This window comes from Muntiacus reevesi, chromosome X (assembly GCF_963930625.1).
Source record: "Muntiacus reevesi chromosome X, mMunRee1.1, whole genome shotgun sequence".
Lineage (NCBI taxonomy): Eukaryota > Metazoa > Chordata > Mammalia > Artiodactyla > Cervidae > Muntiacus > Muntiacus reevesi.
In genome coordinates this window covers 60,389,023-60,460,521 of record NC_089271.1, presented here as the reverse complement: position 1 = coordinate 60,460,521, position 71,499 = coordinate 60,389,023, and the positions used below count along the sequence as shown (strand labels likewise).

Below are 71,499 nucleotides of genomic sequence, written 5' to 3'. Positions count from 1 at the left end.
AGCAAGTTCCTCTACATGCTCAGCCTCTTCTCAGCATGCACCCTGTACCTCCGGCACTAACTCCAAAAACCAGGTTCTTTGTGGGCACAATACTTTCTCTACAACTCAGCTCCGCCTCCCACATCCCACCAGTGCACTGCCTCAAATTAGGATCAGCATCACCTAAATCCCTGCAGCTGCTCCCAGACCACTGCTCCCCACTATTGTGTAAAACCACTTCCTCCTTCAATACTCTTTCCGTCTGGTGTTATCACCCTCTATCCTCCTTCCACCATCACTGTTATCTACTCTCCCACATTCCTAAAGGACTTTGGTTCCCTCTGGTTTATATATATTCCTTTCCTATTCTAACTGCTGTTGTCCACTGACTGATTTCAAAATGTATGCAGATGATTCCACCCATTTCTTTTTTTTTGATTCCACCCATTTCTATAGCCCAGTGGTTCTCAATCTGCAATCACTTGGAAAACTTAAAAAATACTTATGCTTAGGACCAACTCAAACCAATTGAATCTGAATGTCTGTGGATGTTAGCATAGATTTCTTTAAAGCTCCCAGGTGCTTCTAGTGTGTCAGGATTGCAATGAACATTAAGATTTCTAATACAAGCTGGATCAAGGACTATTGTCCTGACCTCACAGATCCTTGACATCCTCAATTCTAATGACTTTCATTTCCACTAAACTTCAGAAAACCAACTTCATGGTCATATCTTGACCTTGGTATCAGCTAGAATCTCATTACTTCTGAATTCTGTCATCCCAAGAGTCCCACTACAGTCTTCTAGCTCTCATACTTCCCTACTTGCATACCTCTTCTATCTCATTACAACTTCAGACGCTTAACCCCATCATTCTCCTAATTTATTAGCAATCTTCCATCCTTGCTTCTTTCCCTACACATTCTGGAAGCTCTCTTACCTATCTATCACACTTACCTTACAAATCCCAAACCCTGATTCAACTGGAAAATCCGCCTCCTCTGTTCTTCTGCCAGAACTTCTAGAGAAGAATTGGATGCCCGTCAAATGGATACTACTACAAATGTGTGATTTCTAACTTTAGTTGTTTTCTGAACACTGTTGATCCTTTTATTTCTATTCAACTCTCTCCCATTTCCCTTGGCCACAATTCTAAACATTTGCCCCCTTTTTGAATAGAGGCCATAAGGTATGAGCTCCCCTTCCAGAATCACAAGCTTTTTTTTTTTTGCATCTCCTAGTCCTTCTCTCTTTCCTTTTGCTCTGAGAGGAGTATTTCTTTTCCTGCAAAAGGCTAATTCTTCTTTCTGTGTTCTGGATGCAATCATCATGCCTGCTTCTTTGTTGTCTCTTCAATCTCTGCTGGCTTCTTCCCCAGAGATTACACACACACACACACACACACACACACACACACACACACACACACGTCACATCTTCTAAAAACTCTCTCTTGAGCATCTATTTTCTTTCAGCTAGGATCTTCATGTGTTGAGCCTCAGCTAACCTTGAAAAAGTGGTCTAATTCATTGCCTCCATTTCCTCTCCTCTCAGTTACTCCTCAGACCACAGCTACCAGGCTTCTGCTACTATGCTAATTGTACGGGCAATTGTCAGGGCAGGAGCCTCAGGGGCATTTACAATCTTTCTTTGATTGGACCTCTTCTCTACACCGTTTGTGCTAAGCACTACTGCCTTTTGAAAACCTACCTTGGTTCTCATGATTGTCGCCTAATGTGGCTCACCTCCTACCTCTTTGACGGTCTGTTTCTTCTCAGTCTTCATTGCTGCCTTATCTATAGTCTTTTTTAATTGAAGTATAGTTGATTTACAGTGTGTGTTAGTTTCAGATAAACAGTAAAGTGATTCAGTTTATATATATATACACACACATGTGTGTGTGTGTACTTTTTCAGGCTTCCCAGGTAGTAGTGCCAGTGGTAAAGAACCCGCCAACCAATGCAGGAGACAAGAGATGTTGGATCGATCCCTGGGTCGAGAAGATCCCCTGGAGAAAGGCATGGCAACCCATTCCAGTTCTTTTTTTTTTTAAATAAATATTTTATTTATTTATTTATTTTTCATTTATTTTTATTAGTTGGAAGCTAATTACTTTACAATATTGTAGTGGTTTTTGCCATACGTTGACATGAATCAGCCATGGATTTACATGTGTTCCCCATCCTGAACCCCCCTCCCACCTCCCTCCCCATCCCATCCCTCTGGGTCATCCCAGTGCACCAGCCCCGAGCACTTGTCTCATGCATCAAACCTGGACTGGTGAATCCAGTCCAGTTTTATTGCCTGGAGAATCCCCATGGAGAGGAGCCTGGCAGGCTACAGTCCATGGGGTCGCAGAGTCAGACACGAATGAAGAGACTTAGCATGCGCACACACATAATTCTTTTCGGATTCTCTTCCATTATAGTTATTATAAGATATTGAACATGGTTCCCCTGTGTTATACTGTAGGTTATATGATTTATATATGTTATATATAGTAGTGTGTATCTGTTAACCCCAAATTCCTAACTTATCCTCCTATACATAGTCTTTCATAAGTATTTTTAAAGTTGGCATATTTGAAAGTCCTGTTCTTAATCCTCATTGCTTGTCTCTATACCTTCTTGCTTTTGTTGTTGTTGTTCAGTCACTGAGTTGTGTCCAACTCTTTGTGACCCCATGGAATGCAGCACATCAGGCTTCCCTGTCCTTCACTATCTCCCAGAGTTTGCTCAAAATCATGTCCATTGAGTTGGTGATTCTATTCAACCATCTCATCCTCTGTTGCCTCCATCTCTTCCTGCCCTCGATCTTTCCCAGCATCAGGGTCTTTTCCTGTGAGTTGGCTCTTCACATCAGGTGGCCAAAGTTACTGGAGCTCCAATCAGCATCAATCTTTCCAATGAATATTCAGGGTTGATTTTCTTTAGGATTGACTGGCTTGATCTCCTTGCAGTCTTTTGTACTCTCAACAGTCTTCTCCAGCACCACAATTTGAAAGCATCAATTCTTTGACGCTCAACCTTCTTTATGGTCCAACTGTCCCATCCATACATTACATCTGGAAAAACCATAGCTTTGACTAGACAGGTTTTTGTTGGCAAAGTGTTATCTTTCCTTTTTAATATGTGGTATAGGTTTGTCATAGCTTTTCTTCCAAGCAGCAAGCATCTTTTAATTTCATGGCTGCAGTCACCATCTGCAGTGACCTTGGAGCCCAAGAAAATAAAGTCTGTCACTGTTTCCATTGTTTCCTCTTCTATTTGCCATGAAGTGAGATGCCATGATCTTCAGTTTTTGAATGTCGAGTTTTAAACTAGCTTTTTTTTTTTTTTTTTTACTTTTGTTTGCATTTACTTTTTGCAGCATTTATTCCTGGGCCATAAGTTTTTGTTTCTTCAGTTTCTTCTGGGATATCTTTTTCTTCTGTGCAACGTCTTCTTCTGGCTTAGGAACGATCTGCTCTTTTTCAGTGAGAATCATCTCAGTTTGGCAGGGAGAGCTCATGTAGGGGTTGATCTGACCACGAGCTCTGTAAGTCCTGCGCCACATCTTGGGGGCTTTGTTCACCTGGATGTGCTCAATGACCAGAGAGCCTACATCTAAGCCCTTAAGTTCAGCATCACTCTCTGCATTTTTGAGCATATGCAGTTAAAAATTCAGCACTCATTTTGGGCCACCGACCCTGCATCCAGCCCCACTGTTTGGCCTGTGCACACCTACCAACTCCACTGGTAATGACGGAATCCAGCTCCACTGTTTTAATGACGGAATGGCACACATTGCTTCTTTTTTAAAGTGACATCCTTCAGATACTTGGTGGCTTTTCAGATAAGCATACCTTTTATAGCCTGTGCAAAGTCACAAGTGTTCTTAAAGTGAACACGAAGATTTGAGCTTCTTGATTTGCATGATTTTGTGGGGTTTTCTGGGTCAAGTGAATAGCACACCATTTTTAGAGGTCACCTCAGGCCACTTACCGAAAAAAAAAAAAAAAAAAAAAAAAGCGAAACTAGCTTTTTCACTCGCCTCTGCCACACCACCAAGAAGCTCTTCAGTTCCTCTTCACTTTCAGTCATTAAAATGGTGTCATCTGCATATCTGAGATTATTGATATTTCTCCTGGAAATCTTGATTCCAGCTTGTGATTCATCCAGCCTGGCATTTCCCATAATGTGCTCTGCATACAAGTTAAACAGGGTGACAATATACAAACTTGTTGTACTCCTTTCCCAATTTTGAACCAGTCAGTTGTTCCATGTAAGGTTCTGTTGCTTTTTGACCCACATACAGGTTTCTCAGGAGGTAGATAAGGTGGTCTGGTATTTCTATCTCTTTAAGAACTTTCCACAGCTTGTTGTGATCCACACAGTCAAAGGCTTTAGCATAGTCAATGAAGCCAAAGTAGATGTTTTTCTGGAATTCCCTTGCTTTCTCTGGGATCCACTGAATATTGGCAATTTGATCTCTGGTTCCTCTGCCTTTCCAGCTAGTACATCTGGAAGTTCTTGGTTCACGTACTGCTGAAGCCTAGCTTGAAGGATTTTGAGCATAACCTTCCTAGCATGCAAAATGAGCGCAATTGTCTGGTAGTTTAAACATTCCTTGGCACTGCCCTTCTTTGTGATTGAAATGAAAATTGACATTTTCCAGTCCTGTGGCCACTGCTGAGTTTTCCAAACTTGCAGACATATTGAGTACAGCATTTTAACAGCATCATCTTTTTGGATTTGAAATAGTTCAGCTGGAATTCCATCACCTCCAGTAGCTTTGTTCATAGTACTGCTTCCTAAGGCCCACTTGACTTTCCACTTCATGATGTCTGGCTCTAGGTGAGTGATCATACCATCATAGTTATCTGGGTCATTAAGACCTTTTTTGTATAGTTCTTCTGTGGATTCTTGCCATCTCTTCTTAACCTCTTTTGCTTCCATTAGGTTCTCACAGTTTCTGTCCTTTATCATGCCCATCCTTGCATGAAATATTCCCTTGCTATCTCCAATTTTCTTGAAGAGATTGCTAGTCTTTTATTGTTTTTCTCTGTTTCTTTGCATTGTTCACTTAAGAATGCCTTCTTATCTCTCCTTGCTATTTATTCTCTGAAACTCTACATTCAGTTGGGTATATCTTTCCCTTTCTCCCTTGTTTTCACTTCTCTTCTTTCTTCAGTTATTTGTAAAGTCTCCTCAGACAACCACTTTGCCTTCTTGCACTTCTTTTTCTTTGGGATGGTTTTGGTCACCACCTCCTGTACAATAATATGAACCTTTGTGCACGGTTCTTCAGGCACTCGGTCTACCATATCTAATCCCTTGGATCGATTTGTCACTTCCACTGTCATTTAGGTCATACTTGAATGATCTAGTGGTTTCCTTACTTTCTTCAATTTAAGCCTGAATTTTGCAATAAGGAGCTCATGATACAAGCCACAGTCAGCTCCAGGTCTTGTTTTGCTGACTGTTCAGAGCTTCTCCATCTTTGGCTTCAAAGAACATAATCAATCTAATTTTGATACTGACCATTTGGTGATGTCCATGTGTAGAGTCATCTTTTGTGTTGTTGGAACAGGATGTTTGCTATGACCAGTCTGTTTTCTTGACAAAACTCTGTTAGCCTTCGCCCTACTTCATTTTGTACTCCAAGGTCAAACTTGCTTATTACTCCAGGTATCTCTTGACTTTTTACTTTGGCGTTCCAATCCCCTATGATAGGTGGCACTAGTGGTAAAAAACCCACCCACCAATGCCAGAGACAGAAGAGATGTAGGTTTGATACCTGGGTTGGGAAGGTCCCCTAGAGAAGGAAATGGCAACCCACTCCAGTATTCTAATCTGGAAAATTCCATGGACAGAGGAGCCTAACAGGCTACAGTCCATGGGACTGCAAAGTGTAGGACATGTCTGAGCAACTAACACTTTCATGATGAAAAAGACATCTTTTTTTACTATTAGTTCTAGAAGGTCTTGTATGTCGTCATAGAACCATTCAACTTCAGCTTCTTTGGCATTAGTGGTTGGAACATAGACAAGGATTACTGTGACATTGAATGGTTTGCTTTGGAAATTAACCAAGATCATTCTGTCATTTATGAGGTTTCATCCAAGTACTTTGTGGCTCAGCGGGTAAAGAATCCACCTGTAATGCAGGAGACCTGGCTTCGATCCCTGGGTTGGGAAGATCCCTGGAGAAGGGAAAGGATACCCACTCCAGTTTTCTGGCCTGGAGAATTCCATGGGATGTATAGTCAGTCCATGGGGTAGCAAAGAGTTGGACACGACTGAGGGACTTTCACTTTCACCGCATTTGGACTCTGTTGAATATGAGGGCTACTTCAATTTTTCTAAGGGATTCTTGTCCACAGTAGTAGATGTAATGGTTATCTTAATTAAATTCTCCTATTCCTGTCTATTTTAGTTTACTGATTCTAAGATGTTGATGTTCAGTCTTGCCATCTCCTGCTTGGCCACTTCGAATTTACCTTGATTCATGGACCTAACATTCTAGCTTCCTATGCAAATATTGTTCTTTGCAGCATCAGACTTTACTTTCATCAGCAGACACAACCACAGTTGAGCGTCATTTCTGCTTTAGCCCAACCATTTCCTTCTTTCTGGAGCTATTAGTAATTGTCCTCCACTCTTCCCCAGTAGCATATTGGACACCTTCTGACCTGGGGGGCTTATCTTCTGGTGTCATATCTTTTTGTCTTTTCATACTGTCCATGGGGTTCTTGGGGCAAGAATACTGGAGTGGTTTGCCATTTCCTCCTCCAGTGGACCATGTTTTATCAGAACACTCCACCATGACCCTTCCATCTTGGGTAGCCCTGCATGGTATGGCTCATAGCTTCATTGAGTTATACAAGCCCCTTTGCCACAACAAGGCTGTGATCCATGAAGGGGACCTTCTCCTTAGCTAACTTCATACCAAAGAGTTTTCAAACTCTCATTTCAGTCGAGCTTCTTGCCTGAGCTCTAAACCTGTATATCCAGTTGTCTATTGGCTCTCTCTTCCTTCTCCTCCTAGTATTTTACATGTCCCAAACAAGCTCTTAACTTCCCTGAGTCTTCTCCCATCAAACTGTGAAACCAGAGCCCATCGTTTCTCAGGTTTATTGGTGATACTATTATCCACTAAGTCTCTCACAACAAAAACCCAGGTGTAGTGTAGTTGTCTAGACTGTCCTCTCTCCCTCAAATCCTATCAATTTTACTTCCTAAATAGCTCTTCAATGTTTCTACTGCTCTCTGCTCCTATCACTTTCAATCTTTACATTTTGCCATAACTAATGATATGGCCTTCTAATTTGTCCCCTTGTCTATTGTCTTGCTTCTCAATGATTGCTTCACCCAGCACCCAGAGTGATCAGATCTTCAGTAAAGTTTTGTTGAATGAATGGAAGTCCAAATTCTCTCTCAAGTGATGCACAAAGCCTATTCCTACTTTCCAGCCTCATTTCTTCTCTTGCAATTTGGTTCTAGCTAGTGAGTGCAAGAACAATGATCTCATAACAGGACTTCTGATTCCGAGCTTGAGTGCTCTTTCAACCACAGCCCAGCTGCTTCCCTTTCAGCCATGGAAACTCTAAAAGACCTTCTACTTGGGAGCATATAGTTACAGTCCCAACTGGAGACAAGAGGACAGGCAATATACCTCCCCTTGTCACTTCCTCTGAGGAAATGCTATGATGTTAGACTCACAAAGGAAGGAAGGAGATAGATTCTGTCAAGGTGTAAAGCATGGAAGAATTCAGACTATAATCCTGCATTCATTAACTCACATTCATTTATTCAACAGACATTTACTTTGTGCCAGGCTCTGAAGATATGATGTGGGTTCTCTTACTTTCAAGAATTGGACAGCAATGGGAAGTTTTTGATACAGTGGGAAGTGCAGGGGGATGAGCCATTGGAGCACGATCTTGGTAGTGGGTGGGGAGTGAGCATGTCCCACAACCAGGGATAATGGCCAGAGGGATGCTCTAGGATGTGTCCTGGCTCACTGCAGCATCATGACAATATGACATCATGAGATGATGGGCAGAAAGGGAGTCATGAGTGTAGAGCCAAATAGTATCACTTTAGCCCCTCAATCCTTACTGTAACCACCTCTTAGAGCAACAATAAATCCCATCTCCCTGGATACCTTGGATGTGGCCAAGTCAACCTTCCAAGATAGGTCGCAGCATCAACTTACCTGGGAAGATGTTATTGTATGGAACAGAGCACTTTCACTGAGGGCCAAGTGGCCCAGGGTTCTTCTCAATCTGGGTTTCCTCCTATAAGCTTCTACCTCTTCACTGGTGACTCACTCAGGAGTCCTCCAAGGAGGATCTTTTGTGTAGAATTTTAGGACTTCTTGGACAGTATTTGAAAAACAATTTTATATAGCACACAACTGCTGCCAACATCATTGGTGGTGAAGGGTTGGCCTCTCACACAGTTACTGGCCTGGGAGGAACAGGGCAGGCATATTGAGGCTGCAAAGCTTAGCAGGTGGAGGAATGTCTGTACCTTGACCCTCTGCTTTCTCCCCAGGGATCTGAGCCAGACCCCTAGGCTGGTCTCCCCTGTGCCCCTCCCCTTGGCTCCCACCTTTTCTGGGCAGGGCTGTACCAGACCCAGAAGACACTGCCCCAGGGACTCATAACCTGAACGAGACAGTCCAATTATCTTCAATTTATAGAGCTCAATTGGAGTGAGTTCAGAAAAGCGCAACCCAAACAATTAAGGGACCAGAGGGCTCAACTTCTGGGGCAAGATAAAAGGCAGGAGCTCTGAGGCAGCAGTAGTGGTTTCAGGGGGAGTGGTGACTAAAGGGGAGGGTCCATAGGAACGTCTGCCAGCAAGTGAGCGTTGAAGGGGTCCAACGCCTGGGAGGAAGGGTGTGGAACGAGCAGGAACATGGCAAGGGCTGCAAGTTCCAATGAAGGGTAGGCAAGAGGCTCAGCGCTCAGATCCAGCCTTTGGGAGTCAGGCTATATTGAACAAGTAATAAACTTTGGCTTTCCTAGCCCAGACTCTGGCTTGAAGGAAACTCAGGATGCCCCAGAAAACAGAGCAAGCAGGAGGGTGGTGCCTCTGACAGAAAGAAGCCTACACCTGGGGCCTGTTGAATGCTCAGACCCCATAAGGAAGTCATATGATGGAGAAAATGGTTGAGCTCCAAAGTATCCTGGAGCCATGATCTGTTCTAACCATGCTAAGATCCCACAGGGAAGGATGCTCCTAACCCAACTCAATTCTTAAACTGGATTTTGTATTCCATACTTATAGTAGTCATCACCTAGTACTGGTTGGCAGGGAGCCCTGCTTCTGGACCAGGCTGGGTGACCTTAGGTAAGCCTTTTCCTTTCCTCTAGATCTATTTCCTTTTCTGTCATACAAGAACCTTTTAAAGCAGCTGAACCTTCCCACTTTTCATGAACTCTTACACAGAACCCTACTATATAAAACAGATCAAAGCAGCGCTTTGTGAATAAAAATGTGTTTAGTAGGCTTCCTTGGTGGCTTAGTCAGCAAGGAATCTGCAATGCAGGAGACCTGAGTTCGATCCCTGGGTCGGGAAGATCCCCTGAAGAAGGGAATGGCTACCTACTCCGGTATTCTTGCCTGGAGAATCCCATAGACAGAGGAGCCTGGAAGGCTATAGTCCACAGGATCGCAAAGAGTCATACACAACTAAAGAATTAACACTTCCCCCACTTTCCCACTTTTTTATTGAGTTCAAATTTATCTCATTTACCTTATTAGAATGTAAACCAATCTGAATTACGGGGCAATTTTGATTAAATTAATGATCTGAAATAAAGGGTTACCGTCTGATATCTACCAACACATCCAGTGTTTGCAGAACACCTAAAGCACATCTCTAAAGCCTGAGGCCTGTACAGAACTCTGAGGGAAAGCCATCATCACCTCAGTTACCTCTCCAGAGTCCTTTCAACTCAGACTTTTTCAGAATCTATACTGCGAGTCTCTAGAAGGCAGGTGCTCTGTCTCCTTTACCTTGCTTCTCCAGTACCTCTGGACCTTTACACTGGCCCAAGGCTTCATGCAAATTTTGAAAGAGAAAAAGGTAAAAGAAAGAAGTCTGTTGGATTGAACTGGGGACCTTTGGTTGGGTAAAGGAGGGGTACCTTGGTTGGGAGGGTGCCCAACTCAGATGCAAGTACTTTGCCCACTTTGGAGCTCCCCCTCTCCCAGATGACTGGGAGAAATGTTTTTGGAGAAGTATGGTTTTTAAGTCCTGGTCTTCTGGTCATTGCTCTTGCCAATCCATTTTCACTTCAGCTGAAATGCTCAGAAGACTTCACTTCTAGGTGCCAAGGAGGCAGCCCAAACCTGGACTCCATAGAGGCTGAGTAAAGCCAAGCCAACCAGTAGATGAAGTGGCCCAGGCAGGAAGGAGCAGAGTGAAACTAACTTAAGTACACTTGGACGTGGAATAATGACTGTAGTAGTGACTTTGCCAAGTAGTTTACTAAGCAACGGTGCACTCCATCTGAAGAGGGCCAATTCTGTTCCAGCAGGCACTGGGGCCCCAGTACTATCAGAACTGCTGACATTTTAAGAAGAGAAAATATGGATTTTATGTGAATACTCCTCAATTTATAGACAATAAAAATAGTAATAGTAACAGCAAACATGCATATAGCACTTACTACATATCAGGCAGTATTCTAGGTGCTTTAGATATCCTAACTCAAAAACTGCTGTAGATCTATGAGGTAGAGGGCTATGGTGTATCTCCATTTCACAGATGAGCAAAGTGGAGGCACAGAGAGTTATAAGTAACCTTCCCAGAGTAATACAGAACAATGGGCAGAGTCAGGAGGCAAAACTGGGCCATGCTCTTAATGACTATATTCTCACTGAACTTTCATTTAACATTCTTATTAAACCTCTTATTGAGAGAACCAAAGTCAAATTTAAGCACTGCACAGACCAACAGTGCCAAACTGAACAAAATGTCTTTGGAAGCCTGATTGGAGACCTTGGCTTTAGAGGCTGTCTGGCAAGACTGGTTCTTGCTTTGTTGGTCCTGTAAACCTTAATGTTTCACTAAGCTCTCCTGTCATCATTCAGAGCCAGGGTGGGTGTCAGCATAGCCCAGGATCCAGGTAAAAGCCCCTTCCTCTACTTCACTCAAACTGCCTGCATTTTCAACCACTCTTGAAAACAGACTGATGGTCCAGGGATTGGGCCGGCTGGCTTACCTTTGGGTCCTCAATAGGTCACCAAATTGTGGGTAAAAGGGTGCTGGCACTGGTCTGGGAGGTGGAATTCTTGGCTTCTAGTCCTGGCCTTTTGCTCTGCATTTTATTTATGGTTTTCTTTCTTTGGGGGATGGTAGGTGTGAGGGTGGGGCTTGTAGCCTCTCTGAGCCTCAGTTTCTTCATCTGTAAACTCAAAATGATAATACCTAATGCACAGGGTTATTGTGAGGAGCACAAGACACTGTGTGTACATGTTCAGTGCAAATGGAAGAGGGTATTCTTAGCAGTAGAGCTTGTTTGGGGAACAGAAAGCTGTCATTTCTTTGGGGAAGTTACCCTGAGATGGAGTAAGGGAAGATGAGCTGCCTCCTCTTATCCCACTCTTCTCAGGATTATATTTTTGATCCCAAGCTCTTTCATCTATCAGGCCATTTTTAAGACCATGAATGAGCCATATCTAACTCGGTACAGATTTCAAGGGCACAGGGCAGCCTAAAATTAACCATCAGTGCTTTGTTTGCCAATATATCTGCCTTTGCCAGTTTTCCTGTTCACTTGTATGCTTTTCCTTGTTAATTCCCATGTTTATGTGCCAGGTTCAACAAGGCTAAGTTCAATATAGGCATCTCTAGCCTTTACTCTGGAGAAGGAAATGGCAACCCACTTCAGTGTTCTTGCCTGGAGAATCCCAGGGACGGGGGAGCCTGGTGGGCTGCCATCTATGGGGTCGCACAGAGTCGGACACGACTGAAGTGACTTAGCAGCAACAACAGCAGCAGCAGCCTTTACTCACGAAGAGCTCCCTATAGTCTTAGCATCTGTGAATATTAAGTTACTCAAGAAAAAACTGCTGAAAGTGAGACTGAACATCATGGAGAAACCTGGTCATGCATGTCATCAACCACTTTGTGAAAGGATGGTGTGCCCTTGTTGAAAAAAAGCCTCATGGATCCGCAGGAGGGGGCAATAAAGGAGTGGGCAATGTGGTTGGGAAGGGGGACAGGGAGATGGCAGGAGAGTAGAACAGATCCATGGGACAAAGGAGACAAAGAGAGGGGGAAAGGAATAAACATGGATATGTTCTCATGCTCTAGGGCAGTGGTTCCCACCCTCTAGTTTCTAATGCCTGATGATCTGAGGGGGAGCTGATGTAATAATAATGGAAATAAAGTGCACAATAAATATAATGCACTTGAATCATCCCCAAACCATCCCCCTCCACGTCTGATCCATGGAAAAAATTATCTTCCTCGAAACCAGTCCCTGGTGCCAAAAAGTTTGGGGACTGCTGCTCTAAGGGAGGCAGGTGCTCCGTTTTCTGCACCTCTCCAGCTGTGACAGGGTGATCATGAGCTAAGGCTGTTCAAACAGATGCCTTTGGAGCCCTGTACAGAGCCCTACAGAGCCTCCCACTGTGTTCACTTCCCCTTCTAGTTCCTCTCCTACTCAGGGCAGCATACCAGGGGTAGGGCTTTTACTCTAGATGTAAGTTGAGGAGAGGCCAAAACAGTGAGGTCAGTGGAGGGTCTTGAACGCCAGCTTTCCATTTTTCCAAGCAATGGGAGCCATTATATGGGCAGGATGCCAGACCGGTGCTCCAGGAGGCTCCTAGTCCTGTGCAAGAAGTCTGGGCTGCAGGGGCAGGAGGCTGGAGGCAGGGAGGCCTGTCGGGAGGTAACGAGGCACTGGGCAGACAAGGATGGCAGGATCAGTTTAGGATATATAATATACATAGAGTTATCAGATATCTGGGCCTATAGTAGGGGAGTAGAAGGGCCAAAGGAGGAGTCCCAGATGAATGACTTCTAGTTTCAGGGGGCCGAGATGTAAAGCAGGGCTGTTAACACAAACGAGGAATTGGCCCTTTCATAACTGGGGCCTCTTTTCATCAAAAGGCTATCCCTGCATCCCTGATATCGCTTTAATTCGGGTCTGGCTGGACTGGGTGGCGGGGCAACTCAGGGCGGTGGCCGCGGGAGCTCTATCTCGTCCCTGGGGTCCAGGGAGACTTGAAGACCGAATGCGCTGACAAAGGAGGGCGCCCCCGGGACCCCACGAGCCCCTGTTTTCCACTCGGCCCCCAGCCTCTGGCCCGCCCGCCTCTGGCCCCACTTTGGCCTGGCGGGTCGGAAAGCCGAGGAGCGCCAGAGGCAGAAGGGGCCCCCGGGGCTGGGGTGGGGGTGGGATGGGGGTGAGGATGGGGGCTGGGGCGGGACGGGCCTGGACGTGGAGCAGCGCGGAGGAGGGAGAACTAGGCGGACTAGGAAGAGCCCGCTGGGCAGGCGCCGACGGACCCCCCGCGCCAAGGCCCGGTTCGGCGGTTGCGCCTCCGCCTCCCTGGCGCCTCCTGCCCGGGTAGGAGGAGCCACAGCGCCACCCAGCGGCCAGTGTCGGGGAACGGCAGTTAGGGCTCTTGTGTGGCCCCAGAAGAGTGGGGGGAGCTGAGTGGACCAGGGCCCCCATTCGCTTCGCTCACCAATCCACCCGGCAGGTGGCACTAAATGAATCTTTCTTCAGGTCAGCTGATAATACTCCTCTTAATCTCAACCATCTTCCGTGGTCCCCGTGGGCCTCCGTATAAAGTTCAAATTTCTTAGCGTGACCTTCAAGACCTTCCATATTTTGACCTCAAGCTGTGTTTCAGTCTTCATCCTTTGCCATGCACTCCACACATCCAAGCACCACTCACTCTTACCCAGATGAACCACTCACCTGTATCAATATCCATTCAGGTAGTGAAGCTTTTCTAAGGCACTGGGGAGGCAGGGAGTAGACAGAAAACTCTTGTTTACTCAGTTTACATTCAAATGCAAGAGAGGCAATGAACAAGAAAGATGATGTATAAACAGATCATTTCAAATAGTTACCAACACTTGATCATGGAGAAACAAGTGGTATGATGCAGTGTCTGGGGGCAAGAAGGGCAGGAAAGGCCTTTCTGAGAAAGTGACATGTGAGCTTAGATCCGATAACAAGAAAGAGTCAGTGATGCAAAAATCTAAGGGAAGAACATTTCAGGCTGAGAAAGGACACACAGAAAGGTCTTGAGACAGAAATAGGCTTAGTGTATCAGAGGAAAAGAAATAAGGCACAGTGACTGAAGGATACTAAAGGGAGTGTATTAGGTGATTGGAGGTAGGCAAGTGACAGGATATGTAGGGCTCTGTGGGTCACAGTAAGGGGTTTCCCATTGATTAATGTCGGAAATACTGGAATGTTTTAGCAGGGGAAAGACATGGTCTGATTTGGAAGATCACTATGGGTGGACTATGTGTGTATGTTGGAGGGGGTGGGATGCCAAGTTGGAAGCAGGGAGACCATTTAGGAAGTCATTGCAGAGGTCCAGAAGTGAGTTGATGGTGGCCTGGTCTAAGTGGTGACAATGGAGGTGGAAGAAATTGTCGGATTCTAGAGGTATTTCTTTCTTTTTTTTTTGTTTTTTTTCTAGAGGTATTTTTGAGTGATTTCTGTTCATGTGTTTTCTTCCTGACCAACCCAGAAGTTTCTTGAGGGCACATTCCCTATCTGAGTGATCTTTGAACTCCCACTCTACACCCTTAAACAGTCTAATCAGTGCTTAGTGTTTACTGACTAGATCTCTGTGACCCTCCGCAGAGAATGTGACAGGAGGGAATCATAATAAGATAGAAACTTTGGCCTAGGGCAGAAGTTCTGGGTCTCCTTTCTAGTTACTCTGATGCATATCTCCCTTTTTCCTTCTTTGTCCCTCAGTATCTCCTAAAAGAATCTAAGAATGTTTTTGGAGGTAAGGAAAAGCAGGGATTTTGAGTTCTTCCTCTGCGCCAGACACTGCACTTAACGCTATCACATATACTACTTCATATGTTAATTAAAAAAAAATTTATTTAGTTTTTATAAAAACACCTAACCCTATTCCTTCATGTTATAGATAAGTAGATTAAAAGCCCCAAAAGGAAAAGTGACTTTATGAAAGGCAAAGTCATTATTAGCACTAAATATTCACTAATTGAGTCCTACACATAAGTCCCTCTGCCCCCATTTCATAGCCTAATACTGTTTATCCAAATCCATTATGCTAAGGTCTTTTTCAGCCTCTTGTTAATTGCTAGTATTATGCAATGCTAATAAATTTCAGAGTGAAACTGCAGGTCTTGAAAAAGATTCAGGGTTTCATGAAGACAATGAGAGTGACATAGAAGACAATCTCTAACGTCATGTAAGGTCCTTGAAAATGGGATTTGGCAGAGATAGACCAGTCACTACCACTGTCAGAAAAGAAAATTGACCTGGGTAATGACAGGATCAAGGTTTCAAAGAGAATGATTTAACTCTTAAAGGATTACAGGAGGTCCTAGGGATAACTGAAGAAGCCTCTAATTTTGGAAAAACAAAACAAAACTTTATGATTGTGTGGCAAAAGTCAATATTGTGTTATCATGCACTTTGGTCAGGAAGACTGTCATCCCCCAATGATTGATTCATTCTTTGTTCAAAGAATTAGTGCATATTTGCAATTATTTACACTTTTTAAATTTAAATAAAAATGTTTCTCACCATTTCATTTTATTTTCCAAGATAAAGTCACAGTCAAACCTTTTCCTCCTTTTCCCCTTCTCTGTTGTGAAATATTGGTCACCACTTCAAGTGGACTCATTGTAAGAGGCCTTTTTCTAGCACCACTTATCTGAGAATAACAAGGACTTCATGTAGCCCCAATCATCTCTTCATCCTGTGATTGGCATGCCTGGCTGCACATTAGAACCTCCTGTAGAGTTTGTTAAACAATACTGAAGCTGGGACCCCAACCTGGACTAATTCAATCCAAATCTCTGCTGGTGAGACCAGAGTGGAAATTCTCCAGGTGATTCTGTAGCATGGCCAGGGGTGTGACTGCTGCCACCTCTCCTGCACGAGCTGAGAATGTAAGAGACTGAGGCTGCCTGCAGTTGGACTGCTCTGAAGGGAATGCACCAGGGCCCAGGCCCGGGATGAAGGGGCAGCTGCAGGGCAAAATCCAGGAGTCAAAGGGCTGGTAGGGCTGGTAGGGTGACTTCTTTGGCAAAGCCGTTGTGCCCTTTACTCTCTTGGCACTGTGGGTACATAGCCTCCCCCAGTCTCTTGCCTTATATTTCCTGTGCTTTGGTCAAGAGAGCCTGGCTCCCTCATGGACATATGGTGAGACAAAAACTTGAATGTTATAGTAAGTATGTTATGGTTGCTGAGCACATGACATCATGTTATCTTGTGGACCAATGACATGTCTCTGTCTTGTTACTGCTGTATTCCCAGCACATAGCATAGTACTTGACTTATCGTAATTCCTTGATAGGTATGTTTTTTTTTTTTTTTGCCTTTTTTTAAAATTTATTTTTCAGTGGGTTTTGTCATACATTGATGTGAATCAGCCATAGAGTTACACGAATTCCCCATCCCGGTCTCCCATCCCACCTCCCTCTCCACCCGATTCCTCTGGATCTTCCCAGCCCAACAGGCCCGAGCACTTGACTCATGCCTCCCACCTGGGCTGGTGGTCTGTTTCACCACTAAGTTGAATACAGGCAGGATGTGATAAGTATCATGATTCAGGTACAAAGTGGTGTAGAAGTACAGAAGAGGAGAGTAGTGTTTAGCCTGGGGGAAGGGGAATAAGGAAATCTTTGTAGCAAAAGTGGCATTTAAGCTGGACTTTGAAAACTAGCTAAGGCAGTGATGGGTAGAGATGGAGAGAGGACATCCTGGTCACAAGAAGCCATGTGAGCCAAGGACAAGAGGTGAGAAGGTGCAGAGCTCATTCAGTGAAGGTGTATGGGATGGGAGTGCTTGACAGTCTCAGACTGGTTGGATGGGAATCAGAATTCAAAGAGTCTTGAAAGTCTTGCTAGGAAGTTTAATCTTGATTCTACAGGCAATGTGGAGCCATCTGATGTTTTTGATCATAGGTATAATATGTTTTCTTTGGGAAGATTAGATGTGTACTTTACCACAGCAGTTCTTTCACAAAATATTTATAGTGTGCCTCCTAAATGCCAAAGCATGTAGTGCTGGGGAAGATGGATCAGAATCGGAGTAATTGAACAAGAGATTAGTTGGGAGGTATTGTAGTAGACCAAGCAAAAGTTGCAGAGGGCCTGAAGTGGCTATGTGGGGAGGCAGGGGTGGGAAAGAGGGGAAGGATTTGATACATCATACGGGAAGAATTGACAGAACTTGGTGACTGTTTTAGGTGGAGTTCAAGGAAAGAGTTGAAAGATTAAGAGACTGATGACAATAATAATGACCCATAGTTCAGCAGGTCCTTCATGCCAGCTGTTGTGCAGAGCCCTTGATGTCTATCATCTAACTCTCACAATAACCCGGCTAGATAAGGACACTAAGGCTCAAGGAAGTCAAGGAATTCACGCCAAGTTGTGAACTCATACACTCGGGGTCCAGAGACTGCGCCCTAAACTCCGTGCTCTGCTGCTTTCTGGGGGAGTTGGGGGACTTGGGTTTTCTCAGTGAAGAAATTTGGCAGCTCAGTGAGGATGCCAAGATTCCCTCCCAGGTCACACTCTCCCCTATCCTAGGTATGTGAGAATGTGGCTGTGGTGGAGGGCTCTGTCTGCCGCCTCTCCTCTGCTACCTGAGTGCTTTCCCACCTGGGATGGGAAGATGGGCCTGGTGAGGTGGTGTGGGAGAGATGAGGCTGGGAGACTAAAAACAAAGGCTGCCATGAAGGTGAAAAACTGCTAATCCCTAGGCCATGTGGAGCCTGCATATTTAGCCCACAGAGAGGTATGTGGGTTTTTTTTGTTTGTTTTAGACTTGAACCAACATTTCAACATTCAAGGCTTCACATAAAAATCTCAAGTCTTGATGTCCCTTGAAGAATGAGATGACCTGTCAACATTGGGCCCATATTCCCACAAGTCAATCCTTGACTTGAGCTGTCCATGTAGATGCCTGCACCCTGCACTTGTCACCACTTCCAGCCTTGGTGTGTCTGTACTTCAGCCCAGCCTGGTCCACTTCTTCGCTCACACTTATCTGCCTGATCCCTGCTGGAGGTTGAATTTGGACTTCCTTCTCTCGAATGGCCTGCTACAGAGGTTACTCTTTTTTTCTGAGAATTGAGCCGACAAGCAGCGGGGCAGAGGGGTCAGCATCTCCTGGTCCCGCCTCCTCTCCAAGCCACAGACTTTTTCCTCAGGCAATTTTGACGCCATGGAAGAAAACCATGAAGGGAGGGTTATCATCAACTCTTCACCATTTATTTCTTTATGGGGTTAAACAAGAGCAGAGAGGCCTCTGCCCCACAATGCAACAAAACAGAAAGCGGTACACATACAGACTCTCACCGAAACACAGAGGCAGGGGTAGGGCAACAAGTGAGTCATAGCCAGGTGAGGGAGGGGGACTACTAGGAATCCGACTTGGAGACTCAGTCATAGGAACTAGTGCAAGAAAGTCCTACTCATGAAGCACAGTGTAGAAAATGGCGTAAGAAAGCTGCCCAGCTCCGCTGCCTGTGACGAAGGGCAGAGGCAGCTGAAGGGGTGGTGGAAGATCTGGGCAGTGGGGTGGATGGGGACAGTCAAATGACTTCGAAGTGGAGTGAGGTGCCCCTTTCCCCTGCCACTGGGCAAGGCCCTGGGCTGGTCTGAGCCAGGGGTCTCCTGGGCACTTGGTGAGGGGGAAGTGGGGTGGGAGTCTCCAAGGGTCCATTTCCTGGGGCCCTAAGGCCCTCCCTTTACTTCCCAGTCCCTTTGCCCCTCTTGAGGATGCAGGAATTAGAAGGCAGTACCTAGGGTCTCTCACGTCTACAGAAGCATCTCTGGAAAGGAGCCAGCACCTCTTACCCTCCCCAGCTGAAAAGAGCACTCTAGAGATGGGGTATGTGGCTAGGCCTGAAATGCTGAAGGTCCAACAGGGAGCGTGTGGCCAGGGCACAGGGCTGGGGGTGGGTGGGGGGACACGCTGTGAGAAATGAGAAACCTGGTGTGGAAGGACTCTGCAGCCTCACAAAGCCTATTTGGGGACCCTGATGAGGCCCCTGAATGATTCCCTCTCTACTACTGAGGTCTCTTATTTATCCCTCAGCCAACTGGTTCCAGCTGTCCCCCTCTTTGTTTTGCCTAATGCAGTTCCAGGTCCACCACTCCCCACCCCCTGCCTTAACTCACTGGCATCTCATCCCAGACACAGGCCCTTCTGGCACTGAAAGCCACTTGGCCTGTCCCAGAAACATAGTTGTGGCTCCCTTTCTTGTCTGTGCCTATTGGTTTGTAGATGTCCCAGACCTTCCACTCCCAGGAGATCAGCACGAGGCTGATGGCCCCCAAGGGTCTCTGCAGGCCTCTTCTCTCGTGCAGCACTGTAGCCTGACTAAATACTTCAAGTCTCTTGGCCAAGGGACCATAGCACATTGTCTTTATCCAGTGGGTCCTCTTGCCAGTTTCTGGACTTTCTCCAGCAAGGGGCAAGGGTGGCGGGATTAGGGGACCCGCTGTAGGGTGAGGAGCAGTCTGGTGGTTCCACAATTAGGATAGTAACCCATGGGGTCAGGGATTGGAAAGGATGAATACTCTTTGGTAGGCTGGGAATGGGGACAGGCTGGGGATGGGGAGGCTCATCTCTGGAAAGCCCTGGGGCAACACAACCAGGGTTTCCTTCATTGAGGCCTGGGCTAGGATGAGTTGGGGGAGTTTGGGGACCCAGGCCAGGCCTGACCCTCTTGGGCTTAAGTCCCTCCTCCCCGTGGAGATCAGAAATGGAAACGTCTTTGGCCCCAAGGCCAAGATCTCCAGGGCAAGAGTGGCCCTTGGGAGTATGTGCACCTTCTGTAAGATATGGCCCTTCAGACAGTGGCAGTCTGACCATGTGCCCTCAGTCTTCGGTTTCAAGGCCCAAGACCCCAGTCCCTGTGCTCTTTTCCCCAGAGGGCTCCTTTTGCAACCTTTTCTGATTTGGGGCGGTGTCCTTGAGCCTGCCTCAACACTGATCATCTGCCTCCCCAGTGCCAGGTGGTGACAGGCCATTCAGCCATCTTTTTAAGCCCTCTGTGTTCCTCTCTCCTCTTCACTCCTGCCCTCCACTATTCCTATCACCTAGGGTGCTGGGGCACAGCTTAACTGGGGCCCTGACCTAGCTGCAACTGCATACACCTTGTGTCCCAGCCTGGTCCTTCCTTGTGGCAGGCCCCCCCCGCCCCCCCGCCATGGGACAAGGGGCGCTGGAGCGGGAGGAAGGCCACTGCATCGTCTGCCATTGCCTGTAGGAGTATGGGCAGGAGGGAATTAAGGATCGTGGCAACAAAAGGAATGCAGAGGGGGGAAAAGAGTTTCTCCCCTCTGTGCCCCCCAACATTCCCTGCAGGGCCAAGACCAGATAAGCAGCCTTCTTCCCTGGGGTCAGGGCTCTCAGTAGGGGCGGGCATTTCCAGCCCCCACCCCCCCTCCCCTTTTCTTTTGGCTAAGCTCCATATATGGAGCCTGGGAGGGGGGCACCTGCTGCTCCTGCCTTTTTCTCCCAGATGAGTTTTGCAGTTTCCTGGGGCCCTTTGGCGGCTCTGTTGGAGCTGCTTTTGGGGTGGGGGTTGGTTGGGGGTGATGTGTGATCCCCCATTTCCCCTGCCCCCTACCTGGTCCTACACCTCCCATGGGAGGGGCCCCCTCCCCCTCCCCCTGGGGGAGCTGGAGTTGATGTCGGTGTGTGGTGGAGGTCTGATCTCCCTCCCTGTGGTCACTCGTCCCGAGCCAGGCCCTCGTCTAGGGCAGGCAGTGCCTCCAGGCCCGGTCCCCCACCACTCTGGCTGCTGGAGAAGGACACCATGGTATGGAGGAGCACGAGAACAAGGATGTAGAGCCGGATCCTGCTGGGGCTGAGGCGGGAGCCCCCAGAAACCGGCAGCAGGGAGGGCTTGTGGCCGAGACGGCCTGGGGGCTCGTGGCGGGGATGGTAGTGGTGGTACTGTTGGTGGTAGTGGTGGAAATAAGAGTGGTGGAATTGCTGGTGGTGGGTTTTGGGGGCTTCAGACTCCTTGAACTTCTTCTTGTCCGACTCACAGGAGACCCACTGCACGTCACAGCACTTGGTTTCTGGCCGCTTTGGTGAAGTATCCAGCAACCCTGCCAATGGATAAGGAAGGCGGGGTGGGGTGCTAAGGGGGCTGCTGGCTATGCCTTTCTGAGAGAGGTGATTGTCAAAGCTGGTGCTGCTCTGGCAGTCCTGCCCAAGACTCTCCCCCCTGTCCCTTAGTACAATCCCTTTCTGGACACTATCTCCCAGGGACCCCAGATAGTTTCTCTGGGATAACTCCCTGGCCCTATTCTACTTCATCCCATCCCCACCTGGGGTCTTACTACCCACTCCAGCAGCCACTAACTTTCCCCTAACCCAGCTTCCCTGTTGTCCTCCCCGACCACAGCCCTAACCTGGTGCCTGCCTTGGGCCCCCAGCCTCCCCCCTCTCCCAGGGCCCTGTCTTTACCTGTACAGATAAAGCCAGGGAGCCCTCCGTATACCATTTCCTCATTGTCAGGGAGGATAAAGGGGCACCGGGTCTGCACCTCCAGGCAGTATTGCTTGCAGGGCACCCAGCGCTGGCATTCCTGCTGGGTCACGCTGAAGTATTCTGAGCACAGCCAGGCCTTGTAGACAGCCTGTGGGGAGAGGAAAGAGCATCAGCCCAGGTGCCAGCCCCTTCCGGCGTCAGAGGAAAGTGATGAGGAGGGGTGGACCTGTAGTCTGTTGGGGGAGGGTATTGTGTGCTTACTAAGCCAACCCCAAGATCCAGGGGCTGGGGAAGAAGGGTTTGGGTCAAAACCACTACCTCCTACCCCAAAATCTCACATTTCATAGCCAGAACTCAGAGTCCCCAGTCTGCAGTAATCGAAGACTTTTAATTTATTCACTGGTAAAATCACAAAATGACTCCTGTATCTGAGCTGGAAAAGGTCTTACCAGTCATCCCAACCAACTGCACCATTTTATAACTGGTCCCAAGAGATGTCCGGACTTCTCTGAGGTTATTTATATTGAGGTAAATTTCACTTGCATTCGATTCAGCAAACATTTCTTTGGCTGATGGTGTTAAGTTTCTAAACTCAAGAAAAGAGATGGAAAGGATAATCTTTGCTCTATCTCATTAAGGTGTTGTGTGGACCAAATAATATGACACGTATGAAAATGTTTTTATATTCTATAGTGCAGTACAAATGTGAGGGGTTATTTTTTAAAAAAAACAGGAATCTGCCTTACTAAGCACCAGATGTGCCTTCAAAGCTCTACTTAATCCATGCTCTGTCCTGTTGACTTCGGCCTTGGAGTGGAGCAGACACCACATTTCATTTGCTTCAAACTTTGCTTGGCCATTTCACTTCACAGGTATACTTTCTGCCCCTCATCTAGCCCTCTCTTAGCAGGCACTGGGTCCTAGCTAAGAAAGGTTTCCTGCTCTGTACTCTTTGGCTATCATCAAGACCAGAGTTCCTCAATGGTGACACTCCTGACATTTTGGACTGCAGGATTCTTTGTAGTGTGGGCTGTTCTGTGCACTGTAGAATATTGAGCAGCATTCCTTGCTTCTACCCAGCAGTTGCCAGTCACATCCTCCACCTCCTCCCCATTGTCTCTGCCCATTGCCAAATATCCCCTGAGCAGGGTCGGGGGCAAGGGACACAAAACCATCTCCCATTGAGAACCACTGATCTAACTTCTTGCTCCTGAAAGTGTGGACCTGGACCAGCAGCATCACCATCACCGAGGAGCTTGTGAAAAGTGCAGATTCCCAGGCCCTGCCCCAGACCTGACAAGTCACACCTGCATTTTAACAGGATGCCCAGAGCTCTGCCCACATCCAGTCCTCATGTCTTCAGTTGCTCCCTGTAGCAATGGCTCTCTGACTTCAGTGTGCCTCAGAATCCCCTGGGATACTTGTTAAATAGGCAGAAGGCCCCCTCCAATTCAGCTTCAAGAGGACTGAGGAGGGCTCAGGAATCTGCCTTTGGAACAAGGGTCCAGGTCATTTTGCTTCCAGAGGCCTTTCTGCCACACTCTGAGCAACATGGTCAGAGTTTCTTACACAGACATTAAACATTTACACTCAAATGCAAATAACTCCATTGTGAACCTGGACTTTGGCAATGTAACCCCACACTGGCCTTTTCCAAATTGGGGGCAGGAGTGTGGTGGTGGGGGATGGTGGTAGTGGGTTGTGGTGCAGATTATCCCCCTGAGGAACACAGCTTTGCTATCTCACTGGCCTCTCAAATTTAACATGTTCTAAATCTTAAAATTCAGTTCCTGTCTTCTTTTTTTTAACTCCAAATCTGCCCACACCACTAAGTCTTGACCACTTCAGTTAAGTGTCACAATCATGCATCTGAATATTCAAGCCAGAAATTTAGGTGTCGGCCATCATGTCTCTCTTAATAGGCATTCCCACACACAGTCCATCAGCAAGGCATGCCAAGTCTCCCTCTACGTCCATGACTCTGTGCAGGCCATTGTCATCTGTCACCTGTACGACAGTCTCCTATGTGGCCTCGCTGCCTCCAGTTTTGCTCTTTCCAATCTACTGTTTACACAAGAGTAAGAGGGATCTCAAAATGACATTTGATCATGTTACTCCCTTACTTCGTATCCTTCAATGCATTTACAATAAAATCCAAACGTTCAACCAGACTTCAAATTCCCGCATAACTTGGCCTCTGTCTCTCCAGCCTCATTTTCTACCTCTCCCTTCCAGCTCATCATGCTCCACACGCTGAGGTTTTCTTTCTTTCCCTTGAACATGCCCTACTTCTTGCCACCTTGGGGCCTTGGCACACACTATTCTCTTGGCCTGATATGCTCTTGATTCCCTATTTCTGGTCTGCCTGGGTCCTTCTCAACTTTGAAGCCTCAGTTCAAATGTTATCTCCTCAGAGCAGGTCTTTCTGACCACTCTAGCTAGAGAATGACCCCTCATCATTCTTTTCCTTAACTGTTTCTTCGCCACAAGTATGAGTTTGTTTGCATCCTTGTTTTGTTTTTCTCTGTCAGCCTCACTAAAATGTGAGTTGCATGAAAGCAGATGTAGGCATGTCTTACTACCATTATGTACTCATTGCAATATATGTAAAAAAACACAACTGTTAATGGAACGAACCAGACAAGTATATGAGGACATGTCCCTACTCTCAGAGAAATTCCGGTTTCATCTAACTTGAAACTATGGCACATTTTCTATAAGAGAAGTTAAATCACTGGCCATGGGAGGGAAGCAAATAGGAAAGCTGGGAAAGATTTCAATAAGGGGATAAGAGTTGAGCAGGGATTCAAAGTAGGATTTTAGATGGGAAAGGCAGAGATGGGACAGAGACAAAAGGGCATTTTGGACTGAGGCAACAGCTTAGGCAAAGGTATGGATGTGAGTGCAGTGTACAATGTGTTGGAAGAATGGAAAATGGTTTTGTATGAATGAAGTGCAAAGGGTACCTATTTCTTGTAAACGGACATTTATTTCCAGGTTTTCACGATCACAAACAATGCTTCAGTGAATAGGTCTATACACATCTCTCTTGAATACTTGTGTTATATTTTATTTACATAAACTCTTAAGAGTGAAATTATTGGCATAAAAGGTCTGTGCAATGGAGTGAGAAGGGAGTGGAAGGAGGGTGGAAAGTGACAAGCAAAGGTAAGAGGCAGGGGAAGAGGGAGCTGGAGTGGTACGAGAGGGGCTCAGGGGTTGGAGAGAACGGTAGTGGGGTCAGCAGTACAAGGGAGAAGGAGAGGAAGAAAGAGAGGGTAACAAAGAGTAGGGAGTTGGAGGGGGAGAAATGGTGGTACTTGAGGGATAGGAAAAAAAGGGTTGGGGAGGAAGCAGGGGAATGAGAGACGGAGGGCATAAGAGAGGCAAACAGGTGTGGTGAGGCTAAGAGAAGATGAAGGGTAAGAAAGAGTAGGGGATAATGGTGAGGTACAGGAGAGGTGGAAGAGGGGCTGTGAAGAGGAGAGGCAGGAAAGGAGGAGTAAGAAAGAGGGTTTAAGAGCCAGCATGGGAATATGGAAGGTGAAAAAGATGGGAGCAGAGGAAAGCTGAGATAAGAAAGAGGGATAAGAGCAGAAGGATACGGGGAAGAAAGAAAGAAAAGACAAAAGGAAATCCATAACGCTAAGGGCCTTAGGACCTCAGAGACCCCCCTCCATCCTGTGGGCCCCAAAGTTCCAAGAGAAATCTCTCTGTCCACAGCCTCTTCCCCAATCTTTATAGACTGGACCCAGAGTCTACCTCCATCCTCACCCTGGAGTGTGTGGAACAGCCCAGTCCTCCACCACTGGGGTTCAGTGGCCTCCTCGGGATTCTCCCTGGGCGATTCTGGTTCAATATTCCTGCTCCCAGGTGAGGAGGTTGCAGTGGAGGGTCAGCCCTCCTCCCAGGCAACTGCAATTAGCCTAACAGCAAGCACTGGTGGCTGGGCACTCCCTGTCTCTGCCCTAGGAGAGAGGGAGGGAGTTGAGGGAGGTGAGGTAGGGAGAGAGGTGGCCTGATTGTGGGAGGGAGGCCTTTCTCCTTAGTTAGATGACCCTCCCTCAAACCCCACCCCCCAGAGTCACCATGGCAACAAGTGGGTGAACAGATTGCCTGAGGAAGACACCAGGCCTGTGGGTGGCAAGGCAGGAACAGGCAAGGAACCAGTGAGGGGAATGGAGGAAGAAGGGGCTGAGAGGTAATCCAGTTCCTTGGCTCAGCAGATGGCCAGCTGAGGTCGCTGCACTGGTCCACATGCTTTAAGAGGGGCTGGGATCCTTCTTAAATGAAGTCTGGCTTTCAGGGCGACCACCTGGACAGCAAGCCTGCCTTAGTCTCTGCAGCCCTCTTCCCTAGACGGGCCTAAGTCACTTGCCTCATCTCATCAGTGTTAGGACTGAGCCAGAGGGGATTGTGTTGCTTGGGCAGCTGCAGGGGTCCTGGGCATTCATCCACAAGGAAGGGGCAGAGCTGAGAGAGCCAGGTTCGAGACCTGTAGGGCTGGCTGGAGATGGAATGCAGGGCATAGGAAGAAATGTCTCAGAACCAGACAACAGTCAGTTGGGAGACCCTTGGAGATCTTTTGCCCATTTCTCAATTCTGGCTGCATATTAGAATCACTCAGTCTTTTAAAAATGCTCCTGCTTGGCTCACATGGCACTCCAGACCAAGCAGTTAGAATCCTTGTGGGTGGAACCTACACATCTAGAGTTTTTCAAAACAGCTCAGGTAATTTTAATATGTAGAGATCTTAGCCTTGCTTTATTTTATAGCTGAGGAAACTGAGGCTCAGAAAAGGGGGGAAGGACTTGTCTACAGTCACACTAAATAGTGGCAGAGAGAGGAACTTGAAACCCAGTTTCTCGACTCCAACTCCAGGGTTCTTCCTCCTGGACCATCCTATCAGTGACTGCATTCTAAACTCAGGACACAGGTGTGTGGGGAGGGGAGGACAGCTGAGAACCAGGCCTGCTCTGGGCTTTTCTTCAAACTCCAGCTCTGGCAGGAAAGGCTTCTTTATCACGCCCTGTACTCTGTGCTTAAGCATCCTGGACCCTTGAGGTAGCAACAGACGATGGGTGGGGTGGAAGCCTTGACCTGGCAGTGCCCTCTTTTCCCTACAGAAGCCCCTTCCCCACGTCCAGCAGGCGGCTGCTGGGCTCACTCAAGTTCTGGCAGATTCAGCCAAGTTGCTATGGGAACTGGGAGGGGAAGGAAGCAGGGAGTAACTAGAGGGAACACCAATTAACCCAAAAAGGAAGCTGAGAAGGCTATCCCACCCCTCCTCCCGGCTGGGCTGTTAAACCACTCTTGAAATGGGAGCGGGTAAGATGACAGGGATCCCCACCCATCCTGGGCTCTGCAGCTGCTACTTTAGGGTAGAGTGGGAGGACCTAAAGAGCCTTAACTTCCTGCTCCCTGGTGTGCAGCCCTGGCCCAGGCATTCTCATTCCTATGCTCCCTTGAGAAGAAGCAGGTGACTTGTCCAGGGCCCCAGGGTGCTGCGGGAATGTATGTGTGTACATACACAGCCCACAGCCAAGACTCAGGGCCAGAAGGTTTAGGAAGAGGAGGCCACCCTGGAATCCTTGTTTTGGGGGCCAGAAAACCCTCCAGAAAGGCGGGCTTCAGTTCTTGCCAACCAGAAAGTTGGCAGTTTCCTTCTTGGATTCCAACTTGCTTCCTTCCCTAGGGCCTGTTTTCCCATCCAAATACTCCCAATAGACCTTCTCTTCATTGCTGCTTGTTGTCCTAACGCACCCCTGGGATACTTGGCCAGGAGCTGCACCTGCAGAGACTGTGCAGGCAGAGTGGCAGTCTGGGCTGGGCTTGGGGATGAAACCCACTGTCCACAGCACACAAGTAAACCACCCTGCCTCTAGATTTTACCTAGGGGGAAACTGAGGCCCAGAAAAGGGACTCGTTTCAGTCAACTCAGAAACATGCAAGAAATCAATTATTAATATAAAGCCAGGACTAGAAGGGAGTTACTCTGATGATTAATCCAGTGTCTCTTTGCACTGCGTCCACACCTAGCATTGTGTGAAGGACCTCCGCGTGCAGGTCTGAAAAGAGCCACGTGCGCCTATTCCTGATTCTGGGCTTTCAAAGAGTTGGATCAGAACAGGGTAAGGTTAACGTCAATCTCTCCAACCCAGGGGAGGGAGATAATGGACATGACTCTGGGAGTAGTTCTTTGGGACTGGCAAAGTCAGACTGAGATTAGAGGCATTACAGAGCAAATGCAGGTGGGTGACATGGCTTTACTTAAGTGGCTATAAAAATAAGCAATAGCTTTCCTGCTGCTGAGAATGAGCAGTCATGAGTCAGAGTGGCCTGGCCTGGCCTGGAGGAAAGACAGGGGAGATAGCTGGAGAGGTGTATAAGAACCCAGAGTCAGTGTAGTTCCAGAGGGGCCAGTTACCTCCAAGCCTCTTAGGCCACCTGCTCCAAGACCAGGGGCAGCCTGGTTAGTGGAGAAGTGGTGTCCCTGGTACAAGAACAGCTCTCTGAAGGAGCCTAGATGACCCGTATCAATCAGGTGAGCAGAGGAGGCAGGTTCATGACCATGCAAGAGTGGAAAGGACTGTGACAATCATAACCCCACCTCCCTATCTGCTGTTGGAAGTTCCAGTTTAACATCACTGCCACATCTTATCCAGCTACTGACTGTAAACCTCTTGTCATAGCACACATTCTCCTAGGGAAGCCCGTACCTTCAGAAAACTCTCACAGCTAAAGAATTCTTTCTCCTTTTGAGCTGACATAATGCCTCTTTGTGGCATTACTCATGGCTCCTACTAGCTCTTCTGGGGCCATAAACTTCCTGTCTCCATGCCAGCCCTGCAGGAGGTATTTGTAAACTTCCTTGAATCAGGCCAGGTCTTCCAATTCATTTTTTTCCTGCAGTGATCACTTTTTGAACATGTTTGAGTGCCTGGCACTGTGCTGGAGAGCTAAAGATGATAGAGATAGGGAAGACAAGATTGCTATCTTTAAGGAGCAGGAGAGACAACCTTGTGTATCAATCATTAGAAGTCACTGTAATAAGTAGTATGTACTTGGTACAAGTGATCCCATAAACGGAGGAAGGATCAACTGTGTTTTGAGGGGTGAAGCAATAAGAAAACATTTCCATATGGGAGAGGCTAGAGTTGGGGCTTGGAAAAAAATGAGTTGAAGTTCACTGGATAGAATATGGCAGGAATAAGTGCACTTAAAGCAAAGGAATATGCAGGTATAAAGGCCTGGGGGTTTGAAATACTGCCAGGTTCAGATACTGTTGGTAGTTCAGCATAGTTAGAGGATACAAAGGGGGCCATTATGGGAGATAAGGCTGCAGAGGAAGGCCTCGCCCATAATATCATAATATATTATGATATGTTTTGGATGCCAGGCTTCATCCTATAGGCAACAGAGAACCTTTCGTGAGTGTTAAATAACTGCTTTTTAAAAGACTGCTTATCACTTCTGTGACTAACTTTTTAGATTTATGTTCTGAAAATGTGGATGATGGATTATAGGCATCAAGACTGGAGGTAGAGAGATCAGCTAGGAAACTATTGCCACAATCTGAGTGAGAGATGGTGGGGGCCTCAACTGAAGCAGTAGCAGCAGAATTAAGAAATGGAGAGAAGGGGATGGATATGAGAAGAGATAAATTAGGGATATGGGGATTGAGGGTGAGGGAGGGGGTCAAGATGAATACCAGGTTTCTTGTTTGGGTGGCAGGATGAATTGTAGTTTCATTCATTAAGGAAGGGAAAGCAGGAGAAGTAGATTTGGGGGTCAAGAAGATGAATTCAGTTTTTGGTCATGCTGACTTTGAAGTATAGGTCAATATATACTAGGCAAGGTAGAATGTCAAGGAGGCAGTTGGACATAATGGTCTGAGTTCAGAAGGAGAGTCTGGGCTAGAGATAAAGGTTTGGGAGTTACCAATGGTTAAGGAGTTAATCATTAGGAACATAGCAGGACTATACTTTCCCACATCTTTTGAAATTAGCTGTGGCCATAAGACTTTGGCCAATGAAATGTGAGTTGAAGTGACCTGGATCACTTCTGGGGAGAAGCTTTAAGAAGCTGGAGTATGATTTGCCACATTCTCTTCCCTCTGCTGCTGACTGTGGAAGTGATGTTAAAATGGGTCTTTTACTAGCCTAGGTCTCTTGGTGACTATCATGAACAGATGCTCCCTGATGACCTGTTTTGGACATGTATTATGAGCAAGAAATAACTGTTGTGATAAGCCTCTGATATTTGGGAATTGTTTGCTACTACAGCACAACCTAGCTCACTCTGACTGATAAAGCAATGGTGGAAGCCAAAGAAGTAGAGGATGTTGCCTAGAGAGATGAATACATAGAGAAAAGGACCAACAGTGGATCCCTGGAAAACATTAACATTTAGGGGGTAGGTAGAAGAAGGAGTATGATGAAGATGAGGGAGTGGTTAAAGAGCTTGGAAAAGAAACAGAAGAGAGTGGCATTCTGTAAATTAGGGAAGGAAAGTTTCAAAGAATAACAGTGGTCAGCAGATGAGGACATGCTGGCAGTTTCATCATGGTGAGAGCAGTTTCAGTGGAGCAATGGGGATAGAAACCAATTTAAAAGGCAATGTGAGGAAGAAAAATGGAGAGAGCTATGTGTACACTACTCTTCCAAGAAGCCAAACTAGTTTTTCAACTATTTTGGGGGATGTAGTTTCCATTTCTGTTTTATCCTGGTTGTTCCTATTCAGACAAATTCCTATTTTTTTTCGTTTTTTAAACAAATTAACTTTATTAAGTTACCACTTCAGTCCTTACATTGATTTGTTTACAAAAATATCAGTTTGAAATACATTTTTGAAAGCAAATACACACAATAAATAGAAAATAAGGATGCATGGTGCTGCAGACATGTCAACCAATTTATCTTCATCTATTGTCCATTGCTATAGACAAAATTTGACACCGATTCAGCATTATTAAATAGCAGTCAAAAGACTGGGGAGAGGGTTGCAAAGAGAAAAGTAGCTTAAAACTCTGGACCACTCAACAAAAAATTATTTATCTGGAAGCTAAACTCAGTTTAACATTGAATTATCTACACTACCCATAGGAACAATTTAAAAATAAGAAAAGTGCCAGGGAATCTTCATTAACAATATTTTTAAGTCAAAGTTTTACTTTATCTGATGACTACTCAATATCCTAAGCCATGAGGCAGGCCCTAAGACAATAAGTTATAAATAGTCTGAATTCAATAATTTAAACATGATATGGTTAATATTATACACACTTCATGAGTATCTCAACCAGCCTCTTCAGGTGACATGATAATTAAAAGGTTTAAATTTACAGTTTTGATTTCTGTTCAGAAGAGTGATGTCAATATTCTAGTAACAGTGATGACACCCCATTATTATAAATATGCTAATATACATATTAGTCTGAATTAAACTTGATTAAATTCTACATACACGTGGTTCCATATTTCAAGTGCAAATTTTCAATGGTACAAGTTTATAATCAAAGCTAGGTTTGACAAATGCTTTCTGACTTCCCTGGTGGCTCAGATGGTAAAGTGTCTGCCTACAATGTGGGAGACCTGGGTTCGATCCCTGGGTTGGAAAGATCCCCTGGAGAAGGAAATGGCAACCCACTCCAGTACTATTGCCTGGAAAATCCCATGGACAGAGAAGCCTGGTAGGCTACAATTCATGGGGTTGCAAAGAGTCGGATATGACTGAGCGACTTCACTTTCACTTTTCTTTCTTTCTGACTTCTAAAAGCAAATGATGAAAGCACTTCCTAAAAGTAAATAAACTAGTTGCAAGTAGGTGACCACTTTGTTTTTCTCTTTATGTGTGATGAACTTCATGAAGCATTAATTCCCGAAGTATATTTGTTTCTGGACCATACCAGCTTACATGCTCTTCTTTCAAAGGGAGACATCATCTGCTTTACAACTTCATTGAAAAACCAGGTGGTAAGCTGTGGTAGAAGTTTGCAAAATTCAAAAGAAATTAAAAAAATCCAAAGTTCTTGGGTAGCCAGGAAGACCTGGGCTAAAATGCCAAACAGTCTCCAAATGATTGAAGAGCTTCCCATCAGCACAGTATGCCTTTACCAAATGTGGTTACACTAAGGTTATTACTGATATATAGTGCTCCACTGCAGGTAGAAACCCAATTTCTAATTATGTTTTGCAGTATTCAGATCTCCTTGATATTACATCTGATTTTTTGCACCAAGGAGCAAAACGCTTGTAATCCTCCATTCCTAATACTACATCATATATTTCCTGCATAGAACATCCTATAATTCTCCTCTCTGAATATTCTTTTCTTTTGTTTATTAATGGTGCAGTGATTCTGAAGAAAGTTCTTGCATATATCTCCTTAGGGCAAAATTGAAGTGTGTAGTGAAAGTGTTCTGCTCATCAGTATACCACAGGGAGCTAAATATTTGACATTCTGCGCAGGCCCCTGTGCTGGAGCTGGGGCTCTGGCTGCTACAGCCAACTTTGGACAACATCCCAAAACCACCTTTTTCAGGGCCCTCTGACTGGTCCAAGCTGCTATGCCATCATCATCTTCTGACAAGTTCCTATTTTTTCATGTCCCTTGCAACTAAACGCAATCCCTAGACAGAGTTTATCAACAGAGTCAAGTAGAAGTATCAGTCCTCCAATCCTAGAAGCTCTGTTTCTATTAATACAGTCTAAGAACACATTTGCTCTCTGGGAGACTATATGTATTCTTCTGATAATTTAGTGGAAATGGAGGGAGGAAGTTCTGCCTAGAGTGTGAGATCAAAGACATAGCTTAGATCAAAGTCCCTGGAAGGCGCTCAAGTCTTCTGGTGAGATATCTGAATGAATTATTAACATTCTTGGGACTGTAGGCTCCTTGAGGACAGGGATTGTATCTTACATATCTGTGTATTTCCCTCAGGACTTCACAAGGAACTAGGTGTATAGAAGAGATGCTTGCTAAGTACTTGAAATCCAAGCACTTAAAAGCCAAGCCTCCAGCAACTAGCCCAGACTGGAGGAAGGTGGAGATCTCCAAGAAAAGGATGGAAGTAATGGGTTATGTAATGTGCTACATGAATTTTACAGCTATGATGGAGAAATTGGGAATGCATTAGTAAAAAAAAAAAAAAAATCATAGAAAATTAAGCAAATAGGGAGAAAAAAAGAGGCAATTATTAACTCCAGGAAAACAAGTTGGCCAAGGAAGAAAATATAATCACAGTATTCTACATGACTCAGCTATGAACAATATTTATAATCCTAATAATATAAATATGGGATACTGTTAAAACCAGAAATTATGATATGACAATATTGGATATATGAGAGGAATGTGCATACAGTGCTACTGGTAGTAAGACAGCTAAATCCCCCTCTATAAAAAGTCAGTACATATTTAAATCAGAAAAAAACAAGAAATAATAATATTGGCATATTATTTAGAGATGTGGAGGTAAATATCAGAAGAAACAGCTAAGAAGTTTAGAAGTATTTGACTCTGAAGAATGAGGCTTAGGGTTGGAACAGAGGGCTTCTGCTTTAATTATAAGCATTGAGATTGCTATTTATTATTTAAAAGATATTATATTATATATAATTTAAAAGAGATAGATGCTACAAGGATATATATGTATATATGTGATAGATATACATATATATATGTATATGTGTGTATCTTCGTATGCACAAAGATATTTCAAACAGAAAAGTCAAAAAATAGCAGCAGTATTGGCACATCATGAAAAATGTGACAATAAATATCAAAAGAAAAAGCTAAGTGTTTAACTTAGTATTCAGTAATATATGTATAGCTTATATGTCTTTTAAAACTATGAACAAATATTACTTTGATAAAATGAAAATAAAATAAGAATATAAACTAATATGCAGCCATGAACTTCAAAAACAACAAAACAAAGTCCCCAAAACTTGACCTGATCAATTTTACCAGACTCAGCCCCAAAACCCCAGGTCCTAGTGTCCAGTCGTGGATCATCTATTCCATCACAACTGTCTGGGCCATGGGCTTGGGCCAGGTTAACAGGCCAGTGAAATTAATGAGTGGTCCTATAGCCAAAGAGAAGAACTAGTGTGAGAGGAGGGGAACTTTGGTGGCCTCTGCACCCAAGCAGTGCAGGCTACCCACCACAGAAATGGTGCCACTGTGACACTGACAACCATAGCTTCATTTGAGCTGTACACAAACATGCTGGGCACGAAATCCCACTGCCCGCTCACAGGCATGCCTGTCTGCCACACGCTGCTAATCCTGGGCTCGGGCTCAGGCAGGCATCTCCAGCTTCTTGCGGGGATCATTCTGAAACCAGTTCCTTGCCCTTACCTTACTCCATCCTCAGACACAGAACCTTGCTCAACAGATGACAGGATGGGGAGAACAGAGACCTACTAAAAGGACCTGTCAGTTGTGCTTGGTCTCTGAGGGTGAGGTAAACAAAGGCTTTGGAGTCTTTACATCTCTGGCTCTACACTCTCCTACCTGAACACGTCTCTGTGTTCTCACTCACTAGACCCTCTCCAGTTGCCTTCTGGCTCCTAACTTTCCAACTCCACACTGAACACGTCACCTCCTGCTCCCAAATTACCTTTTCCTCCTCCTAAGGGAAAGTGTTGTTGATCTCAATTGAGTATTAAGCAGTCGTTTAGATTAAACACATCTAATTAAGGTGAGAATAATAATAGCTACCATTTATTAAGTGCTTACTATATGCCAGGCTCTGTTCTAAGCAACTGACATTTATTAACTCATTGAATCCTCATAACCACCTCCTGAGATGGAGACATATTTACAGGTGAGAACAGGAAGGACCAGAATTTAAATAGCTCATCCAAGGCCACACAGGCAATAACAATAATGGTGGCTACCATTTCTTGAGCACTTTCCATTTCATAGGCACTGTGTTCTTGAGAGATTAGCATGTTATATGTTATTGAAACCTCACAATGACCCAATTTCTTAGTTTTGAATTCAAAGAAAGTGAGGTTCCAAGAGAGATGAAAGGTCTCAATAACTGATTTTTATGTAGTAGGCAGGTTTTGAGCCAGAATTTGAAGTCAGGTTTACCTGGACTTCAGTGCCCAAGCTCTTATATATGATATTGCCTCTTGGATGGTCCCTCCATTTCACTATGACCATTGAAGTAATTAGCTTGTTACTCAAATCTTTTTGATGGAATTTCAGGTCAAGTTGGGGGAGAGATTTCTAGGACTGGATGGGAGAGTGATCTTCTAAAATCTGTGTATGCAGCTCATTCCTGATATAAGTTTTCTTTGTAAGGGGGTGTGGGGTGAAGAACATTCAAGTATCAGGGGCTACAAAAGACCATTTCCATTCTTCCATCAAAGCACTCCCTTTCCTCTTTTCTCTAAATGTATGCATGTGTGCAAGCACAAACACACACACACACCCTGGGAGTGTTGAAAAGAGGCAACTGTTCCTGCTTTAGCAACTGGTGATGGGAAGGCAGCTGTCTCCTTGTAGAAAGGTCTTGTCGTCTTTGGACATGAGGTTTCCTGTCTTAGGTCTTATCATGTAGGGGCTCCTGGAATTGCCTTGCTCTAGAAGGCTCCAATACCAGAGTTCATTCCTTTAGAAAGGTTTCAGGGCAGCGACACACTCTACCTCATTGTTCTTTCTCCCCAGTTTGCTCTGTAAATGTTCTTCATCAAAAAGCCTTTGCTCCAGTCAGGTAGTTAGCCAGAGCTGGGTTCTGCCACTAACTGGCTGTATAAACTTAGACAAGTCATCTGTAAGGAGGGAGAGACTCAGTCACTAATTTGCTATGTGACTGTAAGCAAAGTACTCTCTCTCCCTGAGCCTCAATTTGTATCCAAGAAGATGGTCCCTAGGGAGGCAGCATGTATAGGGAGAAGACAGGGTCAAACATCTCTAACTTCATACAGTCCTGTGGTCAAAGGTCAGGTCTGCTGTCACTAGTTATGAGACCTCACACAAGTTACTTAAATTCCCTGATCTATACTTTCCTCATCTACAATATGGAGATAGTAAGAGCATATATCCTTAAACTTTCTGTAAATGATGTCTGTAAATCAAGTAGCACAAAGCTTTATCTATAGTAAAATTACACTGGTACAGATTGGGTAGTACCATTGCCTTCTGGTAACTAAATCCCTGGATTTGACCTGGATTCAAATTCCAGCTCCAACTCTTACTAGCTGGATGACCTTGAGCTAGTTACCTAACCTCTCTGAGCCAGTCTTCTAAGTAAAACGGGGATAAATATATAGGCACAAGACAGATATAAGAATTAAGTGAGATAAAGTATATAAAAGTGCCTGGGATAGTTCCTTTCCTTCCAATGCACCCCTTTCAGCTCCAAGAGTCAAATAATAAATGAAAAAAAACTGCCATAAATGTAATCAGAAAAAACTCATTAATAATCATTAATACACATAAAAGAGTACATACAAATCAATAATAAAGACATAAGACATAAACAGACAATTCACAAAGCAAGCAATACAAATGGCCCATAAATAAGAAAAACAAATGTTTGACCTAAGGAATGCAAATTACAACTGATGATATACCATTTTTAGCTCCAAATTAATAAAGTTTTTAAAAATATGATATTCAATACTGGACAAGAGTGGCAAATTAGTCTCACATTTGTGGTGAGGGTTTAAATTAGAATCACCCTTCTGGAAAGAAATTTGGTAAGAAAGAAATTTGTATGCCACAGGCTTTAAAAAGGTCAATACTCTTTGATTCCATAAGACTCATCCCAAAAGCTCATTCTGCAGAATCAACGTATATGCTTTCACATGTATGCAAAACAAGGGAAAGAATCATTTTGTGTACAAATGCTGATATAAGCTCAGAAAGAGGGATGGAAGGATGCACACCAAACTGTTAACATCAGTGGCCTCAGGGCAGTAGGACTGGGAGAGGAGGGAACAGGAAGGTTATTAAATATTTTTTTATAAACCTCTGTATTGTTAGATTTGGTACAATGAAGGTGCATTATTTTGTGATTTAAGAAACTTAGCAAAGTACAGAAAGAAGAAAAAATGACTGAGGTAGAAAATTTATTAGAAAAAGAAAATTGTAGATGTGACAAAGATTTATGGACAAAGTTATCCATCACAGCATTATTTATAAAAGTTGAAAGTAAATATCTAATAATAGGGGACTAGGTAAATAAACTGCACTAAATTCATGAGATGGAATATTATATGCTCATTAAGAATGATGTTTATGGGAATTTCCTGGTCGTCCAGTGGTTAGGACTCTGTGCTTTCACTGCCGAGGGCCTGGGTTCAATCCCTGATAAGGGAACTAATCCCACAGGCCATATGGTGCAGCCAAAAAAAGAAAAGAATATGGTTTGTGAATATTTAATTACATGGAAAGATACTCAGTATAACTTTAGCAAAAGGTTAGAAAGAGAAGAGTAAAAAACCTAGATGATTTCAACTATGTAAAAAATATATAGTCACATCCATTAGGATGGCTACTATCAAAAAAAAAAAAAAAGGAAAAGAGTAAGCATTTATGAGGATGTGGAGAAATTGGAACCCTGTGCATTGCTCGTAAGAATGTAAAATGGTGCAGCACTGTAGAAAACAATATGGAGGCTCCTCAAAAAGTTACATATAGAATTACCATGTAATCCAGCAAGTCTAGGTATACAACCAAAAGAACTGAAAGCATGGATTCAAATAGATATTTGTATACCAATGTTCATAACAACATTACTCACAGTAGCCAAAAGATGGAAGGAAATGAAAATATAGGTCCACACAAGAACCTGTCCATGAACATTCATAGCAGTTTTATTCATAATTGTCCCAAAGTGGAAACAACCCAAGTGTCCATAGAGATGAATGAATTTTAAAAATGTGGTATATCCAGACAATGGAATATTATTCAACCATAAAAAAGAATGAAGTACTGATACATACTACCATGTGGATGAACCTTGAAAATGTTATGTTAAATGAAATAAGCCAGACACAAAGGACAAAAAGTATATATGATTCCACTTACATGAATTATCTAGAATAGTCAAATTTATAGAGATGGGAAGAAGAATAGAAGTTACCAGGGGCTGGGGGAGGAGGAATGGAGAGTTATTGTTTAATGGGTAAAGACTTTCTATTTAGGAGAATAAAGACATTTTAGAAATGTATAGTGGAGGTGGTTGTACAACATTGCAAATATACTTTAATGCCACTGAACTGTACACCTAAAAATGGTTAGAATGGTAAATTTGATGTATGTATATTTTACTAGAGTAAAAAACTATGCCACAAAAAGACATATTGGGAGGAAATACACTAACATTAAGAACATCTCAAGGACCCTTTTCAAACTGTTATATTTCTATTTTCAAAACATTTCAAAGATCATTTTTTTGGCAATTGAGAAAAAAGTTTTTTTTCTTTTAAGATTCTGAGTCTATAATAGTTCTGAAGGATTAACTTGGATGGAAGTTTTAGTTGAGTTCAGCACTAAGTAGATATGCTCACCTTCCACAGATCAGCCAGGTAGCCATGCTATCTACTGGAAACCAAATACAGAGACAGGGAACAATAGTAACACCCACTACTGCCACATGTCCTTCTCCAGGCAGAGCTTGGTGAGTTTGTACTTCCTTCTACCTCTAAGAGAAGCTTAGCCATCCTAGGCTAGGGCTCACCAAAACCCTGGCATGGGAACTGTGTGTCCAAAGCCCAGAGGCTCTGGGATAATAAGGTCTTATAGTTTTCTCTCCCAGCAAAGGCTGGGTAGGGCTCAGGCCTGTTTAGGGGGACATACTCCTCTCCTGTCCTGGTTGATCCTTCTAGCAGATTTGGGTTGAGAATATAATAGATACCTTCCCTCCAGTTAAGAGGAATCCAGCTCCTCCCATCTCCTTGGAAGAGCCTTTAGAAATAGAAGGGAGTAAACACCTCTCTTCCTCATCTTCTGTCACCATCCCAAGAGGATACTAGTGATTATCACTGGGGCTCAAGGGTGAGAGACTGGGGTACTGAACAAAGACGGTGCTGGTAGGTCCCCACTTTGGATCTGAGCCGCTCCAGGGGCTCCCTACAAGTTGGCAGTAGGTGTTGCTGGATCCCCTGGCACTTGGTCAGCTTCTCGCTCCAGTCTCTCAGTAGTCAGCTGGGCATTGCCTCTGACAGCTGGAGGGAGTTTATTAAGAACGTCTTTATCCATGTGTGACTGGGGAGACAATGGACAGACCTAGGTTTCTGTGGCATCCTCCCACCTTTCAGCTATGTGGCCGGGATGGGTCCCTTTCTGTTGATGAACCTCAGTTGTCCCATTTGTAAAAAAAGGATTATAAGAGTACCTGCCTGCTAGGATGACTGTCAGAACTAACTGAGTTCATGGACACACATAAAGCCCCTGGCATCTCCTAGGCACTTGAAAGCTGGCAGTTTTCTTTTCCCCTTTCTCTTTCTTCTTTGGTGCCAGCCTGCCTTTTGCCTTCTGGCCCAGAGACTTGTAGTTCAGGTTCCAGCTCCTTTTTCAGGAATCCATTCAAACAGGAGCTTTGGCTCTGGCAGCTCCTGTTACTCCACAGTAACTTCTCCCTTCCCCAGGGCCAGCTGCAACTCACCTGGTACCCTTGCTCTCCCCTCTAAGCACCTATCTGGCTAAAAAATTCAGGCTTTTCTGAACCCCCTTACATGCCCAGGAAGAAAAGTCTGGTCCAGCATCACTGCACACACCCTGGTTTGCATCCCTGTAACCACAGGAATAACATATCTGTTCCCAAGAGGCTTCCTGGGTCAGCATCAGAGAATGGTGCTCCTGGAGGCCCACATTTGTCTACCCCAGCCTCAGAAGCTGCCTCTGGCTTTCCAACAAACACCTGCAGCTGGAATCCACATGCAGCTGAGATGTGAGCTGGGGGCAGGGAGGGGCAGGTCTGATTCCCATGTGCAAGGGCACACAACAGGTAAACAGCCTCACAGAGTGGGAACAGAAAAGACTGCCCTGAGGGAGAAGTTTTTCTAGGGCAAACTCCCACCCTTGAGTCTAAGGTGTCCTATAGATGTACCCACACACTGAAGGGTGGGTGTGCCCTTTCCCTGAGATACTGATGCTGCAGGAGGAGACCAACACACAGCCACGTGGCTTAGGAGCACCCTCCCGTGCTTGTGATGTGTTTGGAGATCCTCGGCCTTCCTTTAGTCTAAGCCCCACCGGCACCCACTGTCTCCCCTTTCCTCACCCTTCCCTCCACTGTGTTCAGCAGACTCTTCCAGCCAGACCAAGAGATGGGTGGGAGGCTGCTGGGCTCCCTTCCTCCACCTAACTCCCCCCGCCCCCACCTTCAGGAGATACCAGTGTATCCTTCCTGGAGGTTCCCGTTGCTATGGTGACTATAGTAGTCAGGCACCAGCCTGTGGGAAGGATGGGAAGTTGCCATGAAGAAGACTGCATGTCTGTGTATCTGTGTGTCTAAGCATGTGTGCACATGTCCACCCTGAGTGGGGAGGAGAGAAGGCAGGAAGGAGAAAAAGAGCAGTGAGGGAGAGAGAGGACAGGAGAAGAGGGCACCAGAAGATCAAAGGGGGCAGGAAGATGGATGGGGATCAGAGAGGCAAACAGTGAGTGGGGTGTGAGGGATGCGAGGGGTGAGGGGGCATGGAGGTGACAAGGGCAAGAGGTATAGTGCTTAGGGGATGAGGCCAGAAGAGGATCACAGTGGGGCAGGGTAAAGGTTTGGGGAGTGTAAGAGACAAGGGGAACGGAGCAGGATGGGAGAGGGGAGAGGGCTGGCTGTTAGAAGGGAGCAGTGAAGGGAGAGGGGGAAAGGAAGGTGGGGGTAACTGTGGGGAGAAGTGGGGACTAGAGTAGTGTAGGTGTGGGGATAAGAAACAGAGAGTGAGGTGCAGGTGTGGTTTGGGAAGGGTCTAGGGTGACCTTCTGCTTACCTGGTGGCTCAGACGGTAAAGAATCCGCCTGCAATGTAGCAGACTGGGGTTTGATCTCTGGGGTCAGAAACATCCCCTGGAGAAGGGAATGGCTACCCACTCCAGTATTCTTGCCTGGAGAATTCCGTAGACAGAGGAGCCTGGGGGATACAGTCCATAGGGTCACAAAGAGTTGGACACGACTGAGTGACTAACATAGGGAGACCTTCTAGCAGGAGGTTGGGAAATTTGTGTGGTCCTTGGTGTATGGATAGGGGATGTTGGTGGTGGGTCAGAATTGGGGGGAATGTGGGGATTGGGAGTGGGGTGGGTCAGGATAGGGGTGAAGGGGTTTAGAGTGGTGTGGGCAGCATAAGACCACTTTCTCACTCCCACATTTACACTCCTACATCCTGTCTGAACTACAAACACTGCCTTTTCCCTATCTCTGGCCCTTCCCAGAAGCCCAGTGCTCAAGTCTGTGGCCAACGAACTTCCACGGATCTGGATGCCCCTCCTCGAAGCTTTGCACCTAGGAGCCTGCTTCTTGACTGACCCCCCCCTTCCTTCCTCCACCCCCAACATGTGAACAGGTTCTCTGCCTGTAAGAACCCTGGGTCAGGGAAGCTGACTGTGGGGCACTGTTTCCTGCCTCCAAGCTTGGGTGACAACAGGGACCACTTGCCAACTTGGGGCTCCTGTCCTTAGCCCAGTGCCCTGAGCTTCCTGATCGCAGCACCAGTGTTAGCCTGGGAGTCCTGATTGGCAGGAAAGCTGTGGCAGGTTGGAGGAGAGAGGAAGGCAGCGAGGCAGAAACAGCTGCCAGCCGGAGTGGAGGGAGAGCAGGGCCCCTAGAGTAAGGGCAGAAGGCAAGGTGCTGGCTCCGGCAGCCCCTTCCCCTACTTGTGGGTGTTAGGTCTCCTTCCTGGCCCTCTCTATTCAATACTGCTGCTGAGGGAGCAGCCTCTGCTCACGAGCCTGAGCTCTGAGCTGACACAGACCACAGAGGTGGCTGGTCCAACCTGCCCTATAATCTGGAGTCAGTCATCTCCACAGCAAGTCCTGCAGCGGTCTGCCTGAATCAACCTAGACCTTTCCCCTGGGAGCAGGAACTCATCTCTCAAGGTACTCTGTTTCTTCTCTGGAAGGAAAAAAACTGTTAACTGAACAACTCTGATATGCCAGGTCTAAGTACTGTGCAGATTTCTCATTAATAATGAGCTCACAGGGCCATTCTAATGAATTAGCTCCATTTTACAGATGAGAAAAGTGAGGATGAGAGAGCTGAAGTCCCTAGCTCAAGGTCACATGGGTAATACATAAAAGAGCTGGGTTTGAGCCTAGGACTTTCTAACCATGAAGTCCCCCTGGGGTTAAGCAGTACATGCCTCTTCTTTGGCACCCTGACAACTCTTCTGAGGTCTGAAGTCAGAGACCATACCCTCCTGAGTCTCCTCTTCTGGTGAAATAGCTCCTTCAACTATATCCAGGAGAACTTGGGTTTCAGCCTCCTCCTACCTGCTCAGTGTGAAACCCGGAACCAAATGTACAATCTGCCAGGTGGGTGCAGGTCAGTCTAGAGGAGAACAGAACTACTGCATCCTTCCCTGGCCCTATGGCTAGTGAGAGAGCTGAGAACTGGCCTTCTCTTGGGCTTCTATCTCCTCCTGGATCAGAGTTATGAGAGAAGAGGTCAGGGTTTTGTTCTCATCTTCACCACTGTCCCCATCAGACTATACTGAATTTAGAATAGGGAAGGGGCAGGGGTGAAGGAAGATGCAATCAGAACCAGGCAGGGCCTGGCAGGGTTGGGAGCTGGAGAGGGCTGGGGGAGTGAGGGGGTGGTCCAGTAACTGTAGGCAGGGTCAGGAGGGCCAAGCAGAGCGGGAAGGCAAAGCCTGAGGGGATACCTGCACAGGGACTTAAGGGAGGGGTGGAGAGTGGCCCTGGGGGTTGGGAGAGGCCAGGGTGGGGATGGGCATCAGTCTAAGTTATCATTGCCAGGCTGTAAGAGAGGAAGTCAGTCGCACATTAAGGAAATGTCGCAGCTGGTACTAAATTGGGAGGTGTCACAGGCAGCAGTGAGGACAGGTATGATGCGTGGGGCCCTGTGTGGCCCAAAACAGGGGCAGATATTGCAAAGGGAGAGAACAGGGTTTCTGGGGCTGCCCCGGAAAGATCTGAGATACTCGGGACAGGCCCCTGGGGATGGGGTGGGGGGGTGTCACCTGGCCCTGGAGCAAAGTCTCTAGGTTTGTTTTCCAGCAGCAGAAGAGGCCTCCTCACCCTGGCCTGGGGCTGTGGGCTTTCCACCCTGGAGAAGCTTGGAGGACGGGGCATTATCTCCAAGGGGTCCCATTTGGGGGAGGGGCTGGGCAGGAGGGCTTGAAGCTGCAGGTCAGACTAGGGATCTGCAAAAAAGGTCTGGGATAGAGATGGGGCACTGGGGTGAAGTGAGAGAGGCTGCAGGAAGGAGGGGAACAGGGCTGTCTTTTCCTGTAGGGCCTGTAATACAGCTGGATTGAGAGGCCTGTGGGTGTAGGCCTCAGCGGAGGGAGAGCACATCCTCGGAGAGGGTGGGAAAGACAGGAAGAAAGCCGTGGAGCTTGCACTGCCCTTCTCCCGGCACAGCAGGCAGCAAGAGAGCAGGCGGAGTTCACTTGAGAGGGAGAGAGATAGAGAGTGAGAGAGCAAAAACGACAAGGAGACAAAGGAGAGCAGAGAGGACCCAGGCCACTGTGGACTACATAAGACACCATGGCCAAAGCATGGGCTTAGCACCAACACCATGAGGGTTAGAGGCCTGGTACTCCTGCTCGTTAGCTGAGTGGCGTTGGGGTAAACTGCTTGAGCCTGCACCTCAGTTTCCCCATCTGTAAAATGGAGCTAATGATGCTGGTATTACCAGCCTCCCCAGGCAGTTTTGATCTCATAATATATGTGAGAGAGGATAAAAACCCTAAGCAGGACATCACCATCAGATGTTCTATTATTCTTACAAAATATTATCAGCTACCTCTTCCCACTTCAGTTTCACAAAAGTCTCAGGATGTGGGCAGAGCCAGGGTTATTATCCTTGTTTTATGAATGAGGAAACAAAAGCTTAAAGAAGTGAAGTGACGTGCCCAAGGTCACACTACGAACAAGTGGTAGAGATAATCAGGCCTTCTGAATCCAAGAGACTAGTTGCCTTTCTCCATCAAACTGCCTGATAAAAATAATCAATGGGAGGGGTTATTATTTAGTGCCACATCAGACAGAGTTTGAAGCCAACTGTGACCTGGAGAAAAAGAAAACCCCATGGGAAAGTTGTGGCATGGTCTCTCTTTTATCCTGCAGATTATGGGAAAGAAAATGTCAGGGCCATGGGGTCAGAGTGAAGACCACAAAAAGACAGACATCCTTTATTCTACTTGCTAGTGGGCTGCATCCTTCTCTTTGTGATGAGTGTGTGTATCTGTGGCTGACATCAAGGGTGTATGTCTATCCCTATGTGACAAAATGTGTCCTTTTTTCATGTGACGGTACTTCTGCCTGTGTGTCTCTGAAATGCTGGGGAGATGTGCAAGTGTATGACACCATGTCTGATTCAGTGGCACTGTTTGTGGGTGTGCCGACCTCTCTCCATCTCTGTGTGACTTTGCCTGGGGTGGTGGTGGTGCTGTTTGGCAGTGTGAGCATGTCTATCTGTCTGTACACCTTTAAGAAGTGGAATATCTCATTTGGTAGTGTGAGTGAGGCAGTGAGTCAGCTGAGGCTGAGGGAGGCGGGAGGGAGACTGCTAGGTTACGAGAACAGGAAAAAGGAGAACAAGAAAGTGAAGTCAGGAGCAAGGAGCTACCCCTTTCCTCCCCAACCCCCTGCTCAAATCCCTAAGGAGCCCACCGAGAACCTGGAACCCTGCAGAAGGCCACGGTGTCACATTGCATGGAAAGGCGCACTTTCCGCCCCTCCCCAAAGCCTCAGAGGGAGACAAGCAAGGCTGGGAGGTAACCATCTCCCTCTCAGCCCCCAGTTCTAGGATGGGTGAGGCCAGCACCCCACCTGGCCTCTTCTTCACTTGACCCTTTGACCTTGCTGTTCCTTTTCCTTTCAAAGGCAGGCCACCTGGCAGGCTGCACAAACAAAGGAGTAGCACCATGTCCCAAACGTTTACAGCCCTCACACACTCACTGTCCAGAACGACCCTGCTCAGGGTCAAGAAGTTTCTCAACACTCAGCTCTGCCCCAGGCGGGTGCATTCTGCAGCAGCCTCGCCTCTCCTCTGGATGCCTGTCCCCAACAGCTAGAAAGCCGGCTTTTCTTCCACTGCCACCCCAGTGTGCTGGGAAGGCACCTGAGACTTGTAATGCACCAGCCTCCAGTGACCCTCTCACAAGCTGTTGTGCTCGGCTCCCAGCTCCTTCTCTTGTCGGGGGAGAGGAGCTAGCAGCTTCCTTTCTTGGGAGAAAACAGGCACCCCGGGGCTCCACTTGCCTAGGCTCTGACCAGCCACCTCAGGTCATATAAGGTCAGCAGTGTGCTATGTCCCACGACCAAGCGCCCCTCCCCTCACCCACTGGCAGGGGCTGAAGAGTGAGGGTTAGATGGCAAATATTCTTCCCCTCACCTTTGGCCTTCCCCTTGTAGCAGCCAGTCCCAGGACTTTTCATTCCAGCCCAGGAAAGGAAAAGGGGCACCGCTGGCTAAGGATGGGGGCTGGGGGAACCAGAGCCCTCTTTCCACCCCTTTGCTGACTTGGGCCCTCCCCCCCCCACAATCCTTCCCGCCTCATGCAGGGGGCGGGATGCAAGAAAGCCCTTGTCCGATGGTGCCCAAACCCAGAATCAATTGAAGTTGGCCAGGTGGTTACCTGACCTAAATCCCTGAGGCCCCCTCTCCGCGGAGGGTCCCACAGCAGCACTACCCGAGGCCCACTGAGAACGGTGGGGGTGATGGGAGGCGGTCGGGTGGGTACAGGGGGAAACCTTTTTTCTCCCGGTTTCCACCGCCACCGTTCCCGCCGCCAAAGCGGCAGCCGTTGTGGCCGCGGACGCCAGTCCCTACCTTACAGCCTTTCGTGCAGGACCGGATTGAATACTCTTCTGCCTGTAAGTATTTATGCAGCACGAGGTCGAACTCGTCATATTTTTCCTGAGCATGTCGGTCGAGCCGCTGGTACGCCTCGATACAGTTGCTACACACCTCCCAGGCCCCGGAGCCCGGGCTAGCCACCACGGCCAGCAGGTCCCCCAGCAGGTTGTCCAGGCTGCAGTCCAGGCTGTCGGGGCGGTCCATGCCCAGCAGCAAGTCCCAGACCGTGTAGGTGTCGCAAAAGGAAAGAGTGAAGTTCCGAAAGTGGCCTTTGAGCAAGTTTTTTTTGGCGGTGGGGAACTCGGCCGGGGCACGGGAAGGGGAGTCGGGGGGCCGCAGAGGGGGCGCTGGGGTAGTCGGTTCGAAAAGTCTCTGCAAAGATTGCAATTTGGTGCAAGCTGCGTCCAGCCCCGTGGGTTCTGGGACGCCGCCGCAGTCCGGCCCGGGACCGGCGGCGGCGGCGGCGGCGGCTTTGGTCAGGTTGCTGTATCCCGGGCCGCAGGTGCCCGGTGGCGCGCTGGGCTGGCCGGGAGGCGGCGGCGGCGGCAGGGGCAGCACCGCGCGAGGAGGCACCGGCTGCCGCTCCCGGCCGGTCCCCCAGGGCGGCCGCATGGCGCTGCTCAGCTCCCTGGCTCGGGGCCGGGCCCCCGCGCACAGCCACAGATGGTCAGCGAGCAGCACGGTGAAGAAGAGCAGAGACGCCAGGGACAGTCGCCATCGCTGCGCCCGCTCGGAGTCGGCGCAAGGTTTGTCGCTCGGCCTGGGAGCCCAGCAGCAGCAGCAGCAGCAGATAGTCAGCGCGGCGGCGTCTTTTCCGGGCCACATCCAAGCGCCCCTGAACATATTTCAGGGGGGTCCGGGCTGGAGGGAGCAGGCGGGCGCGAGGCCGGACGGCCGTCTCGGGCGGGCGGCTGCGCGCCGCTCCGCGCTCCCCAGCGCCGTCCAGGCTCTACCTCGGGGGCTGCATGGCGAGGCAGGCCGGCCCGGGGCCCCGCTCAGGCCGGAGTGGCGGGGCGCTCTCGCGCCGTCCTCGCGCCCGTCCCGCGCTCCCTCGCTCGCCGCCCGGGCGCGGCCGCCCGGTCCGCTAGGCACTGCCCAGCGTCCCGGCGCGGGGCGGTGCGGGGCACTGGGGCGGTGGCGGCTGAGGCGGCAGCGCCGCACTCCTCATAGTGTCGGGCCCCTCAGCTGCCCCGAGCTCAGCGCCACTCCACTCCGCGCCGGCGGCCGCCCGGCTAGCACTCCGCTCCGGCCGTCTCGGCTCGGCGCAGCTCTGCGCCCCTCAGCGCCGCCGTGCGGGCCCGGTCGCCGCGCTCCGCTCAGCTCGCTCGCCCCGCGCCGCTCCGCTCCCGCCCGCCCGTCCGCCCGCCCGCCCGCCGGCCGGCTGCCCGCTCCGCACCGCTCCCTGCCTCGCTTGCGCCCTCCTAGGCCCGCCGGCCGGCCCGCTGCCCGGCCCTTCGGGCTTCGTTCGCGCTCTGGCTGTTCGCCGGGGCCGTTCCCGGGCCAGCTCCGCTCCGGCTCAGCGCCCGTCGTTTCCGGAGTTCCGGCTCGGGCGGGCCACCTAGCTCTCCGCGGCGCCACAGGCGCCGGACGCCGACGCGGGGCTTTACTTAGTGCGCCTCTAGCTTCCGCCTCGCGTTCGGACCGCTGTGGCGGCCGCCGAGCGGCACGGCCCCGTGGCTCCCGCTAGCCATGCCCCCTCAGTCTGTCGCCATCTTCCGCTGTGCGGAGAACACCTTGAGAGCCCGTGTGCGAGTGTGTTTGGGGGGGGGAGTGGGGCGGAGAAAGAGCCACAGAGAGGAGGAGGGAGCGGGACTGGGGCCCCGACTGCGCCTGCGCCTCAGGACTTACGCCCCCCCCGCCCCCGCCCGCCACCCCCAGCCGGCCGCAGCCTGTGCTGTTTGGGGATGTTTCCAGTCCACCCCCAACTCCATTCACTTCAGCGCCTCCGTTCATCCGCCCGCTTTCCGCGTGCACACGCCGCACGCTGAGTCCCAGGCCCCGGCGCTCCCCCTCCCCCGCAGACCCGGGCGCCCGCCTTCGTCCCCGTAGCGGCCGCTCACTACCCCCCGAGGGCTAGGGGACTTCTGAGGGTGATTGTTAGAGGCAGAAAGCAGGAGGCACCTTCGTGGCGTCTCTTTGCCACCCTGGGTGGCCGCCCCCGTTCCCGTGACTAGGCGACGCTGGAGCCGGCTGCGGATCGGACCAGTGCCTTGTCCCTAACTCCGCTGTCGCCCTTACTGTCCTGTCTGAGGCCAAGGCGGCCTCTGGTGCTGAAGGACAGCTCCCGGCTAAGCTACCGCAGAGGACAGAGCTTGGAGAGCGTCCTGGAGGGGCAAGACCGTGGGTAGTAGCGATGGGGTGTCTGCCCTTAGTAAGATTTCCAGCAACCTCTCCCTGTCCTAGCTTCCTGGCTCCCCCTACAGACTGCTGAGAATAGCTGAGCGAGAGTTAGGGAAGCTACGCCGCCAGGATGGAACCATGTGCTTGGGGCCCTCACAGTCACATGGCACTAGGAGCTCAGACGTACAAACGTCCTGCCGCGCCACTAACCTTGTTTGGATTCCACCAAATCTCAGACTGAGCTGGTTGTTTGCTTCCTTTTCTCATTGCCTCCTACCCCAGTAACTCCCACCTCCAATTTTTGATCAACCACTGCCAGCAAGGATTTGTTAGTATTAAGAATACCAACAATTAAGAAAGTAGTAGCCTTCATTGAGTGTATACTAGGTGCTAGGCACTTTATATTCATTATTTCATTTAATATTCACAACAGTCTAATTACATAGGCATTGGTCTTATCTTCGTTTATATATGAGGAAGCTGAGAGTTAGAGTGGTTAGATTGTCTAAAGTCACACAGCTAGTAACCAATGAAACCAAGAGAGAAACCCAGGCAGTCTGGCTCTAAAGCCTTCAAGACTCCAGTTAAGTCCTGGAAAGATAAATGGGTGGAAGATAGTCTTACATTCAAGGAAATTGTAGTCTTCATGAGGAAAATATAGATAAGACCTATATTTTGGTTATTGGGAGGACTCGTGGACTGGAGACTTGGGTTCAGGTAATAGTTCTACCACTGCACATGCATTGTGCCCCTGAGAGAGTCCTCTTTCTCTCTCTGAGTTTTGATTTTCCCGTGAGTAACATGAGGGGATGCCCAGGGCTGAATGAGATGGGTGGGCATCATTAGCGTTACTCAGAGGTGGGCTGGGACAGATGCATGAAAGATTTCTGGAGGAGGGAAAATTTGAGCCGGTTCTTAAAGAAGTAGCAGAATTTGAGTGGGTGGAAGGAAAGGGTATATTAAATAAGAGGATGCAGGTGAAAAGTCTCAGGGATGAGGAGGAGTTTTGTATGGTTGTGAAGCTACAAGTGTGACAATTTGGCTGTATTAGTGGTGAGAATTTGTGGGGAAGAGAGTAAAGGAATATGAGACAAGGGACAAAACTGTCAGGTGTTTGGGAGGCTTATTCATTATACTTCAAGCATTATGCTGCAGACTAGGTAGAAGCCTGAGGTGGATCAAACATGGCTCTGCCCTTGAGATGCTCACAGTTGAATTAGGGAGGCAGGATTTTAGAGAAAGAATTGCAACCCATTATAATAAGGATAATATGCAAGAGACAGAGAGAGGGCTCCCTCCTTAGAGGAAGGGACTGATCAACTCTGCCAGCATCTGTCAGAGATGATTTTGCACACAGCCAACTGAGTTGGGGAGCATTCATTCATTTATTGGGCTTCTCTGGTGGCTCAGATGGTAAAGAATCCACCTGCAATGCAGGAGACCTGGGTTTGATCCCTAGGTTGGAAAGATCCCCTCGAGGAGGGCATGGCAATCCACTCTAGTATTCTTGCCTAGAGAATCCCCATGGACAGAGGAGCCTGGTGGGCTGCAGTCCATGGGGTTGCTGAGTAAATGAATTTATTTACTCAGCAAACATCTACTGAGGGTCTGTTATATTCCAGACACTGTACTAGGCATCAGAGACACAGACAGTACTAAAATATGTGTCTTGGGCTGAGGGAGTTTAATCCAGGTCTTAAGAAATGAGTAAGAGTTGGCTAGACAGATAGGAGAGAAGGATGTGAAGGATGTCCCAGGCAGAGGGAATGTCATGTGTAAAGGCCTAGGAGCAAAGCCAAGAATGGCGTGCTCAGAAACCTGCAAAGTAGTTCATTGTGACTAGGTGTGAAATGGGAGCAATGCCAAAAATGAGGCTGAAGATTTGGCAGGAGCCAAATCATGAAGGGCCCTGGGTGCCATGCTAAGTAGTTTGGACTTTATCCCAAGGGTACTAAGCACCATGGGAGAGGCTGAAAGGTTTTCAGCAGAAGGTGGCACAATCAGATTTTCATTTTTAGATTGATTTGGCTGTAGGATGGAGCTGGGTTGGGTGGGGCAGGGGGTGGGTCAGGAGGATTCAAGGCAAGGAAACCAATTATGAGACTGGTTAGTAGTCCAGGTAAGAGGTATTGAGGCTGAACAAGGCCAGCAGCAGCAGGAGTGGAGATAAGAAATGCACCTGGGAGGGAAATGACAGGCATAGAATTGAACGAACCTGGGACTGGCCTGGATATAAGGAATCAAGTAGAGACGGGGCTTGAAGCAGGAGGATGAAACTAAAGGGCCTGAGTTAGTGACATGGGCACAATTGCCTCTGCCCACCTAGGAACTATCTTTCCAGAGCCACTCTTTGTTTAGTCCTTGGAGGGTTCAGTGTTCTGTTTTAAAAAGAAGGCTAATGGCTTATAGATACCCAGTTCACAGATGATTGGCAGGACCACAATGATTGACATTCTTGAGTGCCAGTGAAAGAACAACTTGCCAGGCCTAGGCTATCAGCTCTGAGTACCTCTGGAGCTTTCTGTGAGAAATCACTCAGGCAAGACTTCCTCCCTTCTGTCCAGCACAGACAGGATGAAAAGTGTCTCACAAAGGTCCATTTATCACAGGAATGCAATGTAGCAATAACTTATCCATACAGTACCCAGTACACACAAAGAAGTGGTAGCACATCCGTGGTCAGAGGGAGTTCTCCTGCTCTAGATGACACAAGAAATTGGGATGGGGAAGGGAAGGCATTGGCCTCTAATCAGACCCCTGGAACAGAACAAACAGCCTTATGGGTGGGGTGGGGGGCTGGGGGGTGGCTGCTGCTCTCCAGAGCTTGTGGGCCCTGGCCAGCCTTCTTTCCAGCCCATTCCCTATACCTGCTCCCAGGTCAGCAGAGTCTAAAACCAGAGGATATAGGTGGATCACTTCTGAGGGGAGCCCAAGAAGAGTGATAGAGTGCCTTTGATCTGGACAGCGGAGAAGACAAGTTGGAGTAGAAGGAAGAGGGAAAGGGTTTTCCCCATAGTGAAATTCTGACAATTAGACAGAAATAGAAGTGGGATCCATTTAAATAGACTAATGTGGTGACACAGGGACATTCTTGTTAAGCTCAGATCTTAAAAGGGCATGGGCAAAAGATGAAAACGAGAGCCCATAATTAAAGGTGAATCGAAGAACACATAGTAAGACTGCCAGGATGGCTTAAAGCACAACTTGAGCTAAAGCTTGTCAGGTGTTGCCTGATCCCATTTTCTGTCCCCTTCCTTCCTCCATTGTTGGACTAATTTCCCTCCCACCTGCAGGCTATACCTGTCCTAAGACAGGAAGGATTGAAGTTACCCCACTCTGTGCACTGGAACTCAGGAACAAGTAGTCCCTTTGCCACAGGTCTGAGTCTGATCTCAAGTTTCCACTGAAGTTATCTTATTGTTCAGTTCTGATCCCTGGCCTTCTGTCTCATGTTCTATGTCTGAGTTTTGCAACCTGATCACCAGTTTCATGTTAAGGCCTAGGCCCAGTCATGCTCTTTTAGTTCACCATCTAGGGAGAGAGTCCTAACCCCAAGCCCTAACACAGTGGCTGATGGCTTACTGATAGATTCCTTTGATCCTGCTGCCCACTTGTATTTATAAATGTCTAAATGCCTCTAGTCATGTTTACCTTCCATTTGGATCCCCAATTTTCCTATACTATAACCCTAAGTCAGTTAGGTGTGCTTTAGGCTAGAAATAGACAACTCTACAACAGTAGCTTAAATAGATAGGTTTCTTTGTCTTATGCAACAAAATTTCCCTGAGTACATGGCCCAGGGATGGAAGGGAAGTTCAGAAATGCCATCCAGACCCTGGCTTTTTATCTCCACCATCCTTAGGGTCAGCTTTCATCTACTTGCTTTTTGTCTAATAGTGACAAGACAGCTGCTGTCGCTCTGGACCTCCTGTTTATAGTATAGACAGAAAGAAAGGGAAAAATTCACAGGGCAAGATGGCTAAGGACAATGGAGCTTCTAGAGAGGCTTTACTTTTTTAATCCAGAATGGAGCACTCTACCCAGTGATCTCTACCTACATCTCTTTGACTAGAACTATGTCACATGGACACTCCTAGCTACAGACGAAGCTGGGAAATCCAATACTTTTAGTTGGACACATTGCTGCTCCAAGCAAATTTGGGATACTGTAAATGATCAGGAAAGAGAAATCCATACTAAGTAGGCAACTGGAAGCATCTGTCATGAACCCCAACCACCAACTGCTTGCCTGGACCACCTTTCCTTTTTTAGTAAATTCTGCAGATACTGGGCTTTGACTGTTGAACTTAAATTCCTCACAGCAACTACAGCTTGTTTGTTCTTCTAGCATAGGATAGAAGAGACCTGCCTGGTTTAACCATAGCACGTGTGAAAAAGACCTTGATTTGATTGTAAAGTCAGTGCGAGCCAACAGAGTGATGATGCTGCCAAAAGAGGTAATTAGATTTTAGGCTGCATTAATAGAAGTGTAGAACCAGAACAAGAGAAAAGATGGTTCTGCCCTTCTCTACACTTGTCACATCCCACCCAGAGCACTGTGCTCCATCCTGGACATCCCCTTTAAATAAGGATACATGACAAAGTGCAGAGTGTCCAAAGGCGAGTCACTAGACTGGTGCACCAACAGCCACATTATATGAGGAACACTTGAAGGACCTGGGGTTATTTGTCTAGAGGTAAATAGACCCAGGGGTAAGGTTCAGACATAATTTTTAAAGTTAGGGTTCAGAGCTAGGGATGTTATAGCAACCAGGGTAGTATCAAGAGATTAAGTGGGAGAGAGAATCAATAACAATAAAAACAAACATTTATACAGTACTTGTTTTATGTCCTAGGTACCAGTCTAAGCATTTACATATATTAAGCCAGTAAAGGTCAAGTCTAGCCAAGACTAGTCAAGGCTATGTTTTTTCCAGCAGTCATGTATGGATGTGACAGTTGGACTATAAAGAAAGCTGAGCGCTGAAGAATTGATGCTTTTGAACTGTGGTGTTGGAGAAAACTCTTGAGAGTCCCTTGGACTGCAAGAAGATCCAACCAGTCCATCCTAAAGGAGATCAGTCCTGGGTGTTCATTGGAAGGACTGATGTTGAAGCTGAAACTCCAGTACTTTGGCCACCTGATGCAAAGAGCTGACTCATTTGAAAAGACCCTGATGCTGGGAAAGATTGAAGGCAGGAGGAGAAGGGGACGACAGAGGATGAGGTGGTTAGATGGCATCACTGACTCGATGGACATGGGTTTGGGTGAACTCCGGGAGTTGGCGATGGACAGGGAGGCCTGGCGTGCTGAAGTTCATGGGGTCACAAAAGAGTCGGACACGACTGAGCGACTGAACTGAACTGAACTAATCCTTTATGACAGCAATTCTGTGAGATAGGAACTGTTATTTTCTCCATTTTCCAGACGATGACAGACACCTTAAGTCATTTGCCTAAGATTACCCAGTTAGAAAGTGGCTGAGGTAGAAGTTGAACATAATAATTCATGCTCACCTTACCTCCTCTTTGAAAAGGGCTGGTAATTCTGGGTAATTTCTGAGATTTGAATACCAGAGACCATTTGCAGCTTGCTTGATTGTTCAGCTGTGGTGAGTAAGTTGGCACAGATGGTGTAGACAGATATAGGGCACCATTTTAAGACCTCCAACTCAGGGGATTCCTCTTAGATACTTTGATAGCTTCTCAGTTGAAACCAGGAGAAGTAAATGTCCATATCTTAGCCCATCTTGGGCTTTCCCTCTTGCTTCCAATTTCTAGTGTGAGGAATCCAACCTCAATTCTAGGAAATTGACAGAGTGACCTCACTGTAGATTCTTCCACTGTAGCCCACAATGGTAGAGATGGTCAGCCACCTCTACCCTGGGGCCTGCAGCTCCTGCAGCTGCCATCAACCCAGGCCAAGAGACCTGATTTTCTGGCCACCAGGCCCAGAGTCTGATAACTCCTTATAGACATTAGGAGTAAATCCACCCTGATCCATATTTCCTGATGTCATCAGTTCATTCCCAAAGTGTAAGCCTCACCTCTACCCTCCCATTGAATTTCACATTACTATCAGAGTAGTGGTAGTACTACTATCCAATCCATTCTTCCAGTTTTTCTTCACTTTTTTGAGTCTTCCACTAGAGCCCTCTTGACCAGCTGCTCCCTAATCAGCATTCTCAACCTCTTTTACCTAACAGAAACCTAGTTCTACCCAGAAGGCTCTGTTTCCCCTACTGCTTTCTTATGTGAAGGCTGCTTGGTGTCTTGTCCAGTATCTTAGGGTCAGGAGGTGGGATAGATAACCTTCCTTGTTCCCCACTACTACTTCCAGCCCATTAGCTTTCCTCCCTCTTGCAAAAACTGTAGCTTGTTTGAGACTCACATCATGTTGATATATCACTCACTCCTTTTCATTGGTGTCATGTGCGTATCCTCCATAGTGGGTTGAAGTCCTAACCCCTGTTACCTGTGAAGGTGATCTTATTTGGAAATAGAGCCTTTATAAATGTAATCAAGTCAAGAGAAGGTCGTACTAAATTAGGGTGGGTCCCTGATTGGTGTCCTTATTAGACAAGGGAAATTTGAACACAGTGATAGGCACAGAGGGAAGATGGGAATGTGATAACAGAGTCAGATATTGAAGTGATATCTATAGGTCAAGTCAAAGGATGCCAAGGATTGTTGACCATCACCAGAAACTAGGAGAAGTGCATGGGATAGATAATCCCTCAGGGGCGCTAGAAGGAATTGACCCTTCCAACACCTTGATTTAGGACTTCTGGCCTCCAGAACTGTGAGAGAATAAATTTCTGTTTTAGGCAAATCATTTTGTGGTAATTTGTTGGAGCAGCCCTAGGAAATGAATACATCCTCTTTCTCAGTGAAGACTTTGGTTTTTGTTTCACTGGCTTTCTCCCTACTGCAAATCTTGTCATGATCCTAAGGAACTTCACTATCCTTGTTGATGATCCAGCCATCACTTGGACCTCCTGCTTCCTAAACATCCTCATCTCTTCCACTCCACCTGAGTCATCTACCTCTATTGTCACAAATTGGGGCTACTCTACTTTAAATCAGCAATCTCAATCGAGCCATCAATACTATTTCATAATCTTACTAGTTACTCAATTGTTTTAGTACCTGTAACACTCCAGAATAACTATTTCAAATCTTCTCCACTCTTTTCTTAAACCTCCAATCCTTGTATCTACTCTCTCTCTACCATAGCAGGTGACTATGAGAGATAATATCATTTACTTTATCAAAAGAATGATGCACTAGGCAGAGCCTCCACTTCCCACATTACCTAATCAACATCTCTGTAGGACTTTTCCTCCTGTAACAGTGGAGGAGGTGTCTGTTCTCAGAAGCCCGTTCCTTCCACTGGTATTTGTAGCCTTTTCCTGCCCTCCTTTTCACACTATCAGCAGTCTCTTTTCTAGTCTATTGTTTCAACCTTTTTCTCTCAAATGGACCCTTCTCAGTAGCAGGTAAATTTTTCCTATCTTAAAAATAATGTCCCCTCAACTCCACACTCTTCTGAAGTTGTCAGTCATTATTCTCCCCTGCCAAAATAAACTCAAAAGAGTTGTCTACATTAACTTTTGGCTTACTCCAAATATGCTTCCTCCCCACCACCCTGAAAGTGTTTTCACTCAGGTCACCAATGATCTTCATGCCATTAAATTCAAAGAGTTCTTTCAATCATTATCTTCCTTAACATCTCAGTGGCATTTGATGTTATTGATTGCTTCCTCTTTGTTGAGATACTTTCTCCCATTAGCCTCTTTTCTTTGTTTTTCTCCTACCTCTCCTACCTGAGAATGCCTCATTGGTTTCCTTTGGGAACTCATTTTCCTCTAACTGACTTTTAAATGTTGGAGTTCCTCAAATCTGCATTATCTTCTTTCTCTTTCTCTAGGAAATCTCATCCGTGATTATGGTATGTATCCCATTTTTATATCTCTACTGAGATGATTAAAATGCAACTCAAGTTCAACACATCCAAGACCAAACCTAGGATCTCTTCCTTGAGATCTTTCTTAGTCTATATTTGGGAAGACCAACATTTTTTTTACATTGAGGATTGCTTTAGGGGCTGGTTAGAGATTCTTTAACCTCCAGGGCTCTCTCAGTTATATCATTCACTGACAACCTTGCTTCCAATTTTCATCTTTCCTGCTTAAATTTAAAGCTATTTCCTCATGTTCCTCCTAGTAAGGTTAGAAGTACACTGCCCTAGCTATTTCCAAAGAGTTCTTAATAAAGGTTATTGTTGTGGGCTGGATATATGTCCCCACATTTCACAGTACAGAGAATTGAGGTGCCATCTGTTTTACTGTATGTGGGCTACTTTTGGTATTCAGATATTAAGGGTCTTGTAAGATTGAACTATTGTAAAACCATGGGGGTCAAAGCCATGCCTCTCAGTGTAGGGGACTGGTTCTCACCTGAACGGTGGACTAATAAATGGTATCTATCATAATCCTGAGGATCACCTGAGAAAGAAATGTATTTGTCAGACAGGGAACCAGGACTGAGGAGGAGGCCTCTAGAAAGTCTGGGATCAGGTTTCTGTGGTATTGGCTGGGAGGGAATTTAGCCCTCAAATGCTTCCTCGCTGAAGTTGGAGGTGAGTGGTCTACCCTGTGAATACGGGCCAGGGGCAGAGGGGGAAGGAGCCTGGCCTCTGATCCTTTGGAGCTTGAATGTAGTACAGACAGAGTATGAGTCCCAGAGAAGAGTTAGCCATAGTTGGCTCAGAGATGTTGCTGTGGAAGCTGGGCTGTTTGGGTTTCTGTCATTGTCCTGTGCTTCCCTCTGGATGCTTTAGGAAGCTCTTCATGTAAATACTTCCTGCTGCCTCTGCTGTGCCTAGGAAAACCCAAAGATTGGTTTTGTAGCCCTCTTAGGCCAGAGTGTTAAAGAGAGTGTCATATCTCTGAAGCTGTGAGTGTTAAAGAGAGTGTCATATCTCTGAAGCTGTGTATATAGCAGCAGGTTCAATGAGAAAGAGGCAGAACCCTACCATGGGGCCTACTATGGAGGTCCTGGGAGTGAGAGCTTCCCTCCTGCATACCCTCCTTCTCAAGGTTGTCATTGCTCTAGTCTGAGAGACTCCATATTCTGTTTTGCCAAAGGAGTGACAGTGGTAAGATCAGAGTGAGACCTAGGGCCCTAAAGGTAAGGGAGATTTAATAGACCAGAGTTGGGAGGCAACCACAGCCTCTTTCCCATGCTCTTTTCAGTGCATAATGAGGGAACTGGTTTCTATATTCACTGAGTACTTTCTTATGGGTTAACAAGGGACATATCTATAGAGACAAGTAGATTTTCCAGTTGGCATTGGGCAGATGGGGCCTGTCCAGCACTGCCCTTTAGATCTTCTCTGGAACCAGCCCCCTAGGTTGGGCAAGGCCTTGGTCAAAAGGCTCCCAGTCTGGGATCCAGTGTCGATTGCCAGAAAGTCTCCTTCTGCAGTTTCTTGTGTTGTGTGGTGAAATGTAGGCCTCCATCCTCCACAACTCAGTACCAAGTCACTGCCTGTTTCATCTTCTGACACCAGCAGAGATGAATATAGAATGGAACTGAGTGGAGATTGTAATGCAACAGAGCTGGGTTGAGCCCTAGAGTCCAAATTACCTTGGATGCTGCTCAATCTATGATCTGGGACCTTGAAGGAAGGAAGGCCTGGATTTCCTAGACTTGAGCTTTTTCCCCAGTCCCTCCCACAACCTGCTCTTGCACTGATTCTGACTGGGGTCCACATCCTGGCATATGCTGCGCTTTGGCTCTGTAGCTGTCCTGTCCCCTGGAGGGTCTGTGATTCTCCTCCTTGGTTTTGGGGTATGGCATGGTAATTTAAGCCTTCCTAGGTGGCACTAGTTGTAAAGAACCCACCTGCAAATGCAGGAGACTTAAGCCACGTGGGTTCAATCCCTGGGTTTGGACGATCCCCTGGAGGAAGGAATGACAACCCACTCCAGTATCTTGCCTGGAGAATCCCATGGACAGAGGAGCCTGGTGGGCTACAGTCCATAGTGTCACAAAGAGTTGAACATGACTAAAGTGACTTAGCACTCATGCATGCACAGTGATTTAAAAGTTGCCTCTTTCAGCTGACCGTGTGAGCTCTAGTCTATGGCTCCCACCATCTTTGGGAAGCAGCACAAGCCATCAGAGCCTGTCAGTTTCCTTATCAGCAAAATGGGAAAAAATAGCTACTTCATAAGGCTTTTGTGCAGATAAAATGTCATGATGGCTCTGAAGTGTCTGCTATATGGCCCTCAGTATGTATGAGTCCACCCTGAACTGTTCCTTGAAGCACCAAGTGCATGCATGCTCAGTCATGTCTTCCCTTTTGCAGCCCCATGGACTGTAGCCCGCCAGGCTCCTCTGTCCATGGGATTTTCCAGTCAAGTGTACTGGAGTGGGTTGCCATTCTCTTCTCCAGGGGATGGTCCCAACCCAGGGATCAAACCCGTGTCTCCTGTGTCTCCTGCATTGGCAGGCGGATTCTTTACCACTGTGCCACCTGAGAAGCCCCTATAGCACAAGGTAGGTATTTCCTTTTTGTCTTTCATGGCGTCTTTATTCTGTTGCTTGAGACACTAGCAGATTATTAAGTCTTGTTCTTGGCTAAGGGAAAATGCTGTGTATATTAGAGGCTTGTGGGCTGGATGCTTTTTTTCATGCCCCTCAGGATAAACATCCTCAGATCCAGAGAAAGGGAGCCTCCATGCCCTTGCTGCTCAGGTATGAGTGGGAGAAATGTGTTGGGGGTGTTGGGGGAAGTAATTCCCACCCTCAGGATAAATAATGCAGAGGGAGAAAGCCTCACAGACCTTCTAGTGGGCATCTCAGAAGGGAGTCAGGAGATAGAGCATAACCTCTTCAATCCCAATCTCCTCAATCTGGGAACTTTGGAAGATGGAAACTTCACCAGTTCATATTCATTCCACTGTACTACTTCACCAAACCTAGTATGTGCAATGTGTTGCTTCTGCTCTGTATTGCTTTGGTGGTAAGCCAGGAAAGGAGGGACTTACCTGGTGGTCCAGTGGTTGGGATTCTGCCTTCCAATGGAGGGGATATGTGTTCGATTCCTGTTCGGGGAACTAGGTTCCTGCATACTGCGGAGCAATTAGGCCTGTGTGCCGTAACGAGAGAAGCCCGTGTAATAGTGAAGGATCCCGCATGCTGCAACAAAGATCCTGTGTGCTACAGCTGAGACCTGACACTGCCATATAAATAATAATATTAAAAAAAAAAGACAGAAAAGGAAAGGAGACTGAATCCCTAGGTCTTTAGGAAGGAAGCTAGTGGGTCTCTTGGAGTTGGTATGAAGTTCACACGTGGTTTGGGAGCTTAGGAGGAAAAGCTTGGGAGAGGTGTCCTTCTGCAAAGTATCCCTCAGGGAAGCTTAGCACCTTCATGGGTTGGTCTAAAATCTGAGCCTGTTTATTCTATCAGCTCCATGATCTTTGGAACCCCTTTGGGGCTCTGATATGTCAGTTAGCAGTCTCTCTTTTCCTGTTCTGAACTCTGAGCTTGGTTTTGGACTCTCCCAATAAGGATCTATTTTTTAGGAGTGCTTCTGGCTTTCAGCTCATTTGCAGGATGTGGATGGCCAGTGTCTTCTGAGTTTAGTAATGAATTAAGCTAGAATTGGTTACCAGACTCACCTTCTTCCCCAAGAAATCACTGATTATTCACTCTTTTGGTGTACCCAAGGGGAAGGTGAAACTCTAGGAAGAGTCCCTGCATTGCCTTCTTACAATATCTGGGTACCTTAAATTTATAGACCTTAAAAGTAAGAAGGTGGCTTTTCCAGGCCAGAGAAACCAGTATGGTTTCCCAGAAATGACATGGAATAAAAGTCATTGCTAGTCATTGATCTGGGGGAGAAGTTGAAGCAGCTGATCAGAAGTTCTAGGCTCACACAGTTCAGCCTAAAATATCAAAAGTTGGAGAATGTTTCTATGTGATAGTCAGTTAGGGAGGGAGAGACTTCTGTGCACAGACGTAGTAAGTTGTGTGTGTGCTCAGTTGTGTTTGACTCTTTGCAACCCTATGGACTATAGCCCACCAGGCTTCTCTGTCCATGGAATTCACCAGGCAAGAATACTGGAGTGGGTTGCCATTCCTTCTCCAGGGAATCTTCCCGACCCAGGGATCGAATCCATGTCTCTTGCGTTTCTTGCATTGGCATGTGAATTCTTTACCTCTGTGCCACCTGGGAAGCCCCACAGACATAGTAAGGACTGAACTAAATTATTTGCAAATAATTGCCCTCCTCCTTTACCATGCTTTGGACTTCTCTTTTGCGGTATTTTCAGTCCCTGAGGCTGCCCCACTGTCCTGGAGCGTTTCATCTTCTCTAACTTCTCTGGTTGGTCTTTGGGCTGACTTCATCCTCTATATTGGGTTCCATATGAACTGGGCTTCAGGAAGTGATGCTGCCCAGGATTGAGCTGCCCCAGCATGGCTCCATGCACAGGCACAAACAGATTCTAACCCAGGAGTTCTGAGTCTAGGCTAAGGGCTCTGTAATTTAGCCTCTGCTGCCCCCCCATGGTAACTGAGGTTACTTTTCCTCACCTGAGGTGACTTGTGAAATAAGGCTGTCAGATCTCCAAATTGCTGGCTGCTTTCTCTAGCTCCTTATGGCTTTCTCAGCCCTCTCTGCAGTGCTGCGAAGAACATGGCTCTCAGTCGGGGCAGGAGAAAGACACAGACTGGTCAAGTCCTGAGACTGGTAAGTCTCAGACCATCACTTTGACCTATGCCCAGACTTCCTCTGTCAGAGCTCTTCTAGGGATATGGAAAGTGAATGGAGAAAAAGGGTGTTCAAGACACTGGGAAGGTTATAATTCCTCTCAAAGCATGCTCAGTCTCAAAATTATCAGCATGAAGCGCCTTAAGATCCCCAAGCATCCGTCTCAAAGTCTATCACAAGTATTCTCAAAGGCATCCTAAGTATGCCTTGAAGTTAACTTAGGTGTCATGACTTAGCTTTTATCTTTCTTTGCCAGGTAGCTCTGATAGGTCAAACATGATCCAGAACCCAGCTGGCCCACCTCTCACCCTCTGGGCTCTGCACACCTTTGGACATTAGGGCATGGATGGAAGAGGAAACAGACTCTTTATCTGATGCAAATGATGTAGGCTCTTCCATGGACCTCAGAGAAATGTCCCATTGCTCTCAGAGAGAGTACTGCTCTACCTATTGAGCCAGAAAATGAGTTTAAAGCCAAGCCTGATCGCCCAGACAGAGATAAGAAGGTTTGGAGGGGTTTATGCCTCTCTGAATATGAGCTGGCAGAGTAAGGATACCACCAGCATCTCACCTCTCAGCTTAAGAATTAGGTGGGGAAAGGGCTCCTGGAAATATCAATAGATGTAGCGACTTTCATCTTGGGCTCTAAGTCCATCCGTCAGCAAGCTGGGAGACTGCTGCTCATCTTCACTTTTGGCTGCTTCCTTCAGGTATTCCTTATACAAATCCTTCCTGTATCCAAGACCCTATCCCATCCCAGAGGAAGAACTTGACCTATCTAGGGGCAAAGTTAGAGATCTGGAGTCATAATAATAAAGACCTCTAGGTGCTTTATATGTATTATTTCATTAGTTCTCATAAAAATCTTGTGAAAGAGGGATCACAATTCTTTTTTACAGATGAATAAACCAAGGCTCAGAGAGGTGAGATTGCCAGTCTCACAGACAGGTCTTGGAGGATTATCTGGTTTTTAAGCCAGGATTCTAATAGAATCTGCCACCTTTTGTTGTCTTAGATCCCTTCCTCTTCCTTACCCTCTGTATCCTACTGAATGCCAAATTTATAGATTTTACTTTAAATAGTTTCTATATCTGCTCCCTCCCCTCTCCCTTTCTCTCCTTCCTCTTGTCTCCTATATTCTCTCAATTGAGATAAAATTTACATACAGTGAAATGTACTTATCCCAAATGTAATAACTCAATGTGTTTTTATGAATGTGTACATTGTATTTTTACCACTCTAAATCAAAAATGTGTAAAACATTTTTATCACACTTGAAAGTTCTCTCATTTCTACTTTCAGTTACTTGGCCCGTGTAGGCACCATGCATATGTTTTCTGTTACTGTTATAGAATTTCATATAATGGAATAACAGAATATACTTTTTAGGGTTTTTTTTGTCATATAATGTTTTTATATTTTACATGTTATTGTGTTTATGAGATACTTTATCCCCTTCTTTTTGGAAGCAGCTTTATTGAGATATAATTCACATACCATACAATTTACCCATAGAATTGTACAATACACTGATTTTTAGTATATTCACAGAATCATGCAACCATCACCACACCAATTTTAGAATATTAACCCAAAAAGAAACCCTAAACCCCTTTGCCACCACTCTCCAGCTCCCCCTGTCCCTACCCCCCAGTCCTAAACAACCATTAATCTATTCTGTTTCTCTATAGATTTGCCTATTATGAACATTTCATACCAATGGCATAATATGTTTTTATTGTGACTGACATCTTTCACTTGGGCTTCCTAGGTGGCGCTAGTGGTTAACAAGTTGCCTGCCAGTGCAGGAGACAAAGAGACACAGGTTCAATCCCTAGGTCGGGAAGATCCCCTGGAGGAGAACATGGCAACCCACTGCAGTATTCTTGCCTGGAGACGCTCATGGACAGAGGAGCCTGGTGGGCTACAGTCCGCAGCGTCACAAAGACTGAAGCAACTTAGCACACACACAGACATCTTTCATTTAGCATAATGTTTTCAAGGCTCATTCATGCTTAACATGTATCCATAAGTACTTCATTTCTTTTTATGGCTAAATAACATTTCATTGTATAGATATACATTTTGTTCATCCATTCGTCTGTCAATGCACATTGGGTCTGTTCCCATCCTTCAGCTGTTCTGAACAAGGCTGCTATGAATATGCATGTACAAGTCTTTGTGTAGATGTGTTTTAATTTTTCTTGCCTCTTAAGGTAACCGTGTGTTTACATTTAGAGCAACTGCCAAGTTGGGAATGTCTTAATTTTCCCTTCATTTTTGAAAAACAGTTTTGTTGTATATGTTTCTTGGTTGATAATTTTGTTTTCTTTTAGCACTTTGAACATGTCATCCCACTGTCTTACAGTCTTCATTATTGATTAGAAGTTAGCTGCTAATTTTATTGGGGCATCTTGCATTTGATGATTTGTTTTTCTCTTACTACTGTCAAGATTTTCTCCTTGTCTTTGTCATTCAACATTTTAACTATGATGTATATGGATATGGATCTCTTTGTCTTTATTGTATTAATACTTGGAGTTTATCAAGCTTCTTCAATGTATAAGTTAATGTTTTTCATCAGATTTGGGAAGTTTTCTGCCATTATCTCATTGAGTATTTTTCTTTTCTCTTTTCTCTCTATCCTCTCCTTCTGGTACTCCCATTACATGTATGTTGCTGTATTTAATGGTGTCTCACACTTCACTGAGGCTCTGTTAATTTTTTCTTCTTTCTTTTTTCTCTGTTTTTCAGATTGTATAATCTTTAGTAATTTATTTTCAAGTTCACAGATTCTTTTTTCTACTAGCTCTAATTACTCTTGAACTCCTCTAGTGAATTTTAAAATTCCAGTTATTACATTTTTAGCTCCAGAATTTCTATTTGGTTTTCATAAAAAATGATTCCTATCTTTTTATTAATATTTCCTGTTTGATGAGACATTGACAAAATAGCTTGCTTTACATTTTAAATCATAGTTTACTTTAGTTCTTTGAACATACCTATAATAACTGTTCTGAAGTCTATCTGCTAAGTCTGACATCTGGGCTTCCTAACAAGCAGTTTGTATTGCCCCTACTTTATTTCCTGTTTATGGGTCACACTTTCCTACTGTTTGCACATCTTATGATTTTTTTTTTGAAAACAGAATGTTTTAGATAATATATTGTAGCAACCCTGGATACTGATTCCCCTGTTCCCTGGGGTTTATTTTTATTGTTGTTTGCTTGTTTTCTTGGTTATGGTTTAGTGACTTGGCTGGACTATTTCAGTGATACCTGTTTCCACTACAGTCTGCTGCCTCTTCTGTCCTCCTCAGAGGCACAGCCTTGGACAAGTGCACAGTCTCCTTGAGTACCCAGGATGGTCTTCCTCTACTGGTATCCCACCCAGTTGTTAGCCTCGATTAATTGCTAGCTGATTAGTCTATTAATTGTGATGATGCCCTAGGGTGTGAATCACTCCATGGTCTGATCTGATTAAAGTAGATTCCCTTTGTAGAAGCAGAGTGTTGCCAATGTTTGTGGCTGCTCAGATCCTGCATAGGCTTTCTGTCTTTCTGTTAAACTTCTAGATGGTATACTATTTTACTTGTTGCTTTGAGTATTCTGGAGCTACTAACTTCCTTTTAATTGTTTGCCATCAAGGTCTCCATTGTTTTGAACAACAGACTTAGACATTAACTTCCCCATATTCTATTCCAAGTAATGTCAGTTCCTTTGAGGAGGGCTACAGAGCCTTCTGTTTAAAATTTTTTTTTCTTTCAGTTTTAATGAGATCTAACTGACATACAGCATCATGTAAGTTTAAGGTATACAACATAATGATTTGACTTATATATATCATAAAATTATTACCACAACAAATTTAGTGAATATTCATCACCTCATATAGATACAAAAATAATAAATAGAAAAAGATGTTTTCCTTGTGATTAGAACTGTTAGGATTAAGTCTCTTAACAACTTTCATCTATAACATACTGCAGTGTTAATTATATTTATCATGCTGTACACTACATCTCTGGGGTCGCAAGAGTTGGACATGACTTGGCAACTAAATCACCACCACTATACTACATCTCTAGTACGTATTTATCTTATAACAGAGTTTGTACCTTTTGACTGCCTTCATCCAATTTCCTGTCTTCCCACTCTTGCCTCTGGTAACCACAAATCTGATCTCTTTTTTGTATGAGTTTGTTTGTTTTTGAAGTCCTGTTATGCAGCATAGTTCTTTGATATTTCTATACATTTCAAAATGATCACCATGATAAATTTAGTTACCATATGTCATTATACAAAGATATTACATATTTATTGACTACATCCACACTATATTTCATACCTGTGACTCATTTATTTTGCAGTTGGAAGTTTGTACCTCTTAATCTCCCTCACCTATTACTCTCCTTCCCCTATCCCCCTGCCAGCAACCATCTTTTTGTTCTCTGAATCTATGGCTCTGTTTCAATTTTGCTTGTTATGTGTATTCATTTGTTTTGTTTTTTGGATTCTACATATTATATCCATGTTGTTGGAAATGCTAGATTTCATTCTTTTTTATGACTTAGTAATATTTCATGTGTGTATATCTACCTATTTATCTATCTCACATCTTTATCCACTCATCTGTTGATGGACACTTAGGTTGCTTCCACATCTTGGCTATTGTAAATAGTACTACAATGAACATAGGAGTGCATATATCTTTTCTAATTAGTGTTTTCATTTTCTTCAGATAAATACCCAGGAATGGAATTGCTGGATTGTATGTTAGTTCCATTTTTAATTTTTTGAGAAATCTTCATACTATTTTCCATGGTGGCTGTACCAATTTGCACTCCCATCAACAGTGTATGAAGGTTTCCTTTTCTCCACATTCTTGCCTACATTTGCTATTTATTGTCTTTTTGATGATAACCATTCTGACAGGTATGACATGATAGTTCATTGTGTTTTTGATTTGCCTTTCCCTGATGATTAGTGATGTTGAGCGTCTTTTCCTGTTGGCTATCTGTATAAATTCTTTGGAAAAATACTTATTCAGATCTTTTGCCCATTTTTAATTTTTTTTTTTGATGTTGACTTGTGTGAGTTCTTTGTATATTTTGGATATTAACCCCTTATCAGATATATCATTTGAAACTATTTTCTCCCATTCGGTAGGTGGCGTTTTCATTTTGTTGATAGTTTCCTTCACTGTGCAGAAGTGTTTTAGTCTGATTGAGTTCCATTTTTTTGTTTTTGATTTTGTTTCTTTTCCCTGAGGAGACATACCACCCAAATATTGCTAAGACTGATGTTAAAGAGCATACTGCCTATGCTCTAGAAGTTTTATGGTTTCAGATCTTACATTTAATTCCTTAATCCATTTTAAATTTATTTTTGTGCATAGTGTGAGAGAGTGGTCCAGGTTGATTCTTTACATATAGTTATCCAGTTTTCCCAACACCTTTTATTGAGGAGGCTGTCTTTTCCCCATTGTATATTCTTTCCTCCTTTGTTGTAGATTAATTACCCATTTAAGTGTGAGTTCTCTGTTGTTATGGTCTGTCTCGCTTTGGGTAGAAACTCTTTGGGGGCAGTGGCCTGATTCTTCTGCTTCTGTGACTGTACTGCTCTATGACAAGGCTCACAGCTGAGACAGTAGCCCCTTTTGAACTTACCCCTTAACCCTGTGAATAAGCGGGAACAAGGGCATTTGGGACCCAACTTTCTCAACCTCTCATGCCTAGAATCAAGCTTCTGTCTTACCAATGGAGATTGGGTTGGGGAAAGGAGACTGGTCTTCTTGGCAGTGTTTGCCCAAAAAGTAGAGCTTCTGAAATATGAATCTTGGAGAAATAACACTTGCCCCTCCAAAGATGAAACCACAGTGCCAGACTGGGAGGTAGATGAAGAGAGAGGCTTGTCTTCTTGGCCACACATGACTGGAATGAGAGCTGGGGTGTTGATAAGGGAGTGTGTCATGACTCAAAGATCACAGACTCTCAGTGTTACACATTTTTTTGAATAGATGTTTCTCCATTTGGGGTACATGCTTAGAACAATTTCCAGAGACTTTTAATGGTTGTTTTAAAAATAATCTTCAGCAGTGAGACTGGTTTTTCTCTGGGGAGAGGACTTGTAACATTCCTCACACTGCAATTCTGGAAGTCGATATCCTTTATTCCTTTTTATTGCTGAATAATACATCATAAGGATATACCACATTTATTATAATTCTTTTAAAATTAATTTTATTTTGAAATAGTTGTATATTCATATACAGCTGTAAGACGTACAGAGAGAACTCATGTACCCTTAACCCAATTTGTCCCAAGGCTGAGAGCTTGCTTAACTATAGTACATCATAACCAAGATATTAGTATTGTTATAATTCACCAATTTTATTCAGATTTCCTATGTTTTGCTTGTATTCATGTATGTGTGTGTGTCTGTCTCTCTCTATATGTGTATGTGTTTAGTTCTATGCCATTTTATCATGTGTGTTAGGTTCGTTCGTGTATCAAACTCTACAGTTAAAACATGGAACAGTTCTATCACCCAAGGATCTCTTATGTTTCTTTTTTCTATAAACATACCCATTACGCTCCTACCTCCATGCCTCTCTCTAATTCCTGATGGCCACTAATCTGTTTTTCTTTTTCTTTTTTTTTTTTTAATCTGTTTTTCAACTCAATAATTTCATCATTTCAAAAGTGCTATATAGATGGAATTGTACAGTATGTAACCTTGCAGGGTTAACTTTTTTTTCACTTGACATAATCGCCTATAAATTTATCTAATTTGTTTTTTATTAATAGTTTGTTCCTTTTTATTGTTCCACAATATGGATGTACCAGTCTGTTTACCCATTCACCAGATGAAGGATATCTGGATTGTTTCTAGTTTTTGACTATTATATGATATTATGAACATTTGTGTTCAGGTTTTAGTGTAAATAGAAGTTTTCATTTCTCTTGGATTAATGCACAAGAGTGCAATTGCTGGATCATGTGATCATTATTTAAAAAAAAGAAACTACTAATCTACTTTCCAAGGTGACTTTACTAGTTTATATTTCCATCAGCGATATATGAGTGATCCGGTTTCTCTGCATCCTTGCTGCTGCTGCTGCTGCTAAGTCATCTCAGTTGTGTCCGACTTTGTGCAACCCCATAGATGGCAGCCCATCAGGCTCCCCCATCCCTGGGATTCTCAAGGCAAGAACACTGGAGTGGGTTGCCATTTCCTTCTCCAATACATGAAAGTAAAAAGTGAAAGTGAAGTCCCTCAGTCATGTCCGACTCTTGGCAACCCCATGGACTGCAGCCTACCAGGCTCCTCCATCCATGGGATTTTCCAGGCAAGAGTACTGGAGTGGGGTGCCATTGCCTTCTCCCTGCATCCTTGCTAGCATTTGGTATTGTCACTATTTTTTATTTTAGCCATTCTGATAGGTGTGTAGTAATAATTCATTATGGTTTTTATTGCCATTTCCCTAATGATGTGCTAATTTGCTCTTGTATACAGTTTTTAGTAAAATATCTATTCATGTTTGCTGCACATATTCTAATTGGATTATTTGCTTCTTTAATTATTGAGTTTTGAGAGTTCTTTATATATTGTAGGTATTAATCCTTTGTCAGATGTGTGCTTTGCAAATAATATTCCCAGTCTTTGTTTTTTCATTCTCTTAAAAGTCTTGTGCAGAGCAATAGATTTTAATTTTTTATGAAGTTCAATTTATTAGTTTTTCCTTTTACAGACTGGGCTTTTGATGTTCATTTGTGATGTGCCTTGGTTTGGATTTTGTTAGCGTTATCCTTTATGGTGTTCACTCAGCTTCTTCCATGGATAGGTTTATGTATTTCACTAATTTTAGGAAGCTTCAGAGATTACTTTTTCAACAATTCTTTCAGTTGCATTCTCTTCTCATTTGGGAACTCTGATGAAAAGAATGTTGGATTTTTGTTTTGTCCCTCAGGCATCTGAGATTCACTTAATTTTGTTCTCAATCCTTTTTGTTTCTGTTCGTCAGATATGGTGAATTCTATTGACCAGTCCTCAAATTTACTGACTTTATTCTCTGTCATCTCCACTCTACTATTTAGCCCATGTGGCAAGTTTTGTATGCCATTTTCTAGTTCCATAATTTCCATTTTTTGTAACTTCCATTTATTTTCTGAGATTTTCTGTTTTTCACTTTTTCCCAGTGAACGTTGAACTGCTTGTTGAAGCATTTTTATGATGGCTGTTTTATGATCCTTGACAGATAGTTCTAACATCTGATTCATCTTGGTGTTGGTGTTATTTGATTGTTTTTTTTTTTCTTATTCATGTTGTGATTTTTCTGGCTCTGATTCTTCTTATGAAGAGCCAGATGATTTTTATTGTATCTTGGACGTTTTGGCCGTTATGTTGAAACACTGTGGGTCCTATTTAAATCTCGTATTTTAGCAGGCAGTTCATCCTGTTTGGGTACAGCACAGGTCCTGGCCTACTTTTGTAGGTTCTGATTCCAATGATAATTTAATTTTCATAGCCTTTGCTATTATCCATTTATCTCCTTGGTTTATCTGGTGCTGCTTGGGTTCTCATTGGTCTCTGCAGAAGCACTTTTCTCAAGTCAGACTGCCTAGTGCCTGTTGATGGGGAAAGCGATCCTCTACAGGGAAGAAGGATGCTTCCTGGTCCAAGCCACTTATGGTGGGGTCTCCCTCACCACTGGCCCTGCCTCTCACTTATTTTGGAGGGATGTCTCTGGCTTTGTGAGAGAAGGAGATTTCTTTCTGGCCAGGTGCTTCCTGTGGCAGGATTACCCTCCTGTCTGTGGGAGATTGAGTGGCTTCAGGCCCAGATGACTTGTTGCAATGGGATTTTCCTTGTTGGTACCCATGAGCTGCTATATTCCATGTCCCTGGTTGGGGCAGAGGAGTCTCAGGCCCATGGGTACAATAAATTTCAGGCCTATGTCATTTGTTATGGTGGGGTACCCCATGCTGATACTATCTGGCCACATATTATGTCTCTGTGGTGGAGGAGATTCTTGGAACTGGTGTGGAAGGAGAAACTTGTTCTGGTTACTTATTTTCAGAGGTGATCCTTGTTAATCTCCCTTGCCAGTGTTGCTAAGATCACTTGGGGTTGTTACTGGGACTCTTGCTCCATCTGGGGAAGAAATGAACCTACCTGGTTTCCTTGTGTTACTAGATTGGGGGTCAATTATGATAGGCCTGGGTCAACATCTGTCGGGTAGGAGATTCTTAGATGCCCTGCTGATGTCCCTTTCCTGAAGTCCATGGCTCTCTAAACATTTCATTGTCATCTTTCCACCTTTCACAGTTCTCTTCTTATTTCCTCCCATGCTATTTCTAGGATTTCTAGTTGCCACAAGGAGAGTAGGGATGAGTTAACCTATACCATCACATCTGGTGTCACGGAAGCCTAGATCACTTTTAAAAAGAACTTGAATACATTTTTTCAGACTGAAAAACGTAATTGTTAGTTTAATTTAAAATATTTAACTGACAGATTAAATAGCAAATTAGACAGAAATAGACTGTTAGTGATTAGAAAAAATAGATCTGAAGAAATTGTTCAGAATGCAACAGAAAGAGAGAGAAAGTGATAGAAATTATAAATAAGAAATTAAAAGATATGGGTAGTAGAATGAGCTAATATAGCACAAATCTAATTGCATTTCTAGATGGAGAGAATGAAGAAAATGAGAGAGAAACAAAATTCAAAGAAAAATGGCTGTTAATTTTCCACTATTGATGAAAGACATGAATACTTAGATTTGGGAATTACAATAAATCTCAGGCAGAACAAAGACAAAGAAAGCTGTATGGTAAAAAGATAGAGACACACTGTGGTAAAAAGATAGAGGGGCCAAGCAGAAATAAGGAATTATTTCCAAAGAAATGACTATTAAACTGAGAACAGACTTCTCAAAAGCAACAAAGTCAGAAGATACAGGGATAATACTTTCAAAGTGCCAAGGGAAAATATCTGTCAACCTAGAATATTCATCCTTGAAAAGTTAATATTGATAAATAAGAGCCAAATAAAGTCATATATATATATATATGTATATATATAAAATCAGATCCTCGCTAAAGATCTTGTCAAATTTCCAGAAAGAAGAATGAGATGAGGAAAATAATAATGAGCAAAGAAACTTAGATAAATATAAACAACCATTTGCTATGTGAGACACTATAGTGACTGAGTTGGGAGTTTTAAAAAGGGTGCAATTAATTTATTGGACAACAACGAGTAAGCTGAGGGGGTGATCAGCATTAAAGCTTTAGAAGATCTTTGTATCATTTGAGAGAAATGTGAGGTGAAGTGAAGTTGCTCAGTTGTGTCCGACTGTTTGCAATCCCATGGACTGTAGCCTACCAGGCTCCCCCGTCCATGGAATTTTTCAGGCAAGAGTACTGGAGTGGGTTGCCATTTCCTTCTCCAGGGGATTTTTCCCAACCCAGGGATTGAACCCAGGTCTCCGGTATTGCAGGCAGACACTTTACCTTCAGAGCCATGAGGGAAACCAGAAGGTAGAAATAGTAGTTAAATTTAGACTTTGTTCATTTAAGTATGAATATTGAAATTTAATAGTAACTACTAAAAGAATAGAAAATAGAGCATACAACATACAAACTAGTAGAGGGAAAAATTTAACAAGAAAACCTCAATTACTTGTAA

At 45.5% G+C, this 71,499-nt stretch overlaps 1 protein-coding gene and 2 pseudogenes across 1 annotated transcript; all 3 read right to left on the bottom strand.

Annotated features, from left to right (window-relative positions):
* Positions 1–3,351: 3,351 nt before the first annotated feature.
* On the bottom strand, positions 3,352–3,936 carry LOC136154102 (large ribosomal subunit protein uL22-like; annotated as a pseudogene).
* Positions 3,937–18,427: 14,491 nt separating this feature from the next.
* NALF2 (NALCN channel auxiliary factor 2) lies at positions 18,428–47,392 on the bottom strand. Its single transcript, XM_065916437.1, has 3 exons — positions 45,653–47,392; positions 21,651–21,822; positions 18,428–21,289 (listed from the first exon to the last, which is right to left on the bottom strand). Exons 1-3 carry the CDS (start codon positions 46,520–46,522, stop codon positions 20,904–20,906), a joined length of 1,428 nt encoding a protein of 475 aa, XP_065772509.1. The 5' UTR covers positions 46,523–47,392; the 3' UTR covers positions 18,428–20,903.
* On the bottom strand, positions 31,521–32,102 carry LOC136154299 (coenzyme Q-binding protein COQ10 homolog B, mitochondrial pseudogene; annotated as a pseudogene).
* Positions 47,393–71,499: the final 24,107 nt, after the last annotated feature.

What these genes read in the sequence shown, in the direction of transcription:
- NALF2 (XM_065916437.1), bottom strand. Translation starts at nt 46,522, where the DNA reads ATGTTCAGGGGCGCTTGGATGTGGCCCGGAAAAGACGCCGCCGCGCTG. An exon ending in CCTGCACGAAAGGCTGTAAG is followed by an intron (nt 21,823 to 45,652) that starts GTAGGGACTGGC and finishes CTCTCCCCACAG; the next exon opens with GCTGTCTACAAGGCCTGGCT. An exon ending in CCCTGGCTTTATCTGTACAG is followed by an intron (nt 21,290 to 21,650) that starts GTAAAGACAGGG and finishes ATCCATTGGCAG; the next exon opens with GGTTGCTGGATACTTCACCA.